Source organism: Triticum aestivum, chromosome 1B, assembly GCF_018294505.1.
Source record: "Triticum aestivum cultivar Chinese Spring chromosome 1B, IWGSC CS RefSeq v2.1, whole genome shotgun sequence".
Taxonomy (NCBI): Eukaryota; Viridiplantae; Streptophyta; class Magnoliopsida; order Poales; family Poaceae; genus Triticum; species Triticum aestivum.
Window position 1 is genome coordinate 90,093,502 of NC_057795.1, and position 72,089 is coordinate 90,165,590.

The 72,089-nt window shown below is 47.8% G+C and overlaps 1 protein-coding gene and 1 long non-coding RNA gene across 28 annotated transcripts; one reads left to right on the plus strand and one right to left on the minus strand.

Annotated features, from left to right (window-relative positions):
* Positions 1-46,538: 46,538 nt before the first annotated feature.
* On the plus strand, positions 46,539-55,563 carry LOC123109084 (uncharacterized). 25 transcript variants are annotated; one of them, XR_006452454.1, is made up of 15 exons: positions 46,539-47,165; positions 47,653-47,833; positions 48,270-48,391; positions 48,506-48,564; positions 49,057-49,149; positions 49,711-49,750; positions 49,875-49,996; positions 50,167-50,386; positions 50,851-51,004; positions 51,076-51,249; positions 51,618-53,429; positions 53,527-53,771; positions 53,922-53,988; positions 54,355-54,480; positions 55,171-55,563. It is a non-coding gene; the product is annotated as an uncharacterized lncRNA (long non-coding RNA). The 25 variants fall into 25 exon arrangements; XR_006452434.1 differs by having other exon boundaries at positions 51,618-53,068; positions 53,365-53,429; positions 53,527-53,988; XR_006452438.1 differs by having other exon boundaries at positions 51,618-53,771; positions 55,167-55,563.
* Positions 55,564-60,220: 4,657 nt separating this feature from the next.
* Positions 60,221-65,496, minus strand: LOC123087372 (AP-3 complex subunit beta-2). Of its 3 annotated transcripts, none has more exons than XM_044509385.1 (2): positions 64,723-65,496; positions 60,221-60,545 (listed from the first exon to the last, which is right to left on the minus strand). In XM_044509385.1, the coding sequence occupies exon 1, from the start codon at positions 65,377-65,379 to the stop codon at positions 64,738-64,740; it is 642 nt and encodes a 213-aa protein (XP_044365320.1). In that variant the 5' UTR covers positions 65,380-65,496; the 3' UTR covers positions 60,221-60,545; positions 64,723-64,737. The 3 variants fall into 3 exon arrangements, with proteins under 3 accessions (XP_044365320.1, XP_044365315.1, XP_044365308.1); XM_044509380.1 differs by having other exon boundaries at positions 60,221-60,527; positions 64,723-65,489; XM_044509373.1 differs by having other exon boundaries at positions 60,221-60,552; positions 64,723-65,487.
* Positions 65,497-72,089: the final 6,593 nt, after the last annotated feature.

The following is a 72,089-nucleotide window of genomic DNA, read 5'->3' on the forward strand; positions in this document are numbered from 1 at the left end:
TAGATCATGTTGACCGTTTTCACGTGGGGGGAAATTTCTTCTGCCCCCCCCCATGTTCGGATGCCGGGGCTCATCGTCATCGTCGCTGTGCAGCCCCTTGTCCTTGTTTTCGGCGTTTATTTTGCTGGCGTGTTTAAATACCCAGCAGTCTCTGTTGGTGTGGTTGGCTGGCTTGTCCGGGGTGCCATGAATTTGGCACGAGCGCTCCAGTATACGGTCCAGATTGGACGGTCCTTGATTGTTACGCTTGAATGGCTTCTTCCGCTGACCGGATTTGGATCCGCTGAATCCGGCATTGACCGCCGTATCCTCGGTGTTGTCGCCGATGTTCCGTCGCTTGTGTCTGTTGCACCGTGGCTTGCCATTATTGTCCCGGACATCTGAAGTTCCAGAATGTGGCGTAGTACTACTGCGAGCCAACCAGCTGTCCTCGCCCGCGCAAAAGCGGGTCATTAGTGTCGTAAGAGCTGCCATGGACTTGGGTTTCTCCTGGCCGAGGTGTCTGGCGAGCCACTCATCATGGATATTATGCTTGAAAGCCGCCAGGGCTTCGGCGTACGGACAGTCGACTATTTGGTTCTTTTTAGTTAGGAACCTAGTCCAGAATTTCTTGGCTGATTCTTCGGGTTGTTGAGTAATGTGGATCAAGTCATCGGCATCCGGAGGTCGCACATATGTGCCCTGGAAGTTGTCAAGAAATGTGTCTTCCAGATTTTCCCAACTGCCAATGGAACTTGCAGGCAGGCTGTTTAGCCAGTGTCGGGCAGGTCCTTTGAGCTTAAGGGGAAGATACTTGATGGCATGTAGATAATCTCCGCGGGCCATGTGAATGTGGAGAAGGAAGTCCTCGATCCATACCGCGGGGTCGATGGTGCCATCGTATGATTCGATGTTTACGGGTTTGAACCCTTCTGAGAATTCATGATCCATCACTTCATCAGTGATGCATAAGGGGTGTGCGGCGCCTCTATGTCGGGCTATGTTGCGGCGCAGTCCAGCTGCGTCTGACTGGTTGTATTTGGCCCGGCCGGATTTTATGTTAGTGTATCCGGTATGACGGTAATCATCATGTGCTTCGGCGCCCCCGCGATCCGTAGAGCGATCTTGGTTGTCCTGCGGCGTTATCCAGTTTATCGCGCAGGTCCTGAGTATTGCCCCGGGCCGTAGTAAACCGGCGGGGGTACAGGCTAGTATTTCGGTTGATATGTCGTTTTGTCCCGACCTCGAGGTGGTCGGTCAGCCGTGGGGCGCTCGAGTCCATATTCCTCGGCTGCCAGGACTTCTGTCCATCTGTCTGTGAGCAGATCTTGATCAGCTTGGAGCTGCTGCTTCTTCTTCTTCAGGCTTCTCGCAGTGGCAATAAGCCGGCGCTTGAAGCGCTCATGCTCTACGGGGTCTTCGGGTACGTCGAACTCGTCGTCGCCGAGGCTAATCTCGTCTTCGGAGAGAGGCATGTAGTTGTCCTCCCCCGGATACCCGTCTGTCACCTGTTCATCTGGGCTGTCATGCCCGTCTTCCTGTTCGGCCTGCTCAATAGCGAGATGCTCGGGGTTGTATTCATCATCGGCACCGTCCAGATTATTGTCGTCTCCGGTGCCGGTATTTCCTTGGCGGGGCTTGGAGCGGCGCTGGCAACGCCCATGCTTTGCTTTCTTCTTGGATGGGTTATCCTCCGTTGCCTCATCGCCGTTGGTTTCTTTCGGACTGTCCACCATATATATATCATATGAAGAGGTGGCTGGCCGCCGCCCTGTGAGCGGTGGATCCTCTATGTCTCCTGCATCGTCGTCCATACCGTCGATGTCTTTGAAGTCAAAGTCGAGCACGTCGATTAAATCATCGATCATGGTGACGAAGTGGGTGGTGGCTGGGCAGCGAATTCCTTCATCGCCTACTTCCCACTCAAGCCGTACATAGTTCGGCTCAGAGCCTCCTGACAGAGAGAGAGACTTTAATGAGTTTAGCATGTCGCCAAAAGGCGAGTGTTGAAAGATGTACGCAGCGGTAAACTCCATTACCAGAGCCCAACCTGGCTCGGCTGGCTCGAGAGTGAGCGGACCAGGACCAACAGCCGGATATGAGTCCGGGGGCCCAGGGTTACAGGCCTCCACAGAGGTGAGACCCGTGTTCGGCTCCACCGCCGATAAGTGTGCAGCCTGCGGGGTGGGGTCCAGCCCTCCGTCCGTGGGCAACGCAACCTGCCCTGGATTTAGATCCGGGGCTGCCTCGGGGATGATGTCCCGGGCACTGTCCGACAGCAGGTCTAGGCCGTGCTCGTCGTGGCTGTCCGGCGCTCCTAGCGCAAGCTCGAATCCGTCGAAGATCAAGTCTCCGTGGACATCTGTCGTGTAGTTCAAGTTTCCGAACCTGATCTGGTGGTCAGGGGCGAAGCTGTTGATCTGCTCCAACTGGCCAAGCGAATTGGCCCGCAGTGCGAAGCCGCCGAACACAAAGATCTGTCCGGGGAGAAAAGTCTCACCCTGGGCCGTGTCATTGACAATTGAAGACGCCATCAAGCCTCGAAGCAACGACACAGAGGAACTCTCAATGAAAGCACCAATGTCGGTGTAAAGACCGGCGGATCTCGAGTAGGGGGTCCCGATCTGTGCGTCTTAGGCTGATGGTAACAGGAAGCGAGGGACACAATGTTTACCCAGGTTCGGGCTCTCTCGATGGAGGTAAAATCCTACTTCCTGCTTGATTAATATTGAAGATATGTGGAGTACAAGAGTAGATCTACCACGAGATCGTAGAGGCTAAACCCTAGGAGCTAGCCTATGATGGTATAATTGTAATTGTGATCGGCCTTCTAAGGACCATGCTCTCAGGTTTATATAGACACCGGAGAGCTAGGGTTTACATGGAGTCGGTTACAAGGAAGGAAACATAATATCCGGATTGCCAAGCTTGTCTTCCACGCAAAGGAGAGTCTCATCCGGACACGAGCCGAAGTCTTGAGTCTTGTATCTTGACGCTTCTATAGTCCGGACGATGAATATATTTGTAAATAATAAGCCCGAAGCCTAGTAGCCCCCGAGGCTTAATGTGGGCACGGGAGGCCGAATTAAGGATCGATATCCATAGTAAAATCACAAATTATGTGTAATGACTCTATGTATCCAAGTACTTTACATCATTAATGCTTGGATGCGCATTGTACAAAACTTTGTTGACCGACCATCGGCTTCAACCTCCTCGGCAAGCAGCCGAGGAGTGTTTGTCCTACTTTATAAAGCCTTTATGAGGGCAAAGATTTATGGCAAACAAGGCAATCAGGCCATACGATTTTATAAACAAAGGTACACAGAAAGACATGTTATATTATTGTTTAACATAAGAAACAACGTCCAAAGAAAATAGTCCCGCTATCAGTTCCTTTCTTTGGGTTGTCATGCTAAGCATGATCATGAAACCTCAGCTCCGATCAATGTGGGAGGAAAATACTGAGGATTTAGTTCGGGGAAAGCTTCCAAACTCTATGGTCTAAATGAACCCAAATTTTCACTTCCGTTGTGACCGTTTATAATCTGAAAGTGGCCCATCATCGGCTTCTACCCCCTTGTAGATGCTACACAGGGTGTTTCCGAAATAACAAAACAACCCTTAGCCAACGTCTCGGTGCCCGAAGGTGGTTGTGTTGGCGGAAACAAGGCAATCAGATATGCGGGCTTTATAACTTTCACTTAGTCATAGGAGCTTAAAGTTGGGAGGCCAGCAAGTAGCCCCCCGCTTAGTGTTCGGCGACAGCCGAGGTCAAGCCGTAAACACTTCGGCCAATGTTATGAACGGACCATCATTTAATACAGTCATCGGACTGCTGACCAGTTTACGCTTATTGTAACAGTCAGTTTTCAGCTTTCTCTACTGCAGTGCTTAACCATGCGAGCTGGAAGCACAATCACAGTGGTTCTCCCTTTGCACACCTAGCCGAACAAAGTGGAACATAGAAGGCAAGCACAGGAGCCGGGCAACCCAACTATTGACCGAAGACACAATTTGAAACTGATGCATATATAGCAATATCCGAGAATTTTTGCCGAATCTCTAAAGGTGTCTGGCGTTGCACTGCAAGACTTATGCGAAAAACACACAAATAGTTGAAAAGTGCCATAGGATTGGAAAACCAAAAACGTCAGGAAAAACTCGACATCCGAACTAGATCAATTGTTTAGTGCCAATCAAAAAATTGGTCTTAGAAAAATATTGTGCTTCTGTCGTGCTTTAACATGACACATCCTATCGCAAGACTTCAAGCGGGTCAGCCTACGGCTTCCCGGCTATTGACCACACACTCGCGTCGAAAGAAGGAGTGATAGAAAAAAGACTTTGCAACGTACTAAGGAGAAGAAAACTTATTATAAAACAGCTCACATAAATTTAAGAGCCCCCGAGTGACTTGGGTAAAAGAATTTTATGTATAATGATTGTATGTACTGAAGTACTTATATCATATATGTGTTCACCCGAACTTTAAACGTGTCTTAACCGACCGTCGGCTTCTCCCTCTTCGGCCAAGGGCCGAAAAGTGTTATGTACTCCACCTGTCGAGAATATCGACGGTGTTTTCGATAACCAAGCAATCAGGCCATAAGACTATAACAGACAAAGCGCGCTCAAGGTACTTATGCTATATTACTGACAAAGTGTAAGAAGCATCTTCGAAGAAAATAGTACCTCCACTGATGCCTTTCTTCGGTTGCTCATTGTTAGTTATGAGACTTGTGCAATAGATTTTTTGTACTCATGAGTTCCGTTGTGTGCCGACCATCATTGAAAACAATAAGAGCGCTAGCTTTCGGCTTCACCCAGTCTGAGGTCCGAGCACGGATGACCCGATGATGACAATCGCAGAGGTGCTCCCTTTACTCCCTGGCCGAACAATCGGGAACGTAGGGGTAAACACAGGAGCAAGGCAACCCAGCTTGCAAATCGCTTAAGTCAACATGGTGCATATTGTGGCGTAATACACGAACAAGGAACGAAGCCGTACAAGTATAATCATTTGCAAGAGGAAAGGCTTCAGGAAGGAAGCCCCCAAGTAAATGGGGTATTTGAATTTGTGTGTCACAAAAAAAGTTTGGACAAGGAAGTTTTTCAAAAACAATTTTTTGCCAAAAAGGTATAATGCTTGGTCGAACCGAACACAAATTTAAAATTTAAAACTTTGAGCATGAAAGCAAATTAGCTGGTTAATGTGTTCGGCATTGATGACACGGTCCGAGCTTGATGCGGGACAAGGTTCCAGCCCCCAAGCTGGCCCCGAGGTGGCCGAGCGGAGAGATGGGCACTCCGAAGTGGCGACACAGCACGACCGCTGTGGAGAGTTGAAGCTCCCAGTTTGGCCGAGGTGATGAAGCAGGTCGGCGGGGTGATGCCGGAGTCTCCGGCCGAGTAGGTTGATGAAGCGATGATGCGGGGTTGCCAACACAGGGCAGCGCGCCAAGGCGATGACACAATTAGGTTGTAGACGTCGGCACGCCGAGGTGACAGTGCGGCCCGGTCTGAGTCAATTGCCTGGACAGTTAAGATAGTGCAAGCCAGAGATAATAATATATTTTTTTATATATAAAAAAATCCTCTACTTAATTAACTTAAGTAAAGTAGATAATTAAAAAAATATGGCCTGAACGTCGAGGTCGTCTCGATAGAATGGCCGCGGACATGCTGACGCAGGGACGCGCGCTGAGGCGATGCCGCAACTTGATCGATGCAGGCAGGACGACGACGTCGGCCCACAGAGTTGACCGCGTGATGCAGTTGAAGTTGATTACATGCACACATAGAATAGTGCAAGAAAGTAATAATAATAATTGAGGGAAAAAATGCATAATTAATTTGTGCAAAGTGAATAAGTTTGGTAAATATGGCCTGAGCGCCGGGGTCGTCTCGATGGCATGACGGTGTTGTGGCGCGTCGATGTCGACACAGGTCGGCCGACCTCAGTGACGGCCAGACGATGGCTAGACCGACATCGTGCACAAGCATCGGCAAAATACCCCTGCAAAAATAATGCATTGCAAAACAATAGAAAATATTCTGTGTGCAATAATTTTGGGAGCTAACCGAATAGTTAGGAAAAATAAAACCTGTCGTTGGTGCTCGGCAAGGCGGTAATGTGGCGCGGTCGAGGTCGATTCAACGTGGACCATCGGCGCGGGACAATGAAGGCATGACGAAGTCCCAACTCGTATAGCAGTGCAAATTCCAAACACGGTGTTCATCAGACCGCGAACAGAAAATAGGTTGAACCATCACGTTGGCCGAACTACGACCTGCGTATACAAAAGACAGTACAAACAATAGGAATATACTGGAACAAGCAATTTGCCCAGTACAAATTAAGCGATAGGAACAATGTCACCTATTTTAATTTTGGCGTGTGCGTAGCTTGGCCTTCACAATAAAGTACTAGTAAAGTAGTAGTACGGCTTCAAGTGCTACTATAGTACTACTTTTCACACAGGGGTCAAATCAATCTCCCGTGAAAAAGGTGCATCGGGAGACACCAGAGGTTAGATGTGTAGCTGACCTCCATACTTAATAAAATAATAAAGGAAAAAGGGAAGGACTGATCTCCCTGTGGTTGCCGCATAGGTGAGTTCCTGTCGGCCTTGGTGTATCACGCGTAGGCATGGCGTGATCTCCGCGGCCACAGCGCCAAACTCGGATCCGTACCGCCAGACGCGGACACGGCCGCCGCTAATTTTTTGATCCGGATCTAACTGCCGGCAAAGTAGTACGACATGGCCGCAATGATTTTGCAAAAAAGTTCATCTATATGAAACCGATCTTACTAAAAAAAACATCACCTGATCATCCCATCGATCCACGACGAACACCCAGCGGGCTCTCAATGAAAGCACCAATGTCGGTTCAATATCCGCGTATCTCGTAGTAGGGGTCCTAAGCTAGGCGTCTTGGAGCGATGGTAACATGGACACGGGGTTTTACCCAGCTTCGGGCTCTCTTGAAGAGATAATACCCTACATGCTGCTTTTGATTGTATTCATATGGGTGTAATACAGAGTACATGTATCTACAACGAGATTGTAGTAATGAATATGAGATTGTCTATTGACTAGCCTGGCCTCGGTTTATATAAGACACCGGAGGCCTAGGGTTTAGGAGAGTCCTTGTCTTGGGTGCCAAGTCTTGTGGAGTCTTCCTTGTATGCGGTAGGGGTTGTCCGAACTAGCCCATGAGTATACGGCCATGGGGGTCCTCGGCCCAATCCAGTTGATCGAGAGACGACGTGGTGAGTACCCCCCTAGTCCAGGACACCGTCATACATGACGCCGCACCAGAGGCGGTACTCTTTCGTATCTGCTCAATTTATTTATCGCAGCAAGAAAATAGATCGCCACTGCTTTACTCTGATTTCTTGTCTTGGTTGCGAAGTTGCCTTTGTCCGGTTTGCACCTTCAGATCCGCCATGGCATGCTCAACACTATACTCCCAATGCTTATGGTTTTCCCTTTTTATATTCCACACTAGTTAAATCACAGTAGACTAAATTTCAAAATTGGGTTAGTCGATTTTTTAAAGCTCGCCGGAGTTCGCCGGTGCGAACGAAGGGGCTCGGGTGGTTGTGGGGCCTCGTCGAACGAATAAAACTCGACGCGGGTGGGGGCGGGGGTGGGGTGGCGGAGGAACACAGGCGGTGGGGGCCGGTGGTCCGGCCGGCGGCCCGTGCGGTGTTCTCTATGGGAAGAATCAGAGACGAGGAAGAAGAAGGGTTAGGAGATGTAGGATCTTCATCCAACCGCCTGAAATGGTTGAGAGACAGTTGGGAGTTGCATTCTTGATGCGCTCTAGTTCATCGTGTGTGGGCACTGCGCAACCAACATTTTGTTATCCAAAATCTACTTGCTCTTCTTTACCATGTTCCTCTTCTATTCTTCTTTAATATGTACTCTCTCCGTTCCTAAATGCAAGTCTTTGTATAGATTTCACCATGGACTACATATAGAGCAAAATGAGTGAATCTACACTCTAAAATATATCTGGATACATCTGTATGTGATCCATAGTGGAAATCTCTACCAAGAATTATATTTTGGAACGGAGGGAGTATGATAGTAGTATAGTATGTTCCTTGTACTGAAGATGAGCAGGGACATTTGCAGTGTAGAGGTCTATACGGTCGGTTGTGATGGAAACTTTGAGCCTCTTTGATTCTTAGGATTTTGTAAACATAGGAATAGGATTTGTAGTGACCTGCCCACTTGAATCCTATAAGAGTAGCAAGGAAATGCAGGGAGTTGTGTCGCCTTTGAGAGTTACACTTGTATTAATAGTACCGCACCTTCAGTTGAAGAGAACTGGTATCCGAAGCCTTTCTAGCCGTACCGACAGTACTAGCACATATATTCCAGCAAGTTCCACTTTGTTGATTTTACTCTGATGCTTACGGTTTTCCCCGTTATATCTACACTATGATTTGTGTAGCTGCTTTGTGTCGCACTAGCAGCAGTCCACTCTTGAAGCTAAACACTGCAATGACTTACAAAATTGGCACCAAGGCATTGAGTGCCATTCTGGATGCAATGAAACTCATACGCTCCCCACCTATTGATTCTTGTTCAGAATATGATCCTAATGACTATTCTAACCTCTAGGAGTCAAAGGCAGATGGCCTGTCCTGTTCACCCATCAAGGTGTCTGTTCTAATTTGGCAAGGTTTTATAGATTGCGTGTATCTTGCATATGTTGTCTTGCATTTCTTCTACTTTGTTGCACCACCATCTTCTTAGTTTACTCATCATATATGTCAAGATGCCATGCCCATCCATTATCAATACATATTCCATCTGTCATCATACCATGTTTTTCCACTCAAATGTTGTTCTTGTGCATCAGACATCAAAAATGAAGAGGGTGATTGCCGAACCTGAAGGAGCAGTAGCAAAGTCCTTGAAAAATGTGGTGGTGCCGGAGAAATCAGACAGCACCCCACTTATATTGGTTGTACAACTAGTGACACAAAACGTAGGACCGACTCCAGCAGACTATACCCATACTTCACTGGCCACACCACTAGCCCCACCACACAGGACCTGCACTCCAGCAAAAGGTATACCAATTTCATTTGCCATAGCACTAGCCGTACCACGGAAAAATCCCACTCCAGCAAAAAGTACAGCAAGTCCACCGGCCGAAGACCTATCCCAACTGCAGAAACGGCCAATTCCTGCAGATTGGAACCCCATTCCATTTATTTCCAGTTTAAAAGACAATGCTTTCAATGTTGTTAGGGACTACGTGCATATATTCCCATCATGGGAAGATTATAGTGAAGACAAACACCATTTTCACATCTTCCTGTCCAACTTACGTGTAAGTGATATTGTTCATGGTTATTATTTTCCTGTTTTCTGCTGATTGAACACATCAATGATTTACATTACATTGTTGTAACTAGGCGAGGGTCAATCTAGATAGTCATGACGAGAAAAGGTCGCTTGTTTGAAGGAAGCATTGCAGCAGTATCGGTGTTACCTGAGGAAATCACACTTTGATGGCAAATCTATAAACGAATTTTTGGTGAAGTCTCCTGTGCTAAATTTAGAAGACATTGAATAGAAAAACCTTGTTATGCAGTGGTCTCGTTCCCAGGATGAGGTACTGTCTATGAAATCACATGACAATTTGAACTTCTACTTTTCCGCATGTGCCTTACGGATCTTTTTTGCAGGAAATCTGTTCGAAGAAGAATTCCGGTTTGAAAATAACGACAATATATCACAAATATGTTGCCCGCTACTTTGCTCTTGTTAGTACATGTTGTCCTGTATCACTGTACTTGCATACATACCTGGTTCATTATGTGACAGCAGTATGCATGATAGCTTGCTTATCAATTGTTCGCTCCAAATTATCTGATCTGTATGAATGGTTACATTAGTGTAGAATATATCCAATGCCAATGAATTTTTTAGCTCTGCGTTGTTCTTGTAAGTACATACTGTCCTTTTTCAGTGTACTTATATTGACAGGTAGTTGTTCATGTACCATCACTCTGCGGCTTATTTTCCTTTGCCCTCCATTTTTTCTACACATCAGATCTATATTTACTCTTACCATAAGGTTGGATAACACTGATGGTACTGAAGAAGTTTAGCTATGCATTGATCTTGGATGTACATTTTGCCTGTATCGTTGCACTTACATTTATAGCTACTTGGTTATGTAGCATCACTCTTCATCTTATCTTAAAAATATTCTCCATTTTTTCGTATATTATCACATCTATATTTACTCTTAACAAAATGTAGAATAAAGGCAATGCTTATGAAGAAGATTTTGTGGTAAACTTCTTGAATTGCCCCCCCCCCATCAGCATGGACAAAGGGCTTTATAGAGTCTATCTTCACCAATAATGTAAGTTTGTCCTTCTCAAGCCTTCAAACTTTGTTGTGTATATTTGGTTAGGCATGACTGCGGCAGCTGTTTATTTTTGGTGTTTGCATCAAATTGCATGTTTAAAGTTTATTATGTAGTTCATAAACAAAAGTTTGTCCTTCTCAATTTAAGTTTTCAGTTGTACAACCAAGTTCCTTCTTCATACCATGTAAATTAAACTATACAGAGTAAGTGATCTTCTTTTGCACTTCATGTATGCTTGTGTTCTTCATCCGTAATCCAATGGTGTGGTGAACCTACCCACTACAACGCAATGTCATATTCTGCAATGTCTTACCTATGAACAATGTCATATCATTCTACTATTATTTAAACCGTCTCTTTATTTGCCAATCTGAAATGAGATAAATTGACAACACACTAACCATTGATACTTATGAGTTCTTGATCTGTAATCCAGTGGTGTCGTGAAGCTGCCAACTCCTTCACAATGTCATTTCCTGCCATGTCTTGACCTGAACAATACCATATTGTGTTAATGCAATTTTAAACTATGTCACTTTATTCGTTAGTAAGAAATTTGATGAATTGTCAGCACTGATACTTTTATGTGCAAAACCTGTCATCTGTCTGCTTGTTTATCTTTCAGAGTGAGGAAGATATAAGTGTTGAACAAGCGCAGTCTCATCAGCTTGCTCAGCTGCTTACGCTGCAACTCCCCAGCAGGGTTAACCTTTCTTGAACTCTATTGAAGTGTTGTCGGTTTTGTATATTATTTTATCGGCATGTTTATTTGCACTGGTGGCGATCTTTGATGCCCAGTGTATGTAATCTGCTGTCTGCTTGTGCTTTCTTATCATAGTGGTGAACTTTGATGCCCAGTGGATGTAATATGTCGTAATTTCTTTATTGTATAGTCTAGGTTTTTTCTTATTCATGATGCTGCAGTTATTTTACTGTATATATATCATGTCTTCGTAGTAAACCGGCCAAACCATAAAATTACAGTACATAATTGGGCCGTCATGCAATCACGATGTATGATCCGCATCATGGGGCCCGTCTTCTTGGTCCGTTAAAAGGCCAAAAGTAAAGTGGCCCACTAGTAGATTCGAGCCTTTAATAGGCCGAGTAACCCCCGACCCTCTTTTCGCAAGAAAACTCAATGGGCTTTTAGGAGGCTGAGAAGTAGGTTGGGCCTGAAACGTGCCGAACAGCTCACGAGCCGGCAGTAGCCCGAAATGGACCCCGACCCATGATTGTGTGAATCAAATCATGGACTTTTAACAAGCCAAAATTGTCTCGGTCCTTGTTTGGCCCAATCAGATATCAGCTGCAAGCAGGCTGGATGCAAACCGGGCCGTAGTTAGGCCCAACTATATGACGGGCTTTTAACAGGCCGAAATTAATATAGGACCGAAATGTTAAACGGGCCCTTAACAGGCCGAAACTAATATCAAGCTGAATTACTGAATGGGCCTTTAGCAAGTGGGCCCAAAAGCATAGCGTCCAGTTGACGGGCCGAATCTGATATGGGCCATAATTTAGTGCAAAGCCTCTTAAAGGGACGGACCTGATCTGGGCCGTAATTTGGCCCAGAACATGGTAGGCTTTTAACGGGCCGGATCTCATATGGACCATTATTAGGCTCGGAACATGGCAGGCCATTAATGGACCGGATCAAATATGGCCCGGCATTTGGCCCAAAACATGGCAGCCGGTTAATAGGCCAGCCTACTAGGGTCCTCAAAATCTTGTGGGCCTATAGCTGGGCCGACCCACTAATGTCGGCGAAATCTCGTGGGCCTTTAGCTGGGCCGACCCATTATGATCCGCAAGAATCTTGTGGGCCTTTACCTAGGCTGACCCATTATGGCATACAAAAATCTTGTGGGCCTTTAGCTGGGCCAGCCCATTATGGTCCGCAAAATCTCGTGGGCCTTTAGCTGGGCCGGCCCATTATGGTCCGCAAAATCTTGTGGGCCTTTAGTGGGCCAGCCCATTTAAACTTTATTGGTCGGTCCACGTGTCAACATATCATAGGCGCGTCTCGCCCATTAGATGAGTGACACATGTGCCAACGCAGAGCTGACATGTGTTTCCTCCAGCCAATGATGATTTTACATGTGGAAAATCCTCATTGGTTCGGGCTGTTAATGGGTTATCGGATCCAAAACCGGACCCGATAGCTTAACGGCGTTCCGTTACGGTGGATGCCACGTGTCGGTCACCCTTGAGGAAAGCACTTCTATGACGCGCGATTTATCGTCATGGAAGTGGACACTTCTGTGATGATAATTTTGGCAATGTCATGGAACACTTCTACGACAGCACAAGTATGACTATCTTGATTCTGTCATAAAATCATCATGGATGTACATGCATGACAAAAAACAAGACCTACTGTGACAAACACGTATCATCACGGAAGTGTATTTTTTTTTGTAGTGTGGTGTGGTGTCATCATACAACCCCTAGTGGGTGTGGTAAAACATCAAGAGCGGCATGCATCGGCCCTCACATAGGCTATGTGCAAATAGGGCCATATCGCATGTCGGATCAAGCCATCGAGAGAGAGTGCATCCGGCCTATGAAAGGAGTGAGGCACGTTCCTTCATTTGCCTCAAATCTCGATGCCACATGATGTTAGACCTAGTAACCAAGTCTTGTCTCGTGAATCGCACTCAACTAGACCCACAACATGCATGCACACATGTCCACGTATGAGTCTGAACGGAGGGAATGCATGGTTCGAGGACTGGCGTAAGTGGTGTGAGTCCGGTTTGGATCTAGCTACCGAGAGGTAACACATGAGTCTAAACGTCTACCAACAGGATGCATGTCCACGTATGAGTCTAAACGTCTACGTGATGCTCCACACGTGGGACTAGACGGCGGGGGTGCATATGGTTTGGATCTAGCTACCAATGGGTATAACGCGTCCGGTTTGTGCCTAGGCGGTGGTTCATAGGGCCTGGCGTGGTCTCATCATATGACCCATGAATGGTGTGGTCAAACACCGAGAGCGGCACGCATAAGCCCTAACGCGGGCTACATGGAAATGATGCCATATCGCATGCTGGATCTAGCCAATGGAGGGAACAAGTTCGGCATGCGGACGGAGTGTGGGGCTCGTTCCTACATTTTGACTCAAAATTCGGTGTCGCTTCATGTGGGCCCTATCCAAAAAGGCTCGTCCAGTGCATCACACACAGCTGGATTCACACCAGCATGCACACTTGGCCACGTAGACACCCACCATAAACCTTTAGCCAAGTTGACCCACACCATCCATCCACCCTTGACCCCCACCTCGATTCGTTGGATCTCCGATGAGTCCCTTCCCTCGGTATGCCAAGCATGTTAAAACGACACACGACTACATGTCTTGCACACCGAGATTGGCGCATCATGCACTAGTGCCAACAAACATGTCCAGCTGAGCATCTTTGCCCATGGTATGGATCGAGGCGGCTAACGGTGCATGTTGTCGGCCCGGTTGCCTAGCGGTGCATGCTATGGGTAGACATGAATCGAATCTCATCGGATCAAGATTCCCCTCTCTTGTACCGGACGCCGGAGCAGCACACGCGCATGGTAGAAGAATCTGCGGTTGATGTGGGAGCTTGGATGAGACGCCATCGGATAGGTGCATGCTAAAATTCAAGATTTAGAAATTGATAACAATATAAAAACGACAATTCAATTGTTTGTACATGTGTACAACATGTTTTAAGGAAAATGTGGAATATGACATGCTCACATGCATTTTGGCAACAAGTGCACTTTCGTAGGGGGGAAACAGGTAGCCCCCATGCCTCCCACGATTTTTGTTCCATGTATTTCTCCACAAATATTGGAGGAAAAAAGAAAAAATGTATTTTCCCCTCAAAAAACGACTTGGGAAGAAAATCTCAGGTAACCATATTTAGCTACTCCGTGGAGGTTGTCCCCATGGGGAGATTCGATATACCTCTCCTTGATTTTAGGGTGAGTTCAACATGAACGTGATGGTGAGAGGCTGAAGAAGGAGTTTTGTGTGTTTACAACAACCTTTGTTTTAGAATTGTTTAATAATAAATGAAAGAGAACGTGTTAAAACAAAAAAGAAAAAGGATATGCATACAAGATGGGCTAGCCCAACTATCTACAGGGACGCATGGTCCAACACGCGGGTGAGGTTCGCCTGGGATAGCCCAACAAAATTTGGCCCAACATTGAGATGCACCGGACGCAACTGACGGGTGGTGGGAGTTTAGTCCCACCTCATCAAGCGAGACGCGCACGCACCTACTTATATACGCGGCTGAGAGACCATTTGCATGAGCCTCTCACACTGAAACAGCATGTTCCCTGTCCAGTTATGTGTATGCCCTGTGGGGCCTACTAGCAGGAGAAATCAACATCCCACGGGCCTGCATCCTGGCCCATATGGTTGGGTTTCTAGTCGTATGCAGACCGTGGGGTCTGATATCTCCTGTTAGAGGGTGGGCTTTTTCTTTTTTGTATGGTCACATGTTTATGATTGGACCATCTCCAAATCACCAATTTTTTTACATTGTCACATACATGTAATAAACATGATTATCAATGAAAATTCAACAATAATGAAGTTTACACTGTCCCCTTAAGGTAAAGTCAAAGGTGTGTACCTGAGTTTCACAGAGCCACTATAAATTATATAAAATTCCAAAAAAATGGAAAATTTTCATATTCTATCTATGTTTATGAAAGAGATCATGTGTACAAAATTTTAGATGATTTGGATGTGGTCGAAAAAACCACCTTGTTGGAAAAACTCGCTTAAGTGAGACCAAACGGCCCGTCTGTAATGAAGTGATTTTTTTGACCATCTCCAAAATAACCCCAAATTTGTTGTACACGGTGCCATAAATGTAACAAACAGGATATCCAGAAATAAAACTCAAATTTTTTGAGTTTACACTTTCCCCTTATGAAAAATTTCGTGGTAAGGCAAGTGAGGTAGCTCATGACCATAGCCATGGCATACATTGTTCAAATGGCCTCAAACTGTTCCCCTTTAGCCAAGTTGACCCACACCATCCATCCACCGTTGACCCCACCTCGGTTCGTTAGTTCTCCAACGAGTCCCTCCCTCCGTATGCCAAGAATGTCAAAGCGACACACGGCTACCCGTCTTGCACACCGAGGTTCGGCATCATGCACTAGTGCCAGCAAACATGTCCAGCTGAGCATCTTTGCCCATCGTGGACACTACTGCATGGTCTAGACCGAGGTGGCCAGCGGTGCATGTTGTCGGCCTGGTTGGCTAAGGGTGCATGATATGGGTCAACATGAATTGTATTGCATCATATCCAGATTCCCCTGTCCGGTACCAGACGCCAGAGGCCCGGAGCAGCACGTGCATGGTACGAGAATCTGCACGATCGCTGGCGGAGCTTGGATAAAATAAATTTGACCTAACTGCCATGGGGTAGGTGCATGCTGAAATTCAATATTTAGGAATTTGTTAACAAAATAAAAACGACAATTCAATTGTTTGTACAGGTGACACGTTCACATGCAATATGGCAACTAGTGCACTTTTGGAGGGGAAAAACAGGTGCACTGGTTCCATCGTGCCTCCCATGATTTTTCTTCCATGTATTTTTCCACAATATTGGAGGAAAAAAGAAGAATGTGATTTTGCCTCAAAAAACGACTTGGGGAGAAATTCTCAACTAACCATATTTAGCTACTAGGTGGAGGTTGCCCCCTATGGGGAGATTCGATCTACCTCTCCTTCATTTTAGGGTAAGATCAACGTGAACGTGATGGCGAGAGGCTCAATGAGGAGCTTTGCGCGTTTACAACACCTTTGTTTTAGGAAAAAAATAAGTACCTTATAATGTGAAATTATGAATCCTTATTAAAACATGCTAAAAAATCCTTATTTAAAAAACTTGTTTGTCTTGCCAGATAAAACAAACATAAATTATGGGGATAGTTTATTGTGTGGCCTTTCTCCCTCCTCCCTCCCATATTCGGGACATTTACCGCATTTCTAGGGTTGCAACCTCGAAAGTTCAAGATCTACGACAGCCACATGAAATCATAGCAAGGATTGGGATGAAAGCCCCATGTTAAGCTCTTTGGTCCATATATGCACCATATGCTACCAAAGGGAGGGGTGGCCTCGACGCTGTTCTCTAGGCTATGGTGCTTGTCAGCTGCCGTTATAATCCATGCAAATTCGCGAGGGGCCGAAAATTCGTGGGACCTAGCGTAAGTGTAATCATACGACCTCTAGAGGGTGTGTTAAACCATCGAGAGCGGCATGCGTAGGCCCTCACATAGGCAGTGGGCAACTGGGTCCATATCCCATGCTGGATCAAGGCACAGAGTGGGAATGCGTCTGTCCTGTGAAGGGAGTGCGGGGCCCGTTCCTTCATTTGCCTCAAATCTTGTTGCCGCATGATGCTAGACCTAGTAACCAAGGACCGTCCCGTGCATCGCACTGAGTTGGAACCACAACATGAATGCACACATGGCCACGTATGAGTCTACACGGCGGGGATGCATGGTTCGAGGGCTGGCACAAGTGTCGCGGGTCATGTGTCTAGATGCTACTCCACTTGGGTCTAAACAATGGGGGTGCATGGTTTGGATCTAGCTACCGAGAGGTAACACATCCGGTTTGTGCCTAGGTGTTGCATCACGGGGCCTGGTGTGGTCTCATCATATGACCCATGAAGGGTATGGTCAAACACCGAGAGGGGCATGCATAAACCCTCACGCGGGCTAAGTGTAAACGAGGCCATATCGCATGTTGGATCTAGCCAATGGGAGGGAACAAGTCCGGCATGTGGACGGTGTGTGAGGCTCGTTCCTTCACTTTCCTCAAAATTCAGTGCCGCTTGATGTGCGCCCTAACCACAAAGGCCTGTCTTGTGCATCACACTCACCTGGACCCGCACCATGCAAGCACACTTGGCCACGTAGACACACACCGATAAACCTTGACAATAGCTAGGGTTTAATAATTATCCATTAATTTTACCTAATCGGTACAACATAGCTAGCGATGAACAAAAAGCTAGATGCCATGTGAAATTAAATGTGCCAACTGTCCCTTCTAGTATTTTTTTCAGTAGTTCTCCCTTCTAGTATTTAGTAGTACTGCGCAAAACAAAAAAATGTCCCTCCTATTTTGCTATTTTTTTGAACACCCTATTTTGGTGTTCGGTTTATGTTGCCATGTTTGTTGACCTACATTGTGCACTTTTTCTTTTGCTTGGTTGGTTGATTGGTTGGTTCGGGCAAATCTCTGGGTGTGCACAATGCCGTATATGTGCATGTTTCTACCTAAATTTCAAAAGTGACGAATTGTACGCGGCCTTGACCTCTCTCTCCCAAACAAATTGAATTTTCACTCCCCAAATCTCGTGTCTGCCTCCAGCGTTTGATCGCCTTTGCCTATCCACCCACGTCTTCATCGTCGCCCTACTCGTCACCGCCAAAAAGCCCACATTCTTGCCGGCGAGGATGATCCTGTTAGGGAACGTAGTAATTTCAAAAAAAAATCCTACGCACACGCAAGATCATGGTGATGCATAGCAACAAGAGGGGAGAGTAATGTCCACGTACCCTCATAGACCGTAAGCGGAAGCGTTATGACAACGCGGTTGATGGAGTCGTACGTCTTCACGACCCGACCGATCCAAGTACCGAACGTACGGCACCTCCGAGTTCAGCACACGTTCAGCTCGATGATGATCCCCGGACTCCGATCCAGCAAAGTGTCGGGAATGAGTTCCGTTAGCACGACGGTGTGGTGATGATGATGATGTTCTACCGGCGCAGGGCTTCGCCTAAACTCCGCGACGATATGACCGAGGTGGAATATGGTGGAGGGGGGCACCGCACACAGCTAAGGAACAATCACGGAGATCAACTTGTGTGTTCTAGGGTGCCCCCCTGCCCCCGTATATAAAGGAGCAAGGGGGGGTGCAGCCGGCCCTAGGAGGAGGCGTGCCGAAGGAGTCCTACTCCCACTGGGAGTGGGAGTAGGACTCCCCCCTTTCCCTAGTTGGACTAGGACTTGGGGGGAAGGAGGAGAGGGGGAAAAGGAAAGGGGGGGCGCCGCCCCCCCTCCTTGTCCTATTCGGACTTGGCGGGGAGGGGCGCGCGGCTGCCCCTAGGCCTCCTCTCCTCTTCCTCCACTAGGCCCAATAAGGCCCATTAGGTCACCGGGGGGTTCCGGTAACCTCCCGGTACTCCGGTAAAATGCCGATTTCACCCGGAACACTTCCTATGTCCAAACATAGGCTTCCAATATATCAATCTTTATGTCTTGACCATTTCGAGACTCCTCATCATGTATGTGATCACATCCGGGACTCCGAACAACCTTCGGTACATCAAAACTTATAAACTCATAATAAAACTGTCATCGTAACGTTAAGCGTGCGGACCCTACGGGTTCGAGAACTATGTAGACATGACCTAGAACTATTCTCGGTCAATAACCAATAGCGGAAATTGGATGCTCATATTGGCTCCTACATATTCTGCGAAGATCTTTATCGGTCAAACCGCATAACAACATTCATTGTTCCCTTTGTCATCGGTATGTTACTTGCCCGAGATTCGATCGTCGGTATCCAATACCAAGTTCAATCTCATTACTGGCAAGTCTCTTTACTCGTTACGTAATGCATCATTCCGTAACTAACTCATTAGCTACATTGCTTGCAAGGCTTATAGTGATGTGCATTACCGAGAGGGCCCAGAGATACCTCTCCGACAATCGGAGTGACAAAACCTAATCTCGAAATACGCCAACCCAACATGTACCTTTGGAGACACATGTAGTACTCCTTTATAATCACCCAGTTACGTTGTGACGTTTGGTAGCACCCAAAGTGTTCCTCCGGTAAACGGGAGTTGCACAATCTCATAGTTACAGGAACATGTATAAGTCATGAAGAAAGCAATAGCAATATACTAAACGATCAAGTGCTAGGCTAACGGAATGGGTCATGTCAATCACATCATTCTCCTAATGATGTGATCCCATTAATCAAATGACAACACATGTCTATGGTTAGGAAACATAACCATCTTTGATTAATGAGCTAGTCAAGTAGAGGCATACTAGTGACTATATGTTTGTCTATGTATTCACACATGTATCATGTTTTCGGTTAATACAATTCTAGCATGAATAATAAACATTTATCATGATATAAGGAAATAAATAATAACTTTATTATTGCCTCTAGGGCATATTTCCTTCAGTCTCCCACTTGCACTAGAGTCAATAATCTAGTTCACATCGCCATGTGATTTAACACCAATATTCATATATGTATATGATTAACACCCATAGTTCACATCGTCATGTGACCAACACCCAAAGGGTTTACTAGAGTCAATAATCTAGTTCAATCGCTATGTGGCTAACACCCAAAGAGTACTAGGGTGTGATCATGTTTTGCTCATGAGAGAAGCTTAGTCAATGGGTCTGTCACATTCAGAGTCGTATGTATTTTGCAAATATTCTATGTCTACAATGCTCCGCACGGAGCTACTCTAGCTAATTGCTCCCACTTTCAATATGTATCCAGATTGAGACTTAGAGTCATGTGGATTGGTGTAAAAGATTGCACCGATGTAACTATTTACGACGGGCTCTTTTATCATCTCCATAATCGAGAAATATTTCCTTAGTCCTTACTAAGGATATTCTTGACCAATGTCCAGTGATCTACTATTAGATCAAAATTGTATTCCTTTGCCAAACTCAGAGCAAGGTATACAATAAGTCTGGTTCACAGTATAGCATACTTTATAGAACCTATGACTGAGGCATAGGGAATGACTTTTCATTCTCTTTCTATTTTCTGCCATGGTCGGGTCTTGAGTCTTACTCAATTTCACACCTTTGCAACACAGGCAAGAACTCTTTCTTTGACTGTTCCATTTTGAACTATTTCAAAATCTTGACAAGGTATGTACTTATTGAAAAACTTATCAAGCGTCTTGATCTATCTCAATAGATCTTGATGCTCAATATGTAAGCAGCTTCACCGAGGTCTTTCATTGAAAAAACTTTTATTCAAGTATCCTTTTATGCTATCTAGAAATTCTATATCATTTCCAATCAACAATATGTCGTCCACATATAATATCAGAAATGCTATAGAGCTCCCACTCACTTTCTTGTAAATACAGGACTTTCCAAAAGTCTATATAAAACCATATGCTTTGATCAACTCATCGAAACATATATTCCAACTCCAAGATGCTTGCACCAGTCCATTGATGGATCGCTGGAGCTTGCACATTTTGTTAGCACCTTTAGGATTGACAAAACCTTCTGGTTGCATCATATACAACTCTTCTTTAATAAATCCATTAAGGAATGCAGTTTTGACATCCATTTGCCAAATTTCATAAAATGTGGCAATTGCTAACATGATTCGGACAGACTTAAGCATCGATACGAGTGAGAAAATCTCATTGTATTCAACACCTTGAACTTGTTGAAAACCTTTCGCAACAAGTCGAGATTAGTAGATAGTAACACTACTATCAGTGTCCATCTTCCTCTTGAAGACCCATTTATTTAACATGGCTTGCTGATCGTCGAGCAAGTCAACCAAAGTCCATACTTTGTTCTCATACATGGATCCTATCTCAGATTTTATGGCCTCAAGCCATTTCGCGGAATCTGGGCTCATCGTCGCTTCCTCATAGTTCGTAGGTTCATCATGGTCTAGTAACATGACTTCCAGAACATGATTACCGTACCACTCTAGTGCGGATCTTACTCTGGAAGACCTACGAGGTTTGGTAGCAACTTGATCTGAAGTTTCATGATCATCATCATTAACTTCCTCACTAATTGGTGTAGGAATCACTGGAACTGATTTCTGTGATGAACTACTTTCCAATAAGGGAGAAGGTACAATTACCTCATCAAGTTCTACTTTCCTCCCACTCACTTCTTTCGAGAGAAACTTCTTCTCTAGAAAGGATCCATCTTAGCAATGAATAACTTGCCTTCGGATCTGTGATAGAAAGTGTACCCAACAATTTCCTTTGGGTATTCTATGAAGACGCACTTCTCCGATTTAGGTTCAAGCTTATCAGGTTGAAACTTTTTCACATAAGCATCGCAGCCCCCAAATTTAAGAAATGACAACTTTGGTTTCTTGCCAAACCACAGTTCATAAGGCGTCGTCTCAATAGATTTTGATGGTGCCCTATTTAACGTGAATGCAGCTGTCTCTAATGCATAACCCCAAAACGATAGTGGTAAATCGGTAAGATACATCATAGATCGCACCATATCCAATAAAGTGCGGTTATGACGTTCGGACACACCATAACACTGTGGTGTTCCAAGTGGCGTGAGCTGTGAAACTATTCCACATTGTTTTATATGAAGGCCAAACTCGTAACTCAAATATTCTTCTCCATGATCAGATCGTAGAAACTTTATTTTCTTGTTACGATGATTCTCCACTTCACTCTGAAATTCTTTGAACTTTTCAAATGTTTCAGACTTGTGTTTCATTAAGTAGATATACCCATATCTGCTCAAATCATCTGTGAAGGTCAGAAAATAACGATACTCGCCACGAGCATCAACACTCATTGGATCACATACATCGGTATGTATTATTTCCAATAATAGTAGCTCGTTCCATTGTTCCGAAGAACGGAGTTTTTAGTCATCTTGCCCAAAATTAAAGGCACGGTTCGCAAGCATCAAGTGATTCCAAAAACCCATCAGCATGGAGTTTCTTCATGCGCTTTACACCGATATGACCCAAACGGTAGTGCCACAAATAAGTTCCACTATCATTATCAACTTTGCATCTTTTGGCATCAATATTATGAATATGTGTATCACTACGATCGAGATCCAACAAACTATTTCATTGGGTGTATGACCATTGAAGGTTTTATTCATGTAAACAGAACAACAATTATTCTTTGACTTTAAATGAATAGCCGTATCGCAATAAACATGATCAAATCATATTCATGTTCAACGCAAACGCCAAATAACATTTATTTAGGTTCAACACTAATCCCGAAAGTATAGGGAGTGTGCGATGATGATCATATCAATCTTGGAACTACTTCCAACACTCATCGTCACTTCCCCTTCAACTAGTCTCTGTTTATTCTGTAACTCCTGTTTCGAGTCACTAATCTTAGCAACCGAACAAGTATCAAATACTCAGGGGCTACTATAAACACTAGTAAGGCACACATCAATAACCTGTATATCAAATATACCCTTGTTCACTTTGCCATCCTTCTTATCCACCAAGTATTCGGGGCATTTCCACTTCCAGTGACCATTTCCTTTGCAGTGTAAGCACTTAGTTTCAGGCTTTGGTCCAGCTTTGGGCTTCTTCGCGGGAGTGACAATTTGTTTGTCATTCTACTTGAAGTTTCCCTTTCTTTCCCTTTGCCCTTTTCTTGAAACTAGTGGTCTTGTCAATCATCAACACTTGATGCTCTTTCTTGATTTCTACCTTCGTCGATTTCAGCATCACGAAGAGCTCGGGAATCGTTTTCGTCATTGTCGTGGATCTAAGTCTGACAGTAGAGTGGGGGTAGGTATGGAGAGGCAAGGTCTTAGCTATGGAGAGGTTGTAAACACAAGAGATGTACGAGTTCAGGCCCTTCTCGGAGGAAGTAAAAGCCCTACGTCTCGGAGCCCGGAGGCGGTCGAGTGGATTATGTGTATATGAATTACAGGGTGCCGAACCCCTCTACCTGTGGAGGGGGGTGGCTTATATAGAGTGCGCCAGGACCCCAGCTAGCCCACGTAGGAGAGGGTTTAAGGTGCGTTAAGTCTGGGGCGTTACTGGTAACGCCCCACATAAAGTGTCTTTACTATCATAAAGTCTACTTAATTACAGACCGTTGCAGTGCAGAGTGCCTCTTGACCTTCTGGTGGTCGAGTGAGTCTTCGTGGTCGAGTCCTTCAAGTCAGTCGAGTGAGTCCCTCGTAGGTCGACTGGAAGGTGATCTCTTCTAAGGATGTCCTTGGGCAGGGTACTTAGATCAGGTCTGTGACCCTACCCTAGGTACATGACTCCATCATTAGCCCCCGAATGGATTGAGGCTTGAGTGATGAAGGAGTTGATGATGTTTCTGATTAGCCTTCGCATACTGGTCATACTTTTCTTCAGTCGACTCGATCCATTCTTTTCCTTCGTCGAGTGATCTTTTGGACTTCGCCAATTTCCGAGCGACGGATCGCAGGAAATCCCGCGTTTGGCAGACCGATCTGCCGTTCGCGGATTCCGCGGGATGCGAAATTTGGGGAAGCGCGCGAAGCGGGGCGGACCGCGGTGTTCGGACGAGACAGGGCATAGACGCCTCGATCCCCGCGCCGCTTTTTTCGCCACGTATCGCGTCCGTGTAACTGTTCAGGATATGATTAGATCGACCGGGCCCACCTGTCATCCACTCGGAAGGGATCTTATAAATGCGCCTGGCGAGGGTTTTTTGAACAGTGCCTCAGCATTCTCTCTCTGCTCCCTTCGTCTCCGCCCAACGCGCTCGCTCTCGCCTCCGCACAACTTCCCCTCGCACGTCCCGCCGGCAGCCATGGTCAAGGAGAAGACGGCGGCGTTGGAACACGCGAAGAAGGCGTCGGCGAGGGAGAAGGCGAAGGGGAGATCCACCAGTCGTGGCGGGTCTTCGTCTAGATCTCGCCTGCCGAAAGGCTGGGTCCAGGGAGATTGGATCCAGTCGACCATCACGGAGAAGGATCTCCTTGACATGGCCAACGAGGGCCTGATCCCTCATGGAGCTGCGAGGCTTCCGGGGAAAGAGTGGCAGCCCCAGCCGGAAGAGGGTGAGTGTGTGCTTCTGGCTACCCATGTCGACCGCAGATTTTCTTTGCCGCCGAGCATTTTCTTCCGTGGTTTCTTGAACTTCTTTGGAGCGCAACTCCACCACTTCACCCCGAATTCTATCGCCTATCTTGCCGCGTTTGTGTCCATGTGTGAGAGTTTCCTGGGTTGTCGACCGCATTGGGGTTTGTTCAAGCACATATTCACGTGTCGCTCTCAGACCGTGAAGAAGGCGAGCCCAGGCGACGAAAAAACCCGAGTTGTCCAAATGTGTGGGGGTCTGGGGATCCAGGTGAGGAACAAGAGCACCTTCCCAGCCATGACATTTCCCGAGTCAGTCAGAGGCTGGCAGTCGACCTGGTTCTACTGCCAGGATCAGTCGACGCCGGGGCAGTCGAGTGGACTCCCTCAGTTCACCATGGGCCGAGTGAACAAGCCCTCCTCTCTGAAGGTGATTCCGGAGGAGAAAGCTGACGTGAAGATGCTGATGGAGTGTGTAGTTCAGTTGGTTCGGGAGGGAGTGACGGGTATGGATCTCCTGGAGGTTTTCCTTAGGCGTCGTATCCAGCCTCTTCAGTTCCGGAGCCATTGCATGTGGTTGTACTGTGGGACTGAGGATGTGACTCGGGTCAATCCAGAAACAGTCGACGATGCCACTCTGGAAAGGTGGATGGCCGCTGTTACTGGGAACAAGGATAACCCTCGCGGAGCCAGAAGGATTCCTCCACTCGACTGCCACAGTGATCCAAACAAGGTATGTCTGCTCCACTTCCCATTGTATTCTCGTCACATTTATTTCTGTTTTCTCTGCCGATCGGTCGACTGATCTTTGTCTTGATGTCTATCAGGCCCTCACTGAGCTATACTCGATGCCCAACGGAGCACAGGCTCTGACTGAGGATGGAGAAGCGAGCGGGGGCGAGAGCCAGGAGGAGGAGTGGGACTCGGGCGCCGCTGAGGATGATGATGATGATGATGATGACGATGATGACGATGATGATGATGATGGTGAGGACGAGGAAGAGGAGGAGGAGGAGGTTGCACCACCGCGCTCGGAAAGGCGGTCGAAGCTTGTCCATGACCCTGCGACTGAACGTGGCAAGGGGGTTGCGACTGTCACACAGTCGACCAAGTGCCCTCGGACCACCTCTCCGGCGCCGACTGAAAAGGCGTCGAAGCAGCCCAGGGCGGCCCCGTCAAAGTCGACCAAGCTCCTGCCGAAGATGAAGGTGTCCATCCCCACCATATCAGGGTAATCATGCTGCTTAAGTCTTCTTGTTTTGTGCGAACTTTATCTCTGGTTGGCGCTGGAGTTAGTCAACTGATTCTTTGGAGTTGCAGTGCTGCTACTTCTGAGACCTCAGCCCGGGCTGACGACCATGAGATGGAGGACGCAGCAACCTCAAAACCTGGTACTATACTCTTAACACCGTTTCTAGTTGACTGACTCATGATCTCTGACTCTGATTCTTTTCTGTAGCTCCATCCAATGTTGTTATCACTCTCCCTGATGATGATGAAGATGAGGAACCGCTGAAGCACAGAAGGAGTAGGAAAGCGTCTGCGGCAGGGTGCTCCAGGATGTGACGGTGCCTGAGACCCTGGTCGCGGAGGAAGAGAACACCACTCGACACACTGTGTCCTTCGCAGATCCACTGACGAGTGCTCTGCAGCCCTCCCTCTTCACGACGCACCACGTCCCAGAGGACCAAGATGGCACCGCGAAGGAGGCGATACGCCAGGCAGGGATCATGATGGAGCAGTTGAAGACCATCCGGGATGCGAGCCAGGCAGCTTACGACACCAGTTCCGCCCTTCAAAGCAATGTTCAGGTCAGTCGACCACCACTTGTTCTGTTAGGATATGCTATCAAAAACTTTTCTTTCTAGAATTTATAGTAATCACCCACTGGGTGTGTCGATTTAAACTCCGTGTTAGCGGGGGCACGCTGAGTGCACCCACTGGGTGTAGTCCCCAAGGCTAAGGTCGACTGCTGGCAGTCGGCCTTAGGCTTTATAAGTTCAGTCTTTCTGTCATTCGACTATGGCGAATTGATTTCGCAAACCGGTGGGGGCACGCTGAGTGCACCCACTGGGTGTAGTCCCCAAGGCTAAGGTCGACTGCTGGCAGTCGGCCTTAGGCTTTATAAGTTCAGTCTTTCTGTCATTCGACTATGGTGAATTGATTTCGCAAACCGGTGGGGGCATGCTGAGTGCACCCACTGGGTGTAGTCCCCAAGGCTAAGGTCGACTGCTGGCAGTCGGCCTTAGGCTTTATAAGTTCAGTCTTTCTGTCATTCGACTATGGCGAATTGATTTCGCAAACCGGTGGGGGCACGCTGAGTGCACCCACTGGGTGTAGTCCCCAAGGCTAAGGTCGACTGCTGGCAGTCGGCCTTAGGCTTTATAAGTTCAGTCTCTCCATCATTCGACTACGGCGAATGGATTTCGCAAACCGGTGGGGGCACGCTGAGTGCACCCACTGGGTGTAGTCCCCGAGACTGTGGTCGACTGCTTGTAGTCGATTACAGTCTTAAAGAATACATCTTGTTGTTTTTTTTGGTCGACTGGTCGATTCTGTCTTCAACAGGATTAGTGGGGGCACGCTGAGTGCACCCACTGGGTGTAGTCCCCGAGACTACGGTCGAATGCTTGTATTCGGCTGTAGTCTTAGAAACGCATGATTTTTCCTGTTCCACTCGGAAGTGAATTATCTTTGACATTTAGTCGATTGATTCTTCCCAGAGATCCTGTGACCTTGCGGCTCGCTACACTGAGCTGGAAAACAAGCACATTCAGCTCGAGCTGGATTTGAAGCTGGCTCAGGAGAATCTGACGAAGGCAAAGGAGGAGACCAAAGGTATGTTTGGTGAGACCTCGACGACTGCTTTTTCCCTTTATTTGTTTCAAAATCTGATCTTGTTGTAACTTGCAGGTAAGGTGAAGGAGGCCCAACAGAAAAAAGACCTTGAACTAGCTGAGAGGGTCAAGCTTGCCGACGAGAAGTTAGCTTCAGTCACCAAGCTTGAACAAGAAAATACCAATCTAAAAGCTGCTCTTGAGAAGAAAAATGATCTGGAGGCCTTCCTGAATGGTCTTGCCAAGAAGCTGTTCCTTATGCTTGAAGGTAAACTTTTATGCTCAACAATCATTTTCAACTGTGATTTTTCCATTCGACCGTTGCCTTGACTCGGTGATCGCCCTTGCAGAATTTTGCCAAGACTTTGAAGAAAAGACTAGCCGGCTGGAACCAAACCTTGACCCCGTCAATTCTCCGGTGGACAACGAAGTTGCCATGAATGTTTTCCGACTGGAGTCCCGTGTCGCAGCTGTCGTGGACTATCTCGCAAGGCTGAAGGTCGCCACATCTCGCATCGACTCAACGCTCTGGCCCGGGGAGACGCTCCAGCACGACCTCGAGTCGCTGATGGCTCGCTTGAACACAGTCCATGGTCGAGTGTAGGAGTGGAAAAAGTCCTCAGCTCGGTGCGGTGCAGATGTTGCTCTATGTCTGGCCCGAGTCCACTGCAAAGATGCGCGAGAAGACAAGCTGGCGGCCCTCCGGGTGGCCAACACCAAGAAACACGACTTCAGGTCCTTCATGGAAACTTTCATTGCTGCTGCCACTCGGATCGCAGATGGAATTGATCTTGATGAGTTTGTTGCACCTTCCAGCCCTCCACAGGAGGGGTAAAAAACTTCTTTTACGCTCGACGCTTTAAATTTGCCTCGGTATGCCGAGTGGAGTTGTAACCGAAAAACTTTAACAGGCTCAGCGCCTGAGCACTTTCGATTCCTTTAGGTATCATTCCGAACTTGAATTCGATGTTTGAATATGATTGCTTTTGGCTTGAAATGTCTTTTGCGGGTTCAAGCAAGACGCTCACCGCAGTCGACTTATTCCTTAATCCACTTAGGCGAGCACTGGGCTGCAGCTAAGCCCCCGAGTGAGAGGTTTGCTCTTCACTCGGTAGGATTTTTATATCTTAGGCGAGCACTGGGCTGCAGCTAAGCCTCCGAGTGAGAGGTTTGCTCTTCACTCGGTAGGATTTTTATATCTTAGGCGAGCACTGGGCTACAGCTAAGCCCCTAAGTGAGAGGTTTGCTCTTCACTCGGTAGGATTTTTATATCTTAGGCGAGCACTGGTCTGCAGCTAAGCCCCCGAGTGAGAGGTTTGCTCTTCACTCGGTAGGATTTTTTATATCCTAGGCGAGCACTGGGCTGCAGCTAAGCCTCCGAGTGAGAGGTTTGCTCTTCACTCGGTAGGATTTTTTATATCTTAGGCGAGTACTTGGACTGCAGCTAAGCCTCCAAGTGAGAGGTTTGCTCTTCACTCGGTAGGATTTTTTATATCTTAGGCGAGCACTGGGCTGCAGCTAAGCCTCCGAGTGAGAGGTTTGCTCTTCACTCAGTAGGATTTTTTATATAATAGGCAAGTACTTGGACTGCAGCTAAGCCTCCGAGTGGAAGTCTGGCTTACCACTCGGTAGGGTTTTATAACTTAGGCGAGTACTTGGACTGCAGCTAAGCCTCCGAGTGGAAGTCTGGCTTACCACTCGATAGGATTTTTATAACTTAGGCGAGTACTTGGACTGCAGCTAAGCCTCCGAGTGGAAGTCTGGCTTACCACTCGGTAGGATTTTGGTAACTTAGGCGAGTCCTTGGACTGCAGCTAAGCCTCCGAGTGGAAGTCTGGCTTACCACTCGGTAGGATTTTTATAACTTAGGCGAGTACTTGGACTGCAGCTAAGCCTCCGAGTGGAAGTCTGGCTTACCACTCGGTAGGATTTTGGTAACTTAGGCGAGTCCTTGGACTACAGCTAAGCCTCCGAGTGGAAGTCTGGCTTACCACTCGGTAGGATTTTTATAACTTAGGCGAGTACTTGGACTGCAGCTAAGCCTCCGAGTGGAAGTCTGGCTTACCACTCGGTAGGATTTTGGTAACTTAGGCGAGTCTTTGGACTGCAGCTAAGCCTCCGAGTGGAAGTCTGGCTTACCACTCGGTAGGATTTTATTTAATCTTAGGCAAAACGGATTCGCAGCTAAGCCTCCGAGTGGGAGTCTGGCTCACCACTCGGTAAGGATTTTTACAAACTTAGGCGAAACGGATTCGCGGCTAAGTCACCCACTGAGGGGAAAATTTTATTGGACAAAAATAAAAAGTGATAAAAATTATGGAGGAACTATGACACTATTATTTTGAAATCCATGAACTACAGGAGTACTTTATTGCAACTCATCCGAGTGATAAACTTAAGTGTAGAATGGGCAGAGTAGTTCCGCGTTCCAAGCTCGGGGCTCGTCGATATTATGTTCGACGTTGTAAAGACGGTACGCCCCGTTGTGGAGAACTTTGGTGACGATGAAGGGTCCTTCCCAAGAAGGAGCAAGCTTGTGTGGTTTCTTCTGATCCACTCGGAGAACTAAATCTCCTTCCTGGAAGGCTCGACCCCTCACATTTCTGGCGTGGAAACGACGCAAATCTTGTTGGTAGATGGTCGATCGGATCAGAGCCATCTCCCTTTCTTCCTCTAAAAGGTCGACTGCGTCCTGCCGCACTTGTTCAGCTTCTGCTTCGTTGTAGATCTCAACTCGAGGAGCATTGTGGAGAAGATCACTCGGCAAGACTGCTTCAGCTCCGTAGACCAAGAAGAATGGAGTTCTTCCGGTCGACCGATTAGGTGTGGTCCGCAGTCCCCAAAGCACCGAGGGAAGTTCGTCGACCCAAGCTCCAGCTGCATGCTTGAGATCACGCATCAGTCGGGGTTTCAATCCCTTGAGAATCAGGCCATTGGCTCGCTCTGCTTGTCCATTCGTCTGCGGATTGGCGACCGAAGCGTAGTCGACTCGTGTGCCTTGAGAGTTGCAGAAATCCCTGAATTCTTCCGAGTCAAAGTTCGACCCATTATCCATAATGATGCTGTGCGGGACTCCATATCTGAATATCAGTTCCCTGATGAAGCTAACAGCAGCACCGGCGTCAAGGTTCTTGATTGGTTTAGCCTCAATCCACTTGGTGAACTTGTCGACTGCCACCAGTACATGCGTGAAGCCACTTCGCCCTGTTCTCAAAGGACCGACCATGTCCAACCCCCATAATGCGAAAGGCTAGACGAGTGGAATGGTCTTCAGAGCTGATGCAGGCTTGTGCGACATATTCGAGTAGAACTGACATCCCTCGCACTTATCCACTATTTCCTTTGCCATCTCATTCGCCTTTGGCCAGTAAAATCCGGCTCGGTATGCTTTGGCCACGATGGTCCGAGAGGACGCATGATGACCACAGGTTCCCGAGTGGATATCATTAAGGATGATTCGACCTTCTTCTGGTGTTATGCACTTCTGACCAACTCCAGTCGCGCTTTCTCTATATAGCTGTCCTTTGATTACGGTAAAGGCTTTAGATCGACGGACGATATGTCGAGCCTCTTCCTCATCCTCCGGGAGCTCTTTTCTCAGGATATACGCGATATACGGAACTGTCCAGTCGGGAATGACCACCAAGACCTCCATGACCAAGTCGACTACTGCTGGGACTTCAACCTCAGTCGGATTTGTGGCACTCTTGGGCTGTGGAACTTCTTCGATGAAAGGGTCTTCTTTGACTGACGGAGTGCGTATATGCTCCAAGAACACACCACTCGGAATGGCCCCTCTCTTGGAACCTATCTTTGCTAGATCATCAGCTGCTTGATTTTTCAGTCGGGGTATATGATGGAGCTCCAACCCCTCGAACTTCTTTTCCAGCTTCCTCACTGCACTGCAGTATCCAGTCATGGTTGGGCTTCTCACGTCCCACTCCTTCATCACTTGGTTGACCACTAAATCTGAGTCGCCATAGACCATCAGGCGACGGACGCCGAGTGAAATGGCCATGCACAATCCGTATAAGAGGGCCTCATACTCTGCCTCATTGTTGGAGGAATCAAAGTGAATCTGGAGCACATATCTGAGCTTATCTCCTCTGGGGGAAACCAGGACAACCCCAGCACCGGAACCATTCAACATCTTAGAGCCATCAAAAAACATGGTCCAATGCTCCGAGTGAACTTCAGTCGGCTACTGCTGTTCAATCCACTCGGCGAGGAAATCTTCTATTGCCTGGGACTTAATGGCTTTCTTTGCCTCAAACTTGATATCAAGGGGAAGAAGTTCAATCGCCCATTTAGCCACTCGACCAGTTGCATCTCTGTTGTGCAAAATCTCTGATAGTGGAGCGTCGCTGACGACTGTGATGGAATGATCAGAGAAATAATGAGCAACCTTCTTTGTGGTCATGTATATTCCATACACAAGCTTCTGATAATGAGGATATCTTTGCTTGGATGGAGTCAAGACTTCAGACAAATAATACACTGGGCGCTGAACTTTGAAAGCTTTTCCTTCCTCTTCCCGCTCGACCGTAAGCACTGAACTGACGACTTGTCCTGTGGCTGCGATATAAAGCAACAGAGGCTCTTTGCTGATTGGAGCAGCAAGCACCGGCTGGGTGGAGAGCAGAGCTTTTAGCTCGGCAAACGCTGCATCAGCTTCTGGAGTCCACTCGAACTTGTCTGCCTTCTTCATCAGTCGGTAAAGAGGCAATGCCTTTTCACCGAGTCGTGAGATGAATCGACTTAATGCGGCCAAGCATCCAGTAAGCTTCTGGACATCATGCACTCGCACAGGGCGTTTCATTCAGAGAATAGTGCCGATCTTTTTTGGATTAGCGTCGATCCCTCGCTCGGAAACGAGAAAACCGAGTAACTTGCCACCAGGAACTACGAATGTGCACTTTGATGGATTGATCTTGATATCATACCTTCTGAGGTTGGCAAATGTTTCGGCAAGGTCGGCGAGCAGGTCGGAACCTTTTCGTGACTTGACGAAGATATCATCCATATACGCTTCCACATTCCGACTGATTTGAGTGAGTAGACACTTCTGAATCATTCGCATAAATGTGGCTCCGGCATTCTTGAGGCCGAATGGCATGGTGATATAGCAGAAGCACCCGAATGGAGTGATGAAAGCTGTTTTTACCTCGTCGGGTCCGTACAGATGGATCTGGTGGTACCCGAAGTAGGCGTCTAGAAAAGACAATCTCTCGCATCCCGCGGTCGAGTCAACAATTTGATCTATGCGAGGGAGAGGAAAATGATCTTTCGGGTAGGCCCGGTTGATGTGCTTGAAATCAATGCACATTCGGAGCGATTTGTCCTTCTTAGGAACCATGACGACATTAGCGAGCCACTCGGAGTGGTATATCTCTCGGATAAATCCTGCCGCCAACAGTCGAGCCACTTCCTCACCAATGGCTTTTCTCTTCTGGACGGCGGACCGCCGAAGATGCTCTTTGACTGGTTTTGCTGATGAGTCGACTCTTAGGCGATGCTCAGCCAGTCCCATGGGAACACCTGGCATGTCAGCGGGCTTCCATGCAAAAATGTCCCAGTTCTCACGGAGGAACTAGATGAGCGTTTTTTCCTATTTCGGGTCGAGTGTTGTGGAGATGTGGGTCGGAGCTGCATCGGGGTCGGTCGGGTGAATGTGAACAGGCTTCGTCTCACCGGACGACTGAAATGCAGATTCTGTGGCGGGTTTCTTGGATCGCAGCAAATCACTCGGATCTGCGTTTTGCTTGTATTCTTCGAACTCGACCGTTGTCACCTGGGAATCAGCAATCTTTGAGCCCTTCTGAAAGCACTCTTCTGCCTTTTTCCGATCACCGGTGACAGTGATCACTCCTTTGGGGCCGGGCATCTTCAATTTGAGGTACACGTAACATGGTCGAGCCATGAACCGTGCATAAGCTGGTCTCCCCAAAATGGCGTGATATGCACTCTGAAAATCCACGACCTCAAACGTCAACTTCTCTTTGCAAAAATGTTTCGAATCACCAAACACCACGTCCAGAGCTATTTGGCCGAGTGACTCGGCTTTCTTCCCTGGTATAACTCCATGAAAGCTCATGTTACTGGTGCTCAGTCGGGACATCGGAATGCCCATTCCTTTCAGTGTGTCTGCATACAGCAAATTCAGCCCGCTACCACCGTCCATCAGCACTTTTGTCAGTCGAGTGCCTTCGACAACTGGATCGACCACCAAAGCTTGCCTCCCAGGGGTGGCAATATGAGTCGGGTGATCAGATTGGTCGAATGTGATGGGTGTTTGGGACCATTTCAGATAATTTGCTTTTGCTGGGGTCACCATGTTCACCTCGCGGTTAATGACTTTCAATCGACTCTTGCTTTCCACATCTGCAAAGATCATCAGAGTGGAGTTGACATGCAGATATCCTTCCTCACTGTCCTCCTTGTCTTCGGCCTTGTCCGACTCCTTTTCCTTGTCTTTAGACTGTTTTCCTTGAAACTGCTGGATCAGGAGTCGACATTGGCGAGTGGTATGCTTTGGGTAAATGATATTCCCCTCTTCGTCTTTCTTCATGTGGATGTGACACGGCATATCCATCACGTCGTTCCCTTCTTTATCCTTTACCTTCTTAGGGTTCCAGGATCCTTTTGGTTTCCCCTTAAACTTTCCATGAGCCACGGCCAGAGCCTCTCCAGGAGCTGCTGGTTCAGCCTTCCGCTTCTGTTTCCGACTGGTGTTTCCCTTCTCCGACTGGCTCGGCTTGTGCTTGCCGCTTCGGAGTCGGTCTTCTTCTTCACCGTTGGCGTACTTGGTAGCAATTTCCATCATCCGACTCAAGGTCATGTCACCGGTTCAACCAAATTTCAAACTCAATTCTCTGTACTTGACACCATCCTTGAAGGCGCAGACTGCCTGATGATCAGACACATTCTCCACAGTATGGTGCAAAGTGATCCATCTCTGAATATACTCCCTGAGAGTCTCATTGGTCTTCTGCACACAGACTTGCAGCTCCGTCAATCCAGCCGGTCGCTTGCAAGTTCCTTCAAACGTTCTGACAAACACTCGGGACAGATCTTCCCAAGTGTAAATACTGCTAGGAGGTAACTGATTCAACCACGCTCTGGCAGAACCTTACAACATGAGGGGCAAATGCTTCATGGCCACCTCGTCATTCCCACCACCAATCTGAACTGCCACTCGGTAGTCCTCAAGCCAAGTTTCAAGCTTAGACTCACCGGTGAACTTGCTGACTCCTGTTGCCAACCTGAAATTGGGAGGAATCACTGCGGCTCTGATAGCTCCGCTGAAACATTCTGGACCAGAAACGTGCACTCGACTGCTCGTGGGTGCATCTCTGTCGAGTCCACCTCGATGGGCTCTGTTCCGGTCAACCAAGCCTTGCACGATAATGGATCGTGCGTCAAAGCCTGTTTCCCTGGGGTCGACTGGAACTCTTAGCCCCGCACTGAGCTGACGTCTGTCATCTTGCTGCCGAGGAGCGTAAGACCCACCCCTCGGAGGAGAAGTGGGCACTCGACGCCTATCATCTCGGTCGTGTCGGTCTCCATATTGGTCTCGCCGATTCTCGCGCCCCTCACGCCGTGGAGGCGATCTGGGACTATGAGCCGACTGAACCGTATTCGCAGCGACGGATCGACTGTGAATTCTGTTGCGCGACTGCGACACGGCTGAATTCTGATCTCCTGCTGCCCGGAGCAGATCCCTGATCTGCATCAAGCCTCTGCCAGCTTCCGACTGAGAGGGCTGGATGGACTCTGCAATACGGGTCGCAGCTGCTAAATTCTGGATTGGGGTTCGATATACCTGAGTCGGCGGGAAGAGTTGACGTCGACTGGCGTCGGGAACTCGTTGCCGCGCGCGCTCGTCGAGTGCTCGCTGAAGATTCTCCAGGCGAGCGCGTTCGGCCAAATTGGCCAAACGTGCCTCCTCCAAGGCGCGAGCCTCGGGGGTTTCTCCTGCGATGGGAGTATGCAGGGCATCCATGTTCCTGTGGCGAAGTTCCTCCCTTTGCAGAGAGTTGAGTGGCTCGGGCTGGTACTCTTCGTGGTCTCGTGCGGGGTCGCCTCCGTCGCCTGCCCCACCATCACGGGCGAAGCCAGGGGGGCTGCGAGGCCCGTCGACCATCAGGATTTCCGCCGCTGGATCACTGCTATCGCATTCGGATGCTGTCTCTACGGAGCCAGTCGACAGATCGAACAGGCCGTAGAGAGATTCGTCGGGCTCGATTGCCGCAACTTGGGTGGTGGCCGTCCGTCGAGCCACCGCGTGTCTCACCCACCGCTGAAGCCTCGACCGACCTGAGCGCTTGCGCTGGCGGGAGACCGGGAGGGTGGTCGATAGGGGAGTCGACCGATATGGGGTCGACGGTTGCCGCACTAGAACGCCGCGGACACATGCGCGAAAATGCGTCGCACCGCGGACGGGGAGCGCATCGACGTCGAGTGGAGCCTCCTGGAGCCAGGCGGAGTCGTCGGCGACGAAGGTGAGAGCACCGAGACGAATCTCTCGACCCTCGACCAAAACTCCAACAGCTACCATGATGAAAGTACTCGGAAGAATCGCAACTTCTCCACAAAATCGCTAAAACACCTGCCCCACGGTGGGCGCCAACTGTCGTGGATCTAAGTCCGACAGTAGAGTGGGGGTAGGTATGGAGAGGCAAGGTCTTAGCTATGGAGAGGTTGTAAACACAAGAGATGTACGAGTTCAGGCCCTTCTCGGAGGAAGTAAAAGCCCTACGTCTCGGAGCCCGGAGGCGGTCGAGTGGATTATGTGTATATGAATTACAGGGTGCGGAACCCCTCTACCTGTGGAGGGGGTGGCTTATATAGAGTGCGCCAGGACCCCAGCCAGCCCACATAGGAGAGGGTTTAAGGTGCGTTAAGTCCGGGGCGTTACTGGTAACGCCCCACATAAAGTGTCTTTACTATCATAAAGTCTACTTAATTACAGACCGTTGCAGTGCAGAGTGCCTCTTGACCTTCTGGTGGTCGAGTGAGTCTTCGTGGTCGAGTCCTTCAAGTCAGTCGAGTGAGTCCCTCATAGGTCGACTGGAAGGTGATCTCTTCTAAGGATGTCCTTGGGCAGGGTACTTAGATCAGGTCTGTGACCCTACCCTAGGTACATGACTCCATCAGTCATCCCTTGCATTATAGTTCATCACGAAGTTCCAGTAACTTGGTTATGGTGACTAGAGAACTCTGCCAATCACTATCTTATCTGGAAGATTAACTCCCACTTGATTCAAGCGATTGTAGTACCCAGACAATCTGAGCACATGCTCACTAGTTGAGCGATTCTCCTCCATCTTTTAGCTATAGAACTTGTTGGAGACTTCATATCTCTCAACTCGGGTATTTGCTTGAAATATTAACTTCAACTCCTGGAACATCTCATATGGTCCATGACGTTCAAAACGTCTTTGAAGTCCCGATTCTAAGCCGTTAAGCATGGTGCACTAAACTATCAAGTAGTCATCATATTGAGCTAGCCAAATGGTCATAATGTTTGCATCTGTTCCTACAATAGGCCTGTCACCTAGCAGTACATAAAGGACATAATTCTTCTGTGCAGCAATGAGGATAAACCTCAGATCACGGATCCAATCCGCATCATTGCTACTAACATCTTTCAACACAATATTCTCTAGGAACATATTAAAATAAACATATGAAAGCAACAACGCAAGCTATTGATCTACAACATAATTTGCAAAATACTACCAGGACTAAGTTCATGATAAATTAAAGTTCAATTAATCATATTACTTAAGAACTCCCACTTAGATAGACATCCCTCTAATCCTCTAAGTGATTACGTGATCCATATCAACTACACCATGTTCGATCGTCACGTGAGATGGAGTAGTTTCAACAGTGAACATCAATATGTTGATCATATCTACTATATGATTCACGCTCGGCCTTTCAGTCTCCGTGTTCCGAGGCCATATCTGTTATATGCTAGGCTCGTCAAGTTTAACCTGAGTATTCCGCGTGTGCAACTGTTTTGCACCCGTTGTATTTGAACGTAGAGCCTATCACACCCGATCATCACGTGGTGTCTCAGCACGAAGAACTTTCGCAACGGTGCATACTCACGGAGAACACTTCTTGATAATTAGTGAGAGATCATCTTAAAAAGCTACCGTCAATCAAAGCAAGATAAGATGCATAAAGGATAAACATCACATGCAATCAATATAACTGATATGATATGGCCATCATCATCTTGTGCTTGTGATCTCCATCTCCGAAGCACCGTCGCGATCACCATCGTCACCGGCGCAACACCTTGATCTCCATCGTAGCATCATTGTTGTTACGCCATCTATTGCTTCTCCGACTGTCGCTACTGCTTAGTGATAAAGTAAAGCAATTACAGGGCGTTTGCATTTCATACAATAAAGCGACAACCATATGGCTCCTGCCAGTTGCCGATAACTTCGGTTACAAAACATGATCATCTCATACAATAAAATATAGCATCACGTCTTGACCATATCACCTCACAGCATGCCCTACAAAAACAAGTTAGACGTCCTCTACTTTGTTGTTGCAAATTTTACGTGGCTGCTATGGGCTTAGCAAGAACCATTCTTACCTACGCATCAAAACCACAACGATAGTTTGTCAAGTTGGTGTTGTTTTAACCTTTGCAAGGACCGGGCATAGCCATACTCGGTTCAACTGAAGTGAGAGAGACAGACACCCGCCGGTCACCTTTAAGCAACTAGTGCTCGTGGCGGTGAAACCAGTCTCGCGTAAGCGTACGCGTAATGTCGGTCCGGGCCGCTTCATTTCACAATACCGCTGAACCAAAATATGACATGCTGGTAAGCAGTATGACTTATATCACCCACAACTCACTTGTGTTCTACTCGTGCATATGACATCTACGCATAAAACCAGGCTCTGATACCACTGTTGGGGAACGTAGTAATTTCAAAAAAAAATCCTATGCACACGCAAGATCATGGTGATGCATAGCAACGAGAGGGGAGAGTAATGTCCACGTACCCTCGTAGACCGTAAGCGGAAGCGTTATGACAACGCGGTTGATGTAGTCGTACGTCTTCATGATCCGACCGATCCAAGTACCGAACGTATGGCACCTCCGAGTTCAGCACACGTTCAGCTCGATGACGATCCCCGGACTCCGATCCAGCAAAGTGTCGGGGATGAGTTCCGTCAGCACGACGGCGTGGTGACGATGATGATGTTCTACCGGCGCAGGGCTTCGCCTAAACTCCGCGATGATATGACCGAGGTGGAATATGGTGGAGGGGGGCACCGCACACGGCTAAGGAACGATCACGGAGATCAACTTGTGTGTTCTACGGTGTCCCCCTGCCCCCATATATAAAGGAGCAAGGGGGGTGCAGCCGGCCCTAGGAGGAGGCGTGCCGGAGGAGTCCTACTCCCACTGGGAGTAGGACTCCCCCCTTTCCCTAGTTGGACTAGGACTTGGGGGGAAGGAGGAGAGGGGGGAAAGGAAAGGGGGGGGGGCGCCGCCCCCCCTCCTTGTCCTATTCGGACTTGGGGGGAGGGGCGCGCGGCTGCCCTAGGCCTCCTCTCCTCTTCCTCCACTAGGCCCAATAAGGCCCATTAGGTCACCGGGGGGTTCCGGTAACCTCCCAGTACTCCGGTAAAATGTCAATTTCACCCGGAACACTTCCAATGTCCAAACATAGGCTTCCAATATATCAATCTTTATGTCTCGACCATTTCGAGACTCCTCGTCATGTCCGTGATCACATTCGGGACTCCGAACAACCTTCGGTACATCAAACTTATAAACTCATAATAAAACTGTCATTGTAACGTTAAGCGTGCGGACCCTACGGGTTCGAGAACTATGTAGACATGACCTAGAATTATTCTCGGTCAATAACCAATAGAGGAACCTGGATGCTCATATTGGCTCCTACATATTCTGCGAAGATCTTTATCGGTTAAACCGCATAACAACATACGTTGTTCCCTTTGTCATCGGTATGTCACTTGCCCGAGATTCGATCGTCGGTATCCAATACCTAGTTCAATCTCGTTACTGGCAAGTCTCTTTACTCGTTACGTAATGCATCATTCTGTAACTAACTCATTAGCTACATTGCTTGCAAGGCTTATAGTGATGTGCATTACCGAGAGGGCCCAGAGATACCTCTCCGACAATCAGAGTGACAAAACCTAATCTCGAAATATGCCAACCCAACATGTACCTTTGGAGACACCCGTAGTACTCCTTTATAATCACCCAGTTACGTTGTGACGTTTGGTAGCACCCAAAGTGTTCCTTCGGTAAACGGGAGTTGCATAATCTCATAGTTACAGGAACATGTATAAGTCGTGAAGAAAGCAATAGCAATATACTAAATGATCAAGTGCTAGGCTAACGGAATGAGTCATGTCAATCACATCATTCTCCTAATGATGTGGTCCTGTTAATCAAATGACAACACATGTCTATGGTTAGGAAACATAACCATCTTTGATTAATGAGCTAGTCAAGTAGAGGCATACTAGTGACTATATGTTTGTCTATGTATTCACACATGTATCATGTTTCCGGTTAATACAATTCTAGCATGAATAATAAACATTTATCATGATATAAGGAAATAAATAATAACTTTATTATTGCCTCTAGGGCATATTTCCTTTAGATCCTACCTGTCGGAGAAGGGGGCATGGCTGGTGCGCTCCATGCGGTGGATGTGGACCCCATGAAGGATCTGGTCGACAAGGACGTCGTCGTCGCCAATTCGCAGCCGCAGCTGGTCTAGCACAACACCAACGACGATGAATCGGTTAGTGTCTGCAGAGATTAACCCTAGAATTTGCCTTCTCAAGGTTAACCCTAGAAATTGCTCTCTTATTATTCCTCGCTATTCATACAAACAATCGTTGTTTGCCTTTTTTGATTAATCGGAAAACTATCATGCGCCACCCCTCTCATCCAATGCAGAACCGCCGCCGCCATCGTCCTTCCCCTCACCCATCACCATTACAACCGTGACATCTCATCCCTCTCCTGCATTCCAAGTCCACCGCAGCCTTCTCCTCCTTCTGGCGGCCGCAACTTTGCTCATCTCCTCTTCCACATCCCACCCCCTTCTTCCATCCACGCAAGAACCTCGATGGAGGAGCAGATCACCGACAGTGAGAACGCCGACTTCATGGAGATCGCCGATGTCGGGAGGGGGGGGGGCACATGCGCCAATGTCGGGGGCGCCAGCGCCGCGGCTGTAGGAGGCACCGCATGCGGGGCCACGCCTCAAAGCCAGGGGCGGGCCAAGAGAGGTGCACGAGCACCCTGGGAGAGGCGTCGAGGAGCCCGCATCACCGGTGGCGGGAGGAACAGCCGGGGGTACCTGGTGAAACGGAAACACATGCTCATCAAAGTAAACGTGCTAGGAAGTGAACACACGGTGGGAGACGGGATCATAGCACCGATATCCCTTGGAGTTAGAGGGGTAGCTGATGAAGATGCAAGCGACGGATCGAGGTGCAAGCTTGTGAGAAGCAGTGGGCAGTGCTGAGATAGCAAAGGCACCCAAAAATACGCAAGTCGTCATAAGATGGGGGCATAACAAAGAGAAGATGGTGAGGTGCATAGTTCCACCGTGGGCGGCAGGGTCTAATGTTAAGAAGAAGTGATGCAGTGGCGAGTGCGTCCGACCAGAAACGACGCGACATGTTGGCATGAAACATGAGCGTGCGAACACAGTCATTCAGAGTGCGAAGGACGCGTTCGGCTCGACCGTTCTGCTGTGAAGTGTACGGGCATGTGAGGCAGAAAATTGTACCGTGATGCGACAAAAAAGTGCGGAAAGGAAGGTTGTCGAACTCTTTTCCATTGTCCATCTGAAGCGCAAGGATGGGACGCCCAAACTGCGTGTGGACATAGGAGTAAAAAGCCGTCAAGGTAGAGAGTGCATCAGACTTTCTGCGCAAAGGAAAAGTCCACACATAATGAGAATAATCATCAAGAATGACCAGATAATATAAATAGCCCGAGTTACTGGGAACTGGAGAAGTCCACACATCTCTATGAATCAACTGAAAAGGAAAAGAAGCAATGGTGGTGGAATTATCAAACGGCAGACAAACATGTTTGCCGACTCGACAGGCATGACAAGTGTAATCCTCGATCTTATTGCAACTGAAACTGAAATTCCTAAGAATATGACAAAGTGTGACGGGGTTGGGATGAGCCAAGCGAGCGTGCCAGAGATCGACTCCAGCGGAGAGAGCAACCGGTGCGGTGGTGGTGGATGAAGGCGAGTGCACCGGATAGAGCTCGTCGGGGCTTTCACATCGGTGAAGTACCATCCTGGTTCGAGCATCTCTGACACAAAAACCAAGCTCGTTAAATTCAACGGTAACAGGATTTTCACGAGTGAAACAACGAACAGAAATGAGATTCTTAATAAGATGAGGTGACGCAAAGATAATGGAGTAGAACTAGAAAGAAAAGAAGTGTGCCCAATGTGTGTGATAGGAAGTGTGGAATCATCGCTGACAATGATGTGGCGGTCGGTGGAGACAGGAGTGAAGGAGGCAAGGTTATCAGGATGAGCAAACATATGAGTCATAACACCGGTGTCCATGTACCAATCACCACCTCCAGTGTAGTTTTTCGGTGTATGAGCGGCATGCAATGCGGGGAGGAGCGCCGGGTCCCAGGACACCGGGGGCAGGGCCGGCGAGGGGGGCGGAGACGCCATGGGAAGGCCGTAGCTGCCGCTCGGTTGCGGTGGTGGGTACTCTTCATACAGTATGGGTAGCAGCCCCGGCTGCGATTGCGATGCAGAGTAGGCCAGATGGCCCGCCGAAAAAACCTGCTGGCCCGCTGATGACCCCCACCAGTACCCGGGAGATCCGTACACAGGCGGAGCCCCGTACATAGGATTCCCGTACGTGGGAGCGGGCGCGTCAAACGCCCCGTTCAACAGTAAGGGGTCGACGAGTAGAGGTGGCGCCGACGGACTGGCCGGAGAGCGCCGGCGGTGGCGGTGCCGCGTCGTAGGATGCCGGCGATGGAGCCGCGCCAGAGGGCCCGTAGAGGGACTGGCCGAAGAACGCCAGCGGCGGGGCTGCGCCATAGGACACCGGCGGCGGAGCCACACCAGAGGGCGCCGTCAGCGGGACGACAAAGGCGGCGGCGGACGGGCCGGTGGACACCATCGGGCGGCTAGCGGCTGACAGCAGGACCGGGTCGAGCGACTCGGGTGTGGCAGCGGCAGGATCGGGCGTGGAGGCGGCTTGGCGATGCGAGCGACGGGCAGGAGTTTGCTGGCGGATGGATTGCGCTAGCGACGCGAGAGTTGGCGAGGCGGCTTGGCGATGTGAGCGGCGGGAAGCTGTTGGGCGATTGCAGCGGCGTGGCAATGGCAACAGGCTAGCGACGCGGGGCTACTCCTGATCAAATCTTCCTTTCACATGTACTAGTTGAACATATAAACCCTCCTAGACTCCTAGTTACAACCGTTGCCTCCACGTCGCCTTTAAATCGCTCCACCGCCTGTTAATTTGGTGCCCCGTCGGGGGCATTTTTGTCATTTCATGCATCGGAGTATAAAATGGAGCCGCTCCCGTGGAGAAGACCTAGCCGTCGCCCGCCCCGCGCAAGAGCGACCTAAGGGCATCTCCAGCCGCGCCCCAGGAAGGCCTCCCCAGGCGATTTTTTCGCGCCGGCGCCGAAAAAACGGCCTAGTCGCGTCCCCAGGAGCCCGATTTTCGCCGGCTTGGGCCGAAAACAGCGCCGGCGGACCCAGCCCGAACCCGGCGTGCTGGGGGGCGCCCGGGGGCGCCGTGGCGAGCTGTTTTGGCGCGAAAAAGACGCGGGCCAGCCGCGTCAGCGACTCGGCGCCTCGTCTTCCCCCAACGGCCTCGGTTCCCGCGGGGAATCAATGGCAAGGCTGCCGCCGGTCAGCCTTGCCATTGATTCCTCACGGGCGGCGCTTCACGGGACGGCGCGCCGACACCTCCCCTCCCTCGCACGCGTACACACGGGCGCGACCCGGCTGTAAAAGCCGGCGCCCTCCACTCGTCTGTGCCCACACCAGCCCCGCCCCTCGCCACCGTCCAGCCCCTCCCTCTCCCTGCCTCTCCCGAGCGCCGCCGCCCAGCCCCGCCGTCGCCATGGCAGAACGTTTCCCCGGAGACGAGGCGGCGGCCAACGGCTTCGGCCGCCGTTCGCTCCGCGAACAGGAGTCCTGGCTCCTGTTCCAGGCGAACATCCCGGCGCCGCCGGACATGCGCGCCGGGCCGACGGGGTGGAGACTCAGCGCTGGGGGAGTGCCCATTCCCCCGTTGCCCGACGCCGTGGCGAAGCCGAAGTACTTCGCCGAGGAGGTCGAGATCGTGCGCGCGTCCCTCACCGACGCCCAACTCTCCCTCCCCTAGTACGCCGCCGACAACCACGCGGCCTGGGCGGCGTATTTCGAGCGCCGCCAGCAGCAGCGATTGGCGTCCACCAACGGCGCGCCGGTGGTCGGCGGCCGGCAGAACAACGAGGGGCGCCACCTCTGGTGGGGCGTCCCCGGCCGCACACTCGAGGGCGGCAACGACCCACCGTTGGCGTACCCCCCGGCGCAGCACCGACGCGTCGGGCCATGGGCGCCAAGGAGGTTCGGGTCCTCCTCCTCCTCTTCCTCCTCCCGATCCTCATCGCACTCCTTCGGCACTCCGGCCCTGCTCGGCGTCAAGGCCGAGCCCGCGGCGGAGTCGCTGCTCGGCCAGCGCACTCGCAGCACCGGCATCGTCATCAACGAGGGCGGCCGGCGCGCCTCCTCCTCGTCGGCTCCTCCGCGCTTCGTCAAGCCCAAGACGGAGCCGGGGCTGGCGCGGGTGAAGACGGAGCCGGGGCTGGCGCCGGTGAAGGCAGAGTTCGACGATGATGACGCGGCCCTAGAATGGGCGTGCCAGGACTCCATTGCGATGGAGAAGGCGCGCCGGGAGAAGGTGAAGGAGCGCCAGCACGCCGCCCTGCGCCGCTTCGAGGAGTGCCGATGCGGCCGCGATGAAGACGGGGTCGTCGTCCTACGCGACAGCGATGACGACGACGACGACGCGCCGCCGCCAGCCCGCCATGGCGACGCCGGGTCCAGCAGGGGCGCCCGCGTCAAGGAGGAGAAGGCCGACGACGACGATGGCAGCGACGACTTCAGCCCCTTTCTTTTTTAGATTAGGTTAATGTAATGAAAATGCACGAATTTCGCCGAAATTTGTCATGTTTAGCCGAAATTTAACTACTTTCTATCATAACTTCGCTGAACGGCCGTTCTTTTTTTTAATACGCGCCTGGGGACGGCGCCTGGGGGCCGACGGCTGGGGACCGAATCGCCCCCAGGGCCATTTTTTGCGCCGGCTCACCCGCAGGCCGTTGGCCCCCCAGGGGGCGTCTAAAAGCGCCGCCTGGGGGCGAGCCGGCGATACACTCGGCGCTGGGGGCGGTTTTGCGCCCAGTCGTCGCCCCCAGCTCGCCCCAAGCGCCGAAATTGGCCCACTTTGCAGCCCAATTTCGGCGAATAAACGGCCCATATGGGCGAGAATAGGCCCATATTCGGCGTGGTTTCGGCGTTCAATTATCAACACACACATATTTCATCACAGAAAAATCAAATACTTCAACAAAATACTACAACAACAAATAGTTCAATACAAATTATATAGTTCAACAAATAAAAACTCGTATTTCATCACGTGGCGTCCCCCTTGAGCCTCCATAGGTGCTCAATCAGATCTTTCTGCAGTTGATGATGCACCTGTGGGTCTCGGATCTCCTGACGCATACTGAGATAGGCAGTCCAAGTTGCCGGTAGCTGGTGATCAACTTCGGCTAGAGGACCCTGCCTATAGTATGGTTCAGTGTCAAACACTGGGTCTTCTTGCTCGCTCTCGATGATCATGTTGTGCAAGATGACACAGCAAGTCATGATCTCCCATATTTGATCTTTCGACCAGGTCTGAGCGGGGTACCGAACAATAGCGAATCGAGATTGGAGCACACCAAATGCCCGCTCGACATCCTTCCTGCAAGCTTCCTGAACCTTCGCAAACCAGGCGTTCTTGCCTCCTGCCACATGGTTTGAGATCGTCTTCACAAATGTTGACCATCTCGGATAGATGCCGTCAGCTAGATAGTACCCCTTGTTGTATTGGTGCCCATTGATCTCGAAGTTCACCGGAGGAGAATGACCCTCAACGAGCTTGGCAAAAACAGGAGAGCACTGCAGCACGTTGATGTCATTGTGAGTTCCTGGCATACCAAAGAAGGAGTGCCAAATCCAGAGGTCCTGTGTGGCTACCGCCTCAAGCACCACACTGCAACCGCCTTTGGCGCCTTTGTACATCCCCTGCCAACCAAATGGGCAGTTCTTCCATTTCCAATGCATACAGTCGATGCTTCCAAGCATCCCAGGAAATCCTCTTGCTGCATTCTGGGCTAGGATCCGAGCAGTGTCTTCCGCATTGGGTGTTCTCAAGTATTGTGGCCCAAACACTGCCACCACTGCCCGACAGAACTTGTAGAAACACTCTATGCTGGTGGACTCGGCCATGCGCCCATAGTCGTCGAGTGAATCACTGGGAGCTCCATATGCAAGCATCCTCATCGCTGTCGTGCACTTCTGGATGGAGGTGAATCCAAGAGCGCCAGTGCAATCCATCTTGCACTTGAAGTAGTTGTCGAACTCCCGGATGGAATTCACAATCCTGAGGAAGAGCTTTCGGCTCATCCGATAACGGCGCCGAAATGTTCTCTCGCCATGAAGTGCAGCATCGGCGAAGTAGTCGGAGTAGAGCATGCAGTAGCCGTGCAGACGATGCCGGTTCTTTGCTTTCACCCGCCCCGGCGCCGAGCCACCTCGACGCGGCTTTTCATTGCTCGCCAGCAGCTGGGCGAGGGCGGCGAGCACCATCAGATGCTCTTCTTCCTGGACGTCGGCCGCGGCTTCCTCCTCCAGCAGCGTGGCGAGCTCTTCCTCCTCATCCGAGTCCATCACCGACACAGTCAAAACGCCGAACACCTTGCGCTCGGTGGGCGTGTACCCGCCGTTAAACCACGCCTCCGCGGCCGGAAACGGCGGCCGAAAACGCCCAGCTGCTGTGGGAGGGGCTGCCGCGGCGAAGCGCTGCTATTTTCCGGCGGGGAATGGCTATCTAGCGGAGTAGGCCGGCGGCCGTCGCCGGGATATAGCTAGTGGTGGCCGATGGCGCGGGGGTGCGAGGCGAGTCGGGGGGAAGAAAACCTTGACTTTTCCCCTGTCGGTGTGAGCCAGACGTGCTTTTCCCTAGCGCCGGAGCCCGCAACGACTCCCCAGCGCGCCGGGTTCGGCCTGTGACCGCCGGGTGGAAAAAAGATCCGAACCGGCGATTTTCGGCGTCCTGGGGACGCGACTGGCCGTTTTTTCGGCGCCGGCGCCGAAAAAGTGGCTGGGGGGCCTGTTGGGGGCGCGGCTGGAGATGCCCTAACCCGCGTTCTCGCGAGCCCCCTTGCCGCCGCCATCCCTCCCCTCTGCACCGTGCCGGATCCGCCTGCCGCCGCCGCCAGCGCTCTCCTCTGCCTTCGTCATGGAGAATGCCGTCCAGCAGCACGGCGGACCCGCATCTCCTCGCGCCCCCCTTGGCGCCGCCGTCACCCCTCTCCTCTGCCCCGTGCCGGATCCGAGGCGTGCGGGCGCGAGCTTCTCCGGCGGCGGCCGCCTCCCTCTCGGCTCCTCTGCTCCTGCGCCGCCTCTCCCACCGCCTCCGTGCTCGACAGGAGGAGACGGGGTCGCAGCCGCACCGCACGACGGTGGGCGATGGTGAGCTGCACCGCACCAGGTGGGCTAGGGCGAGCTCCAGTGCGAGCGCGCGCAACCGTCGCCCACGCCGGCGGGGTCCCCGACCCCGAGCAACAGGAACACACGGCTGGATCTCCTCCTTCTCCGTCCACGCGTGTGCAACAACAACTGGCAGCCGCACAGGTCCGACCTCGGCCGCCCACGTCGATGGAGACAAGGGAGCAGCTCGGCTGCATGCCGGTAGTGACGGACAGCCGGGCGCAGGCCACCTCTCCCCATACGTTGAGGTATATCTCTCTCTCTCTCTAACATGCATACATACATTTTTTTTAGTGATTTATGTGTATATACAAAGTAATGTATGTGTGCTGCAATCTAATTCTAATGTACTTAGCAATCGATTTGAATGGCATTGCCTGGGCTATGAGGTAATTTGTCTTCCTCCGCTGTTTACCAGATTTTTGTTTTCCTGTTTGTCTTCTTTTCCATGCTCTATGGTACTGAATCTCATTAATTGAAGGCAAGAAGGATTTGACAGTGTATGACATTGTAATCTAGCTTTATAAAAGCCGAATTGATCAGGATACGCACATAGACGTTTACATATTTGTATCCATAGCATCACTTATAGGATTGTAATTAATAGCAACTGTGGAGAGGGTCGGTTCGTTTTATTATGAGCACGTCTCTTCTTCTGCATCCTGAAGATCTGCTAAAATATTGTGTTCATCAAGAAGTTTGATTTGTACTTCTTTGGAAATTTTGGGATTGGAGACATCACCATTCTTGTCCGCTGCCCAACTCCGTCGCGGCTCAGGCCTAGAAGGCGACAGCGGCGCCGCGAGGACTCGCTGCAAAGAAGCCTTGGGAGGAGGTCCCCGACTCGGATGGCGGCTGCTGAAAGGTCACGCACTTCTTCGGCCCGCAGACCGGCTCAGCTTACGTCTTATCCAAGGTATCTCCTTGTACAGCTTCACTCTCGCTTGTGTGTCTCATGCAAAAAAATCAAGATACCTAGCACCGGCTCTTATTTCTCTATGCATACGTAGTGTTTGTGCCGATTCTTATTTATATGTGCCTACTTGGAATACAATTCTTATTTGTCTGAACCAGTGAGCATTTCGTTCGGCTTGTTTCTGTCCATGAGTAACATTTTTTTGAAAAGCATATGTACATATTTAGGAATCCAGCTATGCTTTGTGCACTTTCTGCTGAGCTAGGGAATGTTCACCTCAGCTAGCAAGAACCTGTTAGAGGCTGTGATAGATCAAAAGTGAAAGGAGTAGTTGCACGCTTAATATTAAGATAAAGGACAAATCCACAACAATGGTGATGGAGATCTATTTTAGCAAACTCCTCATTTTGGTTCTGAAGTTGTTTTCCCTTTTCAGTGAAGGAGCTGGTTTTGCGGCATCTGTTGAACTTAGTCAAATTAGGTGTGTTGTGTATGTACCTTGGAGCTGAAAATGTAACATTAGCTCTAGAACTGGTTGCCTATACTGAAGAAATACAGGTTGGTATTTTCATCCCACTACTGTACAATTTATGTTATTTTGTACAATATTCATTTGGGGTATTTGGTCTGTTATATTTAACTTCATTTCTCTTCACATTATTGCCACGACAGATACATATATAGACTGAGGCTTGTGTCTCCTGGGTGTAGCTCTCATCACCATAACAAAGGTATGCTGTCCATTCTTATCTTTTTTTTTCCAATGGCATTATGCTTATAACCTCTCTGATGAAATGGTCAAACGAATATTTGTAGTTGAATCATCTTGATGCATAATAGAAGAGTTGCTGGGTTTGGACATGAGCATGATCAATTATTGTGGCCTTGCTGTTTCTTGAAAGATAGTGTGCAAAAAGTTTGTTTTGCTCTTGGAAGGTGTGTGTGAGAGTTTGAGAAAAAAACTACTGCTTTACTTATGTTTCAACTCCGGTGAGGCATGTTTGTACAGGTAGTGAAAATATGGTGCTTATGATTCTCTCGCTGATTTGGGGATTTTGATAGTAGAATGTGGTTCTAGCCTGGTGCTGCGGTTCATTCAGTTTCAAGGGAAATGATATATGTGTGGTTTCTTTGCTTTACATAAGATGCATTATGTGTTGTCTTCATCTTGGTAACATGTGGGCAGATGTGATACATTCTTCATGTTTCTGGATTTGGTGCAGGTTCGAGGGTGTAAATCTACCTGATATATTGTTGACGGGGATTGAGTATTGTAGTGATATATCTGAGAATTTTAATGATCTATCTGCTACCAGGTACTGTACTCAACACAATTTTTTTGTGTGTGATTCAACTCATTTAACTTCATGTTAATTTGCTAACAAACCTCCTGCTGCTACAGATTTCTTTGTACAATACATACAAATTATTGATATGGTATTTAAACAATGAATAATAGATGTAATTATCCTGTATGTCAAATCTACTACTGTTATTCTCATATGGTGAATCTAAATACTTCTTTGTATCTTAGTCATGAAAGTTCAAAGGCAAATTTCCGTTGATCTCATTAATTAGTGGTCTGATTAACTCTCTCCCTCTCACCTCACATGTAAAAAGAGAAGGTAAGAGGGACCATGTTAAAATGTGCCGTTGAGTACATCCTGCATCAGTGAGATATCATGCTCATTATACCTCAGAGTTGCTAATATTTTTCTTTTCACATATAGTCCTCTCCTCTTGTCCCCGTTTCTCCAATGAAAACTGTACTTCAGGCCAAATGCTGAAGCCTTTACCTTCTTAATGCTCTGTTTTATTTGTGTTAACATGTATTCCTCATGATTACTGTGCATACTTCTTTTTGATTTTCTGTATAGACAATGAAGGAGATGGACAAACATATAGCTCTATGGTGAGGTACTAATTCAACTTTTCTGGTTTTAATTACCAGTTGTTCTGTGTTCGACTGAGCTGCGTATATTTCGTGTTAGCCTTTCGCTGATTTTAGAACTGACCGCGTTTTGATGATTGGTGGTTACAGGGTTGCATGGAGTACGAAGGCTTGTATGCTGCAAGAGATTTAGACACCCAGTTGCTGATCTTCAGCCCCTTGATGTTGGTTTACCAATCTGCATTCCACACTCTTCAAAGGTTCCGAGGAAGGTGAGTTTTGTAAGTACCAGTCTCTGCAAGAACGCTAATCTCGGTTCATTTTCCATAAATTTGCAATAGTTTGTTATTTGCCGGGACCAACTTTAACTAGGTTGAAATAATGATATTTTTTGTTCATTTTATCTGTTTGTAACACTCTACGTTTTATTAATGCATGATAGGTGCCTCTATCAGCCATTTTTGAACCAGATATGCAGCAGCAAGGGAGTAGCCCTATCACTCTCGATCAAAACCTCAAAGGGCGAAGGGAGAACGCAACAACATTCTTCTATGATAGTTAATGTTGTCCCACCTATACGTTTTATTAAGGCATGATAGGTGCCTCTATCAGCCATTTTCTACCATGTACGGCTGATACATGTTAACTGCCAGTTTGTACAGGTACACAGTTGTGTGATACCCATGAATTTTAGTCAGAGTAATTATATGTTCTGTTATCATGGTCACTAGATTTTGTTGAGTACCTTAGTGCTCAACTTAGGAACAACTAATTGCCATCTTAGGTCACTGCATTCCCAAAATAACTATGGAAAGTTTACTTTCACAATACAGTCACATATCCATGTCCCATTTTTCTTTGTGGTTTCTATCTATATATTCAGATTGGACGCATTTATATTGAGTACTTAGAAATTTACATATGTTTCCAGTTGCATTTTAGTTTAGACATGCTCTGATAATATGCAAAGTATGTGGCACAAAATGATGGTGCTGGTGTTATCAATGGGGTCCAAGGAAATTTGCACAAAAATTTAAACAAAATGATTATGCCATCAATACTTTCTGAAGCCTTCAACTTTCTCCCTTTTGTCCCTAAACATGTCCTGTGTTTACGCAAGGTGCAGCAGCAGCAGGTCATCCACTTCTACCCAAGTTGCCATGGAAAATCTAATGGGTTTACGACTATCTCAGTTCATAATGGTGTGAGCTTTGTAGGAGTGGGATATCATATACAGTATGATAGATATGGAAGACAACAAGCAAAAATTCAATTATGAGGTGATGGTTGAGCTGATCAGTACAACGTTGTCCCGAATTTTCTTTTGATTCTGTTTCTTCTTGGTTTGCAGATGATCGGCTGTTTCAATCTTTTTCTTCTGCTTACAGTCCACCAACAGGATTGTTGATGCCCGCAGGAGGGGGACATCGCAGTAGATGGGCTGAAGTAGGAGGCTGAGAGAAATGGGAAACAACGGATTCTAGCACATAGTAGATGCCTAAGATGTCACTGAAGCGCTATTGAGGTACATTCTGATAACTACAGTTCTATTGGACAACACTAGCCCCTATAGTAACATATATGGTCTGAGATTTTTCTAGGATCATTCCTCCCAGGTGATTACAAACCTGGTCATAATGTAGCATAAGCTAAATCAAATCCAGATTTTCTTCCTTGGCCCATTACAATAAAGGATCCTTTATACTGAGCTTTTTGTGTTACAACAGAATTATGGATGACTGCTCTATTTAGTCCTTGACAGTTCCATCTATATATGCCATGGGCTTAGCTATTAGCGTTGTTGAGTGCGACCTTGTGGACCTCTGCATTTTTTATTTCTGTTTGCAATGTTGTGATTCTCCTGCTCATTGCTTTTCATTTTTCTTTGTGTAGGTCACATACACTCCAACATCTAAAATAAATCCAGCAGGCAGTTTAGAGTTTTTCGGGTTGATGATTATGAATGCAGATAGACCTATCTAATCCAGCTTTTGCTTGATTTTTGTCACTGAACTTCATATTAGATGTGATATAACTACTCAGATTGTATCAGCCTTCCTATTCTTTCCCCTTTCCTATTACTACAAGTGTATATGGTAATTATTTATCAAATAATACACGGCTTTTGTTCATCTCATGCGCAGGTGGCGCAACGGGTGCTTTATAAAACCAATGTATGCTACAAAGTATCTATTCAGTATCAGTCACATATACATGGTTTGAATACTCGGCCCGCTCTCGCTTATTTTACCAAGGATCTTCAACAAGTATATCTGCAAAAGGTCAAATTCCATTCAATTCAGACCCAAACAATACTCCGCTAGGTTGATCGCACACTACAGCAAATTCCTTTCAAAATAATCTATTCACCGTGAAGCACGCTCTCAGTTCTGAATATAACACACTTTTTTCTCGATACATATTCGTATTGTGCATGTATTGAAGTTCATAGCCATATACATTGACATACCATGTATAATTTTTTTTGCATATAATGAACCAACACTTTGCTTAAAAAAAATTATCTCAAGTATTTGTCCTACTTTATGCCATGCAAGAAATCAAATTAATTGATTGGAATTTATAGATGCTTATAAAATATGCAGACCTATTGATAAAAAAGGAAAAACAATTTTCAAATGCTCCTATTTTCCCCCCTTCTTCCACACAACAAACTCCATGGAGATTGGCCTTTGCAATGCAGCGCTCTTGCTTACGTCTTTATAATAATCACATTCTTATTTTCCTTTATTATAGCAAATTCTTGATCATATATGTTGCTCTACACCACCATATAGCTACTTGATTATGCTATACAATTTTTTTTGCCAGTAATAAAATATTTTAAAAAACATCTTTGTACCACGCCTGCGCGTCAGCCAAAAAAAGTTACTTTTTTTAACAAACATGATAACGTAATTCTCCTTTTTGAAGACGTAAAAGAACGCTCTCCATCAACAAAAAAAATATCTGCAAAATAGAGCGTGCTGCATCCTGCTTAATACAATACCTTTGAAAATTTCAACGGCCCATGATCAGCCCATAGAAATCTTTGCCTGGCCCTTTTTAGAAGAAGACCGCGGCTCCCATTGAACTCAGCCGCTACAGATTCCTTATCCAGATCCACCGCCGGACCGTCTCCCCACCCACATCGACAGCGACCGCCCTGGCATCGGCCTGCTGCTGGAACCATGGCCAAGAAGCCGCTGCCAGGTAACAGTGCTGGGCGTCGTTACAGCGCGCCACCGACGTATTCACTCGCGGCGCGCCTGGCTCAAGGGCTCCCCAACGAACAGGCCGCCTCTTCCCTTGTGGATAGGCGCTCCAATTGCCAGATTTACAAGGTAAGCTCCAACAACTGCATTAGATTTGTACAGACTAGCCAAGATTTCTCTTAGAGAATCAATAAGGAAGCGAATCAATTTATGTAATCCTTATATAGCCTTTTTATGAGCGATAATCTAACACTTACAAGATCATCTTAGGATTTCCTAATGAATCCTGTACAAATTCCACCAAGGATTCTTTTAGATGCTACTGAAAGGCACTATAGCTCCCAAAATCTGTGTAGAACACCCAGCGTACCAGCCTACAGGAAACGTTGGTATAGAGACTGACTGAGTTTTATCAACCTCTGCAGCATTTACCAGAGAGCACTGTCAAGCGATTTATTTTTCAGTCTGAGTCATCTTGCTACTTATCCAGGTTTATTTACATATGAAATCACCATAATTTTTGCCATGGCTCTGGTTCTTGATATGGTGCTTAAAAGCACTATCCCATCCTGATTACTCCCGTACAGTTTTTTGTTTCACTAAAGATCGTCTTTGAGAACTGGACAATCTTCGAGTCCATGAAGAGTACTTGCACGGTCAAGCACCATGAGATCTTCATCCGCAACGCCGAGTGCGTTGTGCTCTTCACAAACCTTGAAGATGAGGCCAAAGAGAAGGACGTCGAGTCTGCCGCCTACTGGGTTCGATGGGATGCCACCGATTTCACCCACCGCCAATGACGACGAGGCCGGTGGCTCTCCCATTGAACGATGTACTTCACCTCTCACATGAAGAAATAAGCTTTTTGAGGACTAGGATTGTTTATGAAATATAATGAGCATCTTTTACCACTAATGGCCTGTGAAGTCTCACCGTATTAAGACACATGCATCACTGTTAATCAGCTTAATTATTCTACTAGATGACAGCTATTAAACAAGAGGAGGTGCACAGAGCCATTGATACCAGCGGTGGCCAAATTACCCATGGTAATCCTGAAAAACATATTTATGATTGTTTGTACATCGCAAACAATGTTTCTTCTTCTTCACTAATGCATGCTATTTGATCAGTCCTTTTTTATCACTTATGCATGCAAGTTGATTAAGTGTGTAATAAAACAAACTTCTTTCAAGGTCCAGTAGGTGTTCTGTTTCTATTCATTAATGCTCTGATTTATTTGCTGTTATATGTACAAGCACTGCTTACTGCTTCCCACTGACCATATACGATAGATAGCCTTTTCTGCCTTTCACTAATATACACACAAGCTAATTAGCCCCTCTGTTTGTTTATATTGTCTTCTATTTGTTGTTGCAAATTCTTACCATGATGTCCTTATTTATTCAACATAGACGAACCACGGTGTCGGAAGCACAATAAGCCATACGAGCATATTCATTGCTCACGCAAAGCAAGCTCAACCCAAAAGTTCAAAGGCAAGAAAGTCCATGTAAAGCCTGGAAAGTACATTCTCCGTGGTAAGAACTACATTACTCTTCTCATTCCATCAACTCTGGCAACAACTGCTAAAAGATACTCCCTCCATTCCTTGATATAAGGTGTATAGATTTTTGAGAAAAAGTCCAAATTATAAGGTGTATTGTGTTTCACCACTCGTTTGGATAATTTTTTAAGGGATTTGATTACATTTACTTATATAGGGCAAGCTCCTCTATTTTCTCATGTCAATTAGTTAGGTGTAATCTTGCCCAAAACTTTTGAATTTTTCCCTCCACATGTGCTCTTTAATTTCTGTGCGAAAAATTATATACCTTATATTTAGGAACGGAGAGAGTATAACTTTGTACAATTTAACATTGGTGAGCCTTGCATCCACTACTTTGATGAGTTTAGTCACCACATTGTGTGGGGCAACACAGTTAAGCTCTACAACCATAATGTTCGTAGACTGCGAAAGATCATCCACAGTACCATGCCTGATAACTACTATATGTGCCACATGACAGAAACATTTGCAACACAAGGCAAAAGAATGGTAATCCTTTGCAATTACTCTGTCCGGTTTCATATAATAGCATGGTATAAAATGATATAGTGACTAACCTTTACTGTTATTTTCAATACTTTCGCGTTCCCTTTTCTACGACTTCCCTTTTCCGACACATGGACGCTAACCATGGTGAATTGCCAATCACTACTGGAGACAGCTAACGCTGGCATGGCCCGCTTTATCAAGGGTGTTGAGAAAAGAGCCACCATCACTAAAGGCTGGAGCGACTTCTTCCGTTAGGCACACATGAACGAAGGGCAAACATATGCTTTCACCTTCAAATACACTTCCAAGGGACTGCGCTTGATCATCTACCCAATATAAGCAGGTTGCAAGAGCCCCTTGTTATATAACTTAGTATTAGTATAGATGCCTATCAAGACTTCTATGTTTATCATCCTTTTGGATCTTATGTAAACCCCTAAGACCAATCATGTGCATTTAGCTATCGGTTATTTGCTGCTTAAACTACTGTGTGGTGTGATTTTGAAAAAACTATGATAAAAGAAATATACGCTTTCGCCTTCAAGTGCACATCCAAAGGCCTTTGCATGATTGTCTATCCAATATAAACAGATCACAAGAGTCCTTTCCTACATGACTTAGTGCATCATTTCCAATCTTATGTACTTACTGCATATAGTATATGAGCTATTCTTTTCAAACAACAGTATATTAATGCATGCTCTCACAATAATTAGCTTACACTCGGCCTTTGCGCCATTGGGGTCATCTAGTACTTTGAACGTAGGAGCACTTGTAGCCTGGATTGAACTAATCAATCAAACTAGCTCTCATACACAGCAACACACAAGAATCAATCTGGATCGCCACAAGCACGTAGCGTCCGTAGTATCGACGTGGGAGGCAGCAGGCTAGCGATCGCCGGGTTGGGATCGGGAGGCTGCGGCGGCTGAGGGATACATCGGCGGCAAGAACGGGGGCGGCTGTATCGCACGCGCGACAGGAAGAGGCGGGAGCGGCGTTCGGCGCGGAGAGCACGCGAACGGCAACGGCTGGGCGGCGGCGGAAGGCTAAGCGGCGGCCGGCGCGGAGGGCGTGCGAACGGCGGCGGCTAGGTGGCGGCGGCGGCGCGTAGGAGACGCGCGGCGGCGGCGGCGGAAGGCTAGGGTTAGAACTCGGAAACTGATACCATGTTTGATGTGATGATTGCACGATGTATTGCTCTTCGTGCATAAGCACGTATATATGATGTACAAAGATGGGCCACGGACTTCAACTATACAAGGAATTAGGAGGCGGGCTCAATATACAATATGCACATAACACATATACTCAACAAGATCGACCGGAAGGTAGTGGAAGAGTATAATGAAGAGAGTCTTTTCTTTAGTGCGGTTGTTTAATGTCGGCAGATAGACAGACGTGCAGCCGGTTCGAATGTGGTAAATACCCATCCCGTTCAGTTAAGTCTCTCCGGCATTGAACATGCGTGGAGACCGAGACACAACACGGGTGACGCTCTCAATGGGCGCGTTGCTTCAATGTCGGTTCTAGTGATCGGTGGCTTCCGCTTTGGACGGGCACGAATGCGACACAAAGATCGGAGAGTGCGCGGAAGAGAGAGATGATCTTGGTTGAGACTGGGGTTTTGGACGTGTGTGTGGCGGCGGTCCGGATGCTCATAAAGCTCCGTTGGTTTGTGTCAGGTTTGTGGGATTTCAAACAACTGAATGCGTCCGCGGACAGTTAGGGTATCAAGTAGGTTGACAAAATGCCTCCGGACAGCTCCACGTACTACAGGATAGAGGATACTCATATTAAAGAAATTGGGGGATGCTGAGTGGTGCAGCACCGTCAAATATCACACTCGCAAAATATTAATTTGTATCGGCTAAGCAAGCAGAAGTTCCGTGTCATCATTTTGTATGTGGGAGGTATGTTAACGAGGCTGTCAAGTTGGAAAGAAAAGGGAACTATTTACGGAGGAGTTGCATGTAACAAGACGTGCACCGCGTGCGTGATATGGAAAGAGATCGTGCACGCACGTACGTAGTGCAGGTCATTTGATTCGCCGGTCCATGCATGGATGGAAAGAATCCATGGTTTCCTTGCACACAGATTGCTCGTATCATTTTTATGCGGGCGATTGATTGTATTTTGCCTCCTTCCTTGCTTAGTTTCCACTTCTACGACGGAGGAGGGAGGCAGCGCATGATTTTGGCGCCAACAAGCTGTAAAAACTGGCGCCACAAGTGCTTCCTCATTCCCGCCATTGCGTTCCAATCTCGTAGCTAGTGTGTATATATATATGAGGCGTTCGAGGCACAACACAATCAGCAACACGAGCAGTCCCATGGCGCCAACTCATCCTTACTTCATCTCCTCTATTCCCCTCTCCGATGACGATGAGGTGGAGGTGATTAACATCATTGACTCCGACGGCGGCGACACCGTCGTCTACCTTTCATCGGATGAGGAGGACAATAACAGTTCCTGCGGCGATGATGGCGCCTCCTTCCCCAACGGTGCTTCCAACACCAAGCCCGCGTGCACGGCCACATCCTTTGTGGCCGGTAGCTCCAACAATGGCAGCGACTCCAGCGGCCCTTCCAACGTTAAGGCTGCGTCCAACATCGCGGCCACGTCTTTTGTGGCAGCTAGCTCCAACTACAGTGGTGACTCTGACTCCGGCTCCAACTCCGACGACACCACACCGACTCAGCACTACAACTACTGGCACAGAGATGACAACATCCATCTTGTGGAAACCGATGGAAGGCTCGCCCCCGCACACGTACCTCCATTTGCGCTCTTGATTGAGTTTCTCAAAGGTAGGGTGCCATTCCGTCATGGCGAGCTGACATCACGTATCATCGGCGATCATAGGAGGTATCTCCAGAACAAATTCCGTGGCATGTGCAAGGACAGCTGCAACAACCGCAGTTACCGCAAACCGAGGAGACGGCAGGAGAATGAGTTCTTCGAATGCTGCAAGAGGGAATGGCCCCACATCATGGAAGAGGCCCGCGCGTAGTTTGAAGATGAGCAGTAGTAGGCGTGGACACGTACTGCTAGTTTAATCGTTCTCTGTCCGACAGTAGTGTTTTCTTTCTTTCTTTCTTTCATGTCTACTCTTTTCTTTTTTTGTGTTGGAGCTTTTGTTCGTGATATAATATTTAATAATAAAGTTCTCTTACTGCCAAAAAAAACAGTTCTCTGTGTTTCCCGTATGTATTATCGCTTGATTACCACAGGCTTGAATTATCAAACTACTTTGTGTACACTCAGACTACTCTGAACTTTGTGAAGTAAGTCTGTACATTCAGACTACTCTAGTTTTCTCTGAACTTTCTTGACTTTCTATATACATTCAGACTAGCACGAAAGGAAAACCAACAAGCCATTGTCCATGTCAATGCAGTGTGAATGATGCAATACCAGAAGCCCATAATGGTCCTTGTTGATCTAGGCCCCGATAGCTTACATTTTTTTTCTTTTTCTTTTTTTAGGGTAACCCCCCGATAGTTTACATGAAGCCATCAAGAAAGGGAAATGTCTATATGGTATGGATTATACAAAATCCGTTTAATATAAAGATAATAGTTGTGAAGGCCTAATTAGTGGAAGTTTTAATGAGAATGTTGTGAAGGCTAAATATTTTAAATTGAGATACACCTGCCAAATCAAATATCGCTTATGAGTATCCTTAAGCAAGTACCTGGATAAATGACTAGTACAATAATGAGAGATTAAAACATAACTGAATATAAGTCCAATATGGAGAAATTGTTAATCAGCGGGCATTGATCAAAACCATGAAGCCTTATTAACTAAGATAATATTCACATCTTTTTTATCTGAAAAATCTGGATTTTATTCTGTAAGCATTAGTTCGACATAACTAACCCTTGAATCGCTCTCTCTAGATTTTGCTTCTAACACTGAAAGAATTATTTTGCTGCATCTGAACATAGCTTTCCACTAGTTATGAGAGATGCACCTCTATCTATATGTGATATCCAATTAATGGCAGTTCTCCAAGAACATTGTGAACGTGGGTTGTAAGGCTGTAATCCACAATGAATAATATTACGGATGAAACCACAAACCAATCACAAAAAATAAAGAGTAGGCGTCATGGTCTCTCATATCTACATCAGTAGAATAAATAATGAGCACAATAAATAGCATTGATCTCTATGGATGAAGTTCAGCAAAATATGTGAGTTAAGAGGCCAAGTTCAGAGAGACCCAATCTTTATCTTTACCCACTAATAAAGCGGCTATCGCTTCTGGTCGTCCGTCATTAAAATTACCCTATAAGTTGGTTAAAATTACCCACCAATGCCATGGAAAAACGATTCGATTTTTCGGACAAAAATCGACGCCTACTTCATTGTTTTATAGGGTCGCGACGAGTAGTGGTCATAGGATGATGATCAGCCGAGTGGTTGGACTATTGCTCTTTTAGCGGCGAGACCAGGGTTCGATCCCCTACTGCGATAATTTGTATCTTTCTTTTCTCACGCGTCCTACTCATGTATGCGTTCATGGACCGGCCCATGTGCGGGGCTTCACTGGTGGTTTTGCAAAACTGTTCGCAAAATTATAAAAAAACACAATTTGTAAAAAAGGTTGGGAAAATAAAAGCATGTTCATGATTTTGAAAAAACGACCGTGTATTCAAAACATTTTTGGGAATCTGAAAAAAATGTCTATGAAGTTTTAGAAAATATTCACAATAATAATAATAAGTATTTTTTTGTTCCCCAATTTTAAAAAAAGTTCATCGATTCAAAAAATGTTTGTTGAGTCAAAAAATATTAATGAATACGAAACCGATTCATACATTCAAAAAACATTGTAAACAAAACTAATGTTCATGATTTTTTTGAGAAAATAAAAAATTTCAAAAACAAATCTTTGTCGATTCGGAAAACTGTTCACTGATTCAAAAGTATTTTATGTCTATGATTTGATTAGTTTTTCCAAAGTCTTTATATGTCTTGGCGTTGGGAGCAGTTCGTAGTCAATGAGATTTGTTTTTAAAGTTTTAAACGTTCCCTTGCGCAACATAATGACAAGTGCGGCATGCACTGGCAAACTCATAGCCTTGGGATTTACCACGTCGAGTGCCTTGTGATCACGTGAACATCGCGACCATCATCGGCTAGGGTGAGAAAAAAAAAATAACAACATGGTAAACCACTATGTTAAAATAGAGTACGCTCGTATATCAGGATATTGAGTCATACTTATTTGGTTAGCCATAACTTTTTGTCTCCCGTTGCAACGCACGGACATATTTGCTAGTATCATTAATACTTGAATCAATCATTCAGACATGTCCCACCCGGACCAAAATTTGATAACACTAGTAGTAACATATATATAGTATATATAAATATCGAGCAGAATAGAAACCAAAATAACCAACTAGCGAATTGTGACTTAATATAATAGGCCCCACTTCCGGTGTCTTCCTGGTGTTGCTGTCTTTTAACACCTGTAAACTGAATGCATTTCAGATTCGCTCCAGTTCTGCAACAACTGAGGAAGTGAAGAAAACTGATAACTGCATCAATAGATTGTTATCAAAAGCTTGATTGCACAAAATCTATTGCGAGTAATTAATTATGAACATGAGCGAGCCAGGATATAAGATGCATTACACGCACGCACATAGGGAAAAACAAATCTAAGACTACATCAACAAGATCATGATAGTGTATTAAAGTCGAATGGATGTTTCGACTGCTCAGTTTTTAACAAATTAATAGAATATCAAAATAAAAAGTTTCCATCATAGAATGGAAACATATACTATGATAATGAAGTCATCAGACTTGCTTAAATAATAATTCCACTTGCTAAAACAGGGGCATGTAATGGAGTTTATATAGCATGGAACATTACTTTCGCAAAAAAAATTTAGCATGGATGTTAGACTATGTATAACTTCTGTACCTATGTACGTATTGTAACACAACCATTATATATAATGAGATAAGCCACCCCTAGAGGGTTGTGCTGGTTCCCAAAACTTATTGTCTTACATGGTATCACGCTAGGTTACGATCGCTTCCGCTTCTAAACCCTAATACCCGCACCGCCGCCGCAGCCGCTGCCGCCGCGCCACCGATCGCGCCGCCGCCATGTCGAGCGCCGCCACCACCGGTTCCACTGCTGCGGGCTTCCTCCCGGCCTCTCTTGCGGCTCTGCTCAACCTCCCGCTCGATGCCGTCTCCGTTCCGGCTCCGATCGGGACAAGGAGCATCGGCTCCGTCTTCTCCACGCCGCCGGCGCCCTCACTCGGGCGTGACCTCGTGGTCCACACCGCGGCGCCGCCGTCCGCTGCGGATTCCGCAGGCGTCGTCCCGCCGCTCCTGCCGCGAGCGGATCACACCGCCCCGCTGGCGGGGTTGGCGGCGTCCGCCCCGGCCGCGGGCCTTGCGGCGTCCGCACCGGCCGCGAGCTTTGCGGCGCCCGCCCTGGCTGCGGTCCCACCTCCTCCCGCATCGGCTTCGGTGCCTCCGGCTGCCTCCATGGTGTTTGCACCCCAGGCAGCCTCCTCGATGGGATCGTCTTCGCCGCCGCCGTTTCACTTCGGTCATCTCATCACCATCAAGCTCTCCGCAGACAACTACATCTTCTGGCGTGCGCAGGTTCTCCCGCTCTTGGGGAGTCACTACCTGCTAGGCTACGTCGACGGATCGCTTCCCTGCCCACCCGCGCTGGTAGACAGCGTGCACGGTCCGGTCTACAATCCGGCCCATCGCGTCTGGACGGGGCAGGACCAGGCGAACCTCTCCTCCATCCAGGGGTCGCTCTCGCCGGCAGTTGCCGGCCTTGTTGTCTTCGCGAAGACGTCTCATGAGGCCTAGACCATCCTTGAGCGCACCTTTGCAGCGCAGTCCCAGGCTCGTGTCTCTGCACTCCGTCGTCAGCTTGGAGAGTGTCAGAAGCTTGACTCCACGGCCACTGAGTTCTACAACAAGGTCAAGGGCCTTGCCGACACATTGGCCTCCATTGGACAGCCCCTCACCGACTCCGAGTTCAACTCGTTTATTGTCAATGGTCTTGATGATGAGTATGATGCCTTAGTCGAGATCATCAACGAGCGGGGTAACTCGACACCCATGTTGGCACACGAGGTTTTCTCTCGGCTTCTTCTCACTGAGCAACGGGTCGAGACTCGCCGCACCAGGGGCACTGGCTCTCTCTCGGCCGCCACCAAGGGTGGCCGCTCTTCTTCATCACCCCGGTCTTCCTTGGGGCTGCCACCGTCGCCCGCCTCGGCCCCCCACCTACTGCGACCTTACCGGGGGCTGGCGGTCCACGTGTGTGTCAGCTTTGTGGCCGCGATGGGCACTGGGCCTCCAAGTGTCATAAGCGCTTCCAGCGAAGCTTCCTTGGTCTTGGCAATGACGGCAAAGATACACGCAACAATGCCCGTCAGGTCGCCATGGCTGATCGTCCCGCACCGCAGAAGCACCAGGGACACACTCAGTCCTACTCCATCGATCCACACTGGTACATGGACTCTGGGGCGACAGAGCATCTGACCAGCGAGATGGGGAAGCTTCACACTCGTGAACCCTATCATGGCTCCGACAAGATCCACACCGCCAATGGAGCAGGTATGCACATCTCTCATATTGGTCAAGCATCTCTTCTCACTAGACATGCCAATAGGAGTCTTCAGCTTCGCAATGTTCTTCGCGTTCCATCTGTGACCCGCAATCTTCTTTCAGTTCCTAAACTCACACGTGATAATAATGTGCTTTGTGAATTTCACCCTTTTGATCTTTTTATTAAGGATCGGGGCACGAGGGACATTCTTCTTAGTGGGCGGTTGTGCCAGGGCCTCTACCGTCTGGAGCATCCTGGCGTCGCTCGCGTTTTCAGTAGAGTTCGGGTCTCTCCGTCACAGTGGCATGCTCGTCTTGGTCACCCGGCCACACCTATTGTCCGTCATATTTTGCGTCGTCATGAGCTTCCTAGTTTGTCTAGTAATAAAGATGTAGCAGTGTGTGATGCTTGTCAGCAGGGGAAGAGTCATCAACTTCCTTTTTCGGAGTCCAGTCGTGAGGTGAAACATCCGTTAGAACTTGTGTTTTCAGATGTATGGGGTCCTGCTCAGACTTCTGTCAGTGGTCATAATTACTATATCAGTTTCGTTGATGCTTATAGTCGCTTTACCTGGCTTTACCTTATTAAACGCAAATCTGATGTGTTTGATATTTTTGTTCAGTTTCAAAAACATGTTGAACGTCTTCTCAAGCACAAAATTGTTCATGTCCAGTCGGACTGGGGGGGCGAGTATCGCAACCTCAACTCCTTCTTTCAGTCGCTTGGGATAGCTCATCGTTTAGCATGTCCACATACACATCAGCAGAATGGTTCAGTCGAACGTAAGCATCGTCATATTGTTGAAACTGGTCTTACTCTTTTGGCCCATGCAGGATCAGATATCTCTTATGCTGTTAACAGGGTTTGTCAGTATCTTCAGGCTCCCAGAGATACTCATTGGGCTGCTGTTAAACGCATTCTTCGTTATGTTCAGTTCACCCTGACTTTTGGTATGCATATTCGGCCGACTTCCTCTCGGGTCCTTTCGGCCTTCTCTGATGCAGATTGGGCTGGTAGCCCAGATGACAGGTGATCCACGGGGGGTTATGCAGTATTCTTTGGCTCTAATTTGATCGCCTGGAGTGCTCGGAAACAGGCTACTGTGTCACGTAGCAGTACTGAAGCTGAGTACAAGGTTGTGGCTAATGCTACTGCAGAGATTATTTGGGTGCAGTCTTTGCTTCAGGAGTTGGGTTTGTCTCAACCACAACCTCCTATTCTTTGGTGTGATAACATCGGTGCTACATACCTTTCCGCAAATCCAGTATTTCATGCCCGAACGAAACACATTGAAGTTGACTATCACTTTGTACGGGAACGTGTATCACAGAAGCAACTTCAGATCAAGTTTATCTCGTCTAAGGATCAACTTGCAGATATCTTCACTAAGCCTTTACCACTGCCACAGTTTGAGGCTTGTAGGCGCAATCTTACCCTTCTCAGTTCTTTAGAAAGTGGCTAAGATTGAGGGAGGGTGTTAGACTATGTATAACTTCTGTACCTATGTACGTATTGTAACACAACCATTATATATAATGAGATAAGCCACCCCTAGAGGGTTGTGCTGGTTCCCAAAACTTATTGTCTTACAATGGAACATTATAGCCTTCGACGATTGCAACAAAAAGTTGGTTACACAGTTTCAGTTGACGGGGCATTAGCTTTTTCTCCCTTTGCATGGTGCCGCTGACTGGCACCCAAAAATAGTGACCTTCACCAATTTAATATTTTATCAGCACTGGTGTATATATTATACATGCTTGCAGTATATCTCTTTTGCCACAAATGGATGCAACAATTTTTAAGCAATGTAATAAGCCATGTCAACTGGAGTTATATTTTACACAACAAGATATGAGCTCATATATCCTGAGGAAGTTCATATTTCCACTGAAATAAGTAACCAGGCAGATCTTAATTCTACATGAGCATTATGTATATATGCTAACTATATAATCAAGTTTGTTACTAGATAATTTTACCCAAGATGCATGGTCTCATTCCCGATTGCGAGCTAAAATCGAAACTAATTCCTGACAATCAACTATGAGACCGGCCATGTATAGAATATTAAGTAGATGGAGCTAGAGTAACAAAACTTTGATCAACTGACCTATATATCATGACTTCAGTCGAGACAATTGATGAGGGAGTTCGTCACCTCCTTTCTGATATCAGCCAACCACAACAAAGCCTTTAATTTTGCAATCTGTTGCTTCTGAAGTTTGGCATTGAGTGTCCTGGCCTTCTCGTCAGGAAGCTTCAGGAACGAAGACTTGAACAACCCAGGATGTTTCTCCTCTAGGGCCAACACCTCTTGCCCAAGGTGCCAATAAAAATCGATCTTGACTTGGAATAGCTTCTCCGCATCGCTCTTAGTCAGAGCATGTTCAGCGACCTCAGGTTGAATCAGAGTAACTTCAGCGGCCTCAGGTTGCATCCTAGGCTGCGGCGCCTCGGCCGACCTCATCCTCTTGTGCTCGACAGGTTCTGCATCCACGGCCTTCCTCTTGGGTTGGGACCTGGGCGGCGACTCGGAATCTGGGACCGTGTCGCCTTGCAGTGGCGGCTGGTGGATGTTATTGTCGTCCGGCACCACATTGTCCCCCGCCCCCTCCTCCTCCTCCTCCTTCTCCTCCGATTCTTCATTGCCCCCAGTCTCCTCCTCCGATTCTTCTCTTAGAGGCTGCTTCTCCACAACTTGGTGGTCAGAACCGTCGGAGGAGGCGTCTTCCTCGGATGAGCCGTAGGAGGATTGCGGGGAGGCCATGAAGCAACCAACGGTGGTTAGGGTACGTCTTTCGGAATCTATATCCGTCTTGACAGACGGCTTTGTTTTCCTTATTTTATTTAGGAAAAAGTCCAAAACGAACCTTGAATTGGTAGATGAAAGATAAATCGAACCCTGAACTTTGAATCCCGAAAATTGGCACTCCGAACTTATCAATCCCGGTCTACTTTGGACCCTAGACCTATTTGGGGCACTGGAAATATATCAATCCCGTCCGGATAAGGTACTACTCTCATTTATGACTATTTGGGCCGGCTCACAACTTGCATTTTCGAAAATGAAAAAATGTTCGTGTTTTAAAATTGTGTATTTTTTTAAATGTTCGTCCTTTCAATCATAAAAAAATCCGTGCATTTCAAAAAATGTACAGTAATTTAAAAATGTTCCTGTTTTCGTTTTTCTGCCAAAAAATATTTTTTTTTAGTGTTTTAAAAAATTGTTCAGAAGTTAAAAAATAGAGCGCAAATATTTTGCGACGTCATGAGCAAAAAAAATTAAACTATAATATTTCTCCAATCTTGAACTGTTTTTCAAATTTGAACATTTTCTGAAAGATGAAAAAAAAACTAGGAGAAACCGTAGCAAGCATTTTTTGAAAAACTAGGAGGTACTGTAGCAGAAAATATTGAAGACATGCTGGCCTGAATAATTTTTTGTACTGCGGACATTGTTTAAAAATTCTGAATAGTTTTCCAAAACATTGATTGTATTAAAACACAACCAATTTTAAAAAAAGCAAACACTATTTCGGACATAAACATTTTAAAATAAAAACAGGTGCAAATTCTGAAGCATGAACAATTTTTTCAAAATATTTATACAATGTAAAAAAAAGTTATTGTCTTCACGTAAATGTAAAACATGTAGTTTACAAAATATTGTTGTGTCACATTGTTCAAAAAATGTTTTCGGAATTTCGTATACTATTTGTTTTTAAAAAATATTCTGTATTTCAAACTGTTCAAATTTTTTCCAAGAAATGTTTCGTAATTTTTCAAAAAACAAATCATATATGAACAATACTCTCTGTTCTTATAAGGAATGTGCTATGTCAGATCAATTGCATCCTTCAGTTGCGTTGGCTAGGTGCGGCCGCTACTAGCCCGAGGTTTACTAGTTCGAATCATCCTGTCATGCACATTACGTACTACTAGTATTTTTTATCGCTTGGGTTCGTAGAAAACGAAAAAGAAAAAACACCCAATCAACTGCGTCGATGGGCTGGCCCGATTTATCCTAGTATCCAGCCAGTCAGTCAAGTATCTTTTTCTCCAAAAAAAAAAAGTCAGTCAAGTATCCTTGCCACATCAAGCAGTATAGCAGCTAAACACCCTCAAAGGTTTAAAATAGACCGGGATCAGAGAGTTCGGTGTGCTGATTTCCGGAATTACAAGTTCAGGGTTTGATTTAGCTTTTCTCAATAAGTTCAAGGTTTATTTTGGACTTTTTCCTTTTATTTATTGATAGATAGACAAGAGACCGCTACTTCCCCTCGTAGGAAGGGTGATGACCAAGCCAGAATCGTAGCCTACCTTATGCGCCGATATATATGCTACGAAGTAGTATAAGGTAACGAACCTTATTACAATCCTAAACATAATTATTCCAGAATGATAATATCCTGAACATCAGTTTTTGAGTTTCCGGTACTGGCTTATCACCGTCCATTGCAGCGTACGAATCTTAAATCCAGTTGCAGTGCCACATTAGATGTTGTCCATCGTTCACTGTAGCCATCGCCCTTCCAAAATGCGCACTCTCCATGCAGGTCCCCTTTTCTCTCTCCCTTCTCTGCTCCCACCAACCGCCCTCGGCAGTTTCCCCATTCCCCTCTCGCTTTTACTCGCTCTCGGCTGGTGTGTGGCGACTCCGCGGCTGAAGGGTCGCGATTGAGGGAATCCTGGATTAGGAGGTCCTCGGCCAGCCGGACTATATCCTTTGGCCGGACTGTTGGACTATGAAGATACGAGATTGAAGACTTCGCCCCGTGTCCGGATGGGACTCTCCTTTGCATGGAAGGCAAGCTTGGCGGTTCGGATATGTAGATCTCCTTCTCTGTAACCGACTCTGTGTAACCCTAGCCTCCTCCGGTGTCTATATAAACCGGAGGGTTTAGTCCGTAGAACAACAACAATCATAAATATAGGCTAGCTTCTAGGGTTTAGCCTCAACGATCTCGTGGTAGATCAACTCTTGTAATACTCATATCATCAAGATCAATCAAGCAGGAAGTAGGGTACTACCTCCATCGAGAGGGCTCGAACCTGTGTAAACATCGTGTCCCCAGCCTCATGTTACCATTAGCCTTAGACGCACAGTTCGGGACCCCCTACCCGAGATCCGCCGGTTTTGACACCGACATTGATGCTTTCATTGAGAGTTCCACTGTATCGCCGCGATAAGGCTTGATGGCTCCTTCAATCATCAGCAACGATGCGGTCCAGGGCGAGATTTTTCTCCCCGGACAGATCTTCGTATTCGGCGGCTTCGTACTGCGGGCTAACTCGCTTGGTCATCTAGAGCAGATCGACAGCTACGCCCCTGGCCACCAGGTCAGGTTCGGAAACTTGAACTACACAGCCGACATCCGCAGAGACTTGATCTTCGACGGGTTCGAGCCCGCGTCAGGAGCGTTGAAAATTCACGACGAGCATGACTTACATCTGCCATCAGACGGTATTCGGGATATCGCACCTACAGCTGCCCCGGACTTTAATCTGGAGCAGATCGCGCCATCCGAGGACGGGTGGATGGACCCCGCCATGGAGGCCGTGCACTCATCGGCGTTGGAGCCAAACACAGACTCCACCTCCAAAGAGATTTGTGTAACCGGACCCCCGGACTCGTCTCCGGTCTTAGGGTCCAAAACCGCGCGCGTCCGTGCCCATCGAATCTGATTCGGCACCGATCATAGAGTTTACCTCCGTGGGTATCTTTCAACACTCACCCTTGGGTGACATGCTAAATTCACTGAGGTCTCTCTCTTTATCAGGGGACTCATGGCCGAACTATGTCTAGCTCGAGTGGGATGCGGATAACGAAGAAATTCGCTACCCACCCACCACCCACTTAATAGCCACTGTCGATGACTTAACCGACGTGCTCAACTTCGACTTCGAAGACATCGACAGTATGAACGACGATGCAGGAGAAGAACAGGAACCGACACCCACAGGGCGCCGTACAACAACCTCATCATATGATATATATATATATATATGGTGGACACCCCCAAAGAAAACAATGGTGATGAGGCAACGAAGGACAATCCCCTGGGGAGGCAATCAAAACACTAGCGTCATTGACGCCGCTCTAAGCCCCGCCACGGAAGAAATAGCAGCACTGACACAGGAGATGATAGCAATCCGGATGGTGCCGAAGACGAAGACAATCCCGCCCAGCCTGACTTCAAGCAGGCCGGCCAGAAGGATGGGCAAGCTAGCCCTAAGGATCAGGCAACATATGGAGAATTAGAGGAAGATAATTATATGCCTCTCTCTGAAAACGAGGCGGGCCTCGGTGACGAAGAATTTGCCGTGCCTGAGGATCCTGTCGAGCAGGAGCACTTCAAGCGCCGGCTTATAGCCACTTCAAAAAGCCTGAAGAAAAAACAACAACAGCTTCAAACTGATCAAGATCTGCTAACAGATAGATGGACTGAGGTCCTGGCAGCCGAGGAATACGGACTCGTGCGCCCAACCAAAAGTTACCCAAAGCGCAGGTTGCTACCTCACCTCGAGGAGGAGGCACTAGAGCCCACTTTACTAGCACAGGACGAGGCTGACCGGCCACCTCGTGGCCGAGACAATGCGGCGCATCAGCCCGAACACCAACCCGCACCCCGCCGCCAATACTACGGCCAGGGGCTACACGCAAGACCTGCGAGACGTACTGGGAAACAAAGCAGGACAGTCAAGATCAATCTACGGATCACGAAGGCGCGCCACAACGCGTGAAGATAATCGTCACGCCGGATACACTAAAAACAAATCCGACCTGGCCGAATACAACAAACCAGATTCATTCGAACTGTGCCGTGATATAGACCGGCACAGAGGCACCGCACACCCCCTATGCTTCACCGATGAAGTAATGGATCATGAATTCCCAGCAAGGTTTAAACCCGTAAACATTGAATCGTATGATGGTACAACAGACCCTGCAGTATGGATCGAAGATTTCCTTCTCCACATTCACATGGCCAGCGACGACGATCTACATGCCATCAAGTATCTCCCACTTAAGCTCAGGGGACCGGCCCGGCATTGGCTGAATAGCCTGCCGGCAAACTCCATTGGTAGTTGGGAGAACCTGGAAGACACATTCCTTGACAATTTCCAGGGCACTTACGTGCGACCACCGGACGCTGATGACTTAAATCACATAACCCAACACCCCGGAGAGTCAGCCAGAAAATTCTGGACTCGGTTCCTAACTAAAAAGAACCAAATTGTCGACTGTCCGGATGCCGAAGCCCTAGCGGCTGAGGGAGTTCCGGACTAGGGGGTGTCCGGATAGCCGAACTATCATCATCGGCCGGACTCCAAGACTATGAAGATAGAAGATTGAAGACTTTGTTCCATGTCCGGATGGGACTTTTCTTGGCGTGGAAGGCAAGCTTGGCGATACGGATATGTAGATCTCCTACCATTGTAACCGACTTTGTGTAACCCTAGCCCTCTCCGATGTCTATATAAACCGGATGGCTTTAGTCCTTAGGACGAACAACAATCATACCATAGGCTAGCTTCTAGGGTTTAGCCTCATTGATCTCGTGGTAGATCCACTCTTGTAACACACATCATCAATATTAATCAAGCAGGACGTAGGGTTTTACCTCCACCAAGAGGGCCCGAACCTGGGTAAAACATCGTGTCCCTTGTCTCCTGTTACCATCCACCTAGACGCACAGTTCGGGACCCCCTACCCGAGATCCGCCGGTTTTGACACCGACATTGGTGCTTTCATTGAGAGTTCCTCTGTGCCGTCACCATCAGGAAGGATGCCCTTTCCCGTCTTTAAAGACGGCACCGTCGTCAAGGGAGCTTTGGCTGCTGGCCAAACTATCCGTCTAGGCGGTTTTCTTATGACCACCTGTTCGGCCGCCGCTCCGACAATGACCTCTCAGGTCATTAAAAGCGATCTTCACGTCAGCTCGGAATTCGCCGAGCAGCTAGATCCGATTGAGCTCTCCTCCGTAAACGAGCTCTTGGATCGCATCGCCGCCCTGGGAGTCGCTACCGACTACGATCAGATTGGGCTTAAAACCGATCTGAGAGAAATTAACTCTCCCCAGGTTACCCACCACGTTGTTGTGGTAGAGGAACAATGCGGCGACTCTTCTTCTATGTTAAAAACCAACTATGTCCGGATTCCCGATCCCTCCATGCCGGATTTCCACGAAGGGATGGACGCTAATCAAATACTGAACTTAAAGTCAGGCATCGGACCAGATTTGTTGGAAAGCGTCCAGCAAACCAAGCTTCCGAATCCGGAAGCTTCTTGGCCTTTGAGCCTCAGATCGGGCGGGGTTCTGAACTTGATTCCACCCGCCCACCCAAACATAAGCGATCTATCTCAAATACGGCAAGAGCCCGATGAAACAGTACATCATTACTGGGCCAGATTCCTCCTGGTTATGAACAGGATAAAGGACTGCCGTGAAGAAAGCGCGGTTTCAATCTTCTGCAACAATTGCACGGACAAGGGAATCATAAACGCCATCAGTCGTCGCAAAGTGACACGCTTCGTCGACCTAGCGACCATTGTACAAAAATACTGCGCGATGGAAAGTGCCTAGAAAACCGAAACTAGGTTTTGGGACAATCCGGCCCTGAATACAACCCCAGTCCAAAATAAAAGGGTGCGTCATACTCAAGCACCTGGGTTAAAAACCAAAAAGCAAAAACCCCCTAAAGGGTACGGAACCGTACTGGAGGGATGGCTCAACGGACCCTGCAAAATCCACAGTACAGAGGGCGCCACTCCAACACATAGCCTTCGAGCATGTTGGATATTACGGCAGGTGGCCAAAAGTGGTGAAGGCTTTTTAGCCCCGGGTAACCAGCCCAGCAACACCAGTACGGTATTAACAGTCTTCGAGACTTTCGCATCAAATAATATGCGGAAACAAACAATCCGCAGCCTCGCCGAAGTCTACCAAGTTGCAACAACAAATCCATGGAGTGACACGACTATCACCTTCAATGCCAGCGACGAACCTAAATTCCGAACAGCTAGAGCACCAGCCGCATTGGTCCTCAGTCTGATAGTGGACGGCTTTCGTCTTACCAAGGTACTCATGGATGGCGGCAGCGGATTAAACCTCATCTACGAAGAAACTCTTCAAAAAAATAGAAATTGACTAGAGCCGCATCGAGCGGAGCAGCACAACCTTCAGGGGAATAATCCCTAGTCGATAAGTACGCTGCACAGGAAAAATAACACTAGATGTAGTGTTCGGCTCGCCGGACAATTACAGGTCCGAAGAGGTCACGTTCCAAGTGGCCCCATTCGGCAGCGGATATCACGCTTTGTTAGGGCGAGAGGCATTCACAATCTTCCAAGCTATACCCCATTACGGGTACATGAAGCTCAAAATGCCCGGACCCAATGGAATAATCACTCTCGCCAGTGATCCAGATACAGCACTACGCGCTGAAAATAAGACAGCCGCACTGGCCTTAGAG

Excerpts from the sequence above, each read along its gene's own strand:
- LOC123087372 (XM_044509385.1), bottom strand. The coding sequence starts at position 65,379 with ATGGCCTCCCCGCAATCCTCCTACGGCTCATCCGAGGAAGACGCCTCC.